Source organism: Triticum dicoccoides, chromosome 6A (genome assembly GCF_002162155.2).
Source record: "Triticum dicoccoides isolate Atlit2015 ecotype Zavitan chromosome 6A, WEW_v2.0, whole genome shotgun sequence".
NCBI lineage: Eukaryota > Viridiplantae > Streptophyta > Magnoliopsida > Poales > Poaceae > Triticum > Triticum dicoccoides.
In genome coordinates, this window is record NC_041390.1 from 105267504 (window position 1) to 105330446 (window position 62943).

At 45.2% G+C, this 62943-nt stretch overlaps 1 protein-coding gene and 1 long non-coding RNA gene across 6 annotated transcripts; one reads left to right on the forward strand and one right to left on the reverse strand.

Moving 5' to 3' along the window:
- The first annotated feature begins 39133 nt into the window (after positions 1-39133).
- Positions 39134-44215, forward strand: LOC119315328. 5 transcript variants are annotated; one of them, XR_005152708.1, is made up of 6 exons: positions 39134-39663; positions 39911-39964; positions 40170-41229; positions 41349-41493; positions 42345-43266; positions 43890-44215. It is a non-coding gene; the product is annotated as an uncharacterized LOC119315328 (long non-coding RNA). The 5 variants fall into 5 exon arrangements; XR_005152707.1 differs by having other exon boundaries at positions 42345-42952; positions 43019-44215; XR_005152709.1 differs by having other exon boundaries at positions 40170-40402; positions 41107-41229; positions 42345-44215.
- Positions 44216-45024: 809 nt separating this feature from the next.
- Positions 45025-47195, reverse strand: LOC119314586 (receptor-like protein 2). Its single transcript, XM_037589316.1, has one exon. The coding sequence runs from the start codon at positions 47179-47181 to the stop codon at positions 45025-45027; it is 2157 nt and encodes a 718-aa protein (XP_037445213.1). The 5' UTR covers positions 47182-47195.
- Positions 47196-62943: the final 15748 nt, after the last annotated feature.

Sequence of the window (62943 nt, forward strand, 5' to 3'; positions counted from 1 at the left end):
TAGAGAACTCTATCAATCACTATCTTATCTAGAAGTTTAACTCCCACTTGATTTAAGTGATTGTAGCACCCAGACATTCTGAGCACATGCTCACTAGCTGAGCTATTCTCCTCCATCTTGTTGGCAAAAGAACTTGTCAGAGGTCTCAGACCTCTCAACACGGGCATGAGCCTGAAATCCCAATTTCAGCTCTTGGAACATCTCATATGTCTTATGGCGTTCAAAACGTCATTGGAATCCCGATTCTAAGCCGTAAAGTATGGTGCACTAAACTATCAAGTAGTCATCAGTATGTGCCTGTCAGGTGTTCACAACATCCACAGACGATGTTGTAGGGGTTTGCACATCGAGCAGTGCATCAAAGACGTAAGCCTTTTGTGTAGCAGTGAGGACACTCCTCGGACTACGGACCCAGTCCGCATCATTGCTTACAATATCTTTCAACTTGGTCTTTCTCTAGGAACGTATTGAAACAGGGAGCTACAATGTGAGCTATTCATCTACAACATATTTGCAAAGACAATTTAGACTATGTTCATGATAATTAAGTTCATCTAATCAAATTATTTAATGAACTCACACTCAGATAGACATCCCTCTAGTCATCTAAGTGAAACATGATCCGAGTCAACTAGGCCGTGTCCGATCATCACGTGAGACGGACTAGTCAACATCGGCGAACATCTTCATGTTGATCGTATCTTCTATACGACTCATGCTCGACCTTTCGGTCTTCCGTGTTCCGAGGCCATGTCTGTACATGCTAGGCTCGTCAAGTCAACCTAAGTGTATTGCATGTGTAAATCTGGCTTACACCCATTGTATTCGAACGTTAGAATCTATCACACCCGATCATCACGTGGTGCTTCGAAACAACGAACCTTCGCAACGGTGCACAGTTAGGGGGAACACTTTCTTGAAATTATTGCGAGGGATCATCTTATTTAAGCTACCGTCGTTCTAAGCAAATAAGATGTAAAACATGATAAACATCACATGCAATCAAATAGTGACATGATATGGCCAATATCATTTTGCTCCTTATGATCTCCATCTTTGGGGCTCCATGATCATCGTTGTCACCGGCATGACACCATGATCTCCATCATCATGATCTCCATCATTGTGTCTTCTCGAAGTTGTCTTGTCATCTATTACTTCTACTACTATGGTTAACACTTTAGCAATAAAGTAAAGTAATTACATGACGTTTAAGTTGACACGTAGGTCATAAATAAATTAAGACAACTCCTATGGCTCATGCCGGTTGTCGTACTCATCGACATGCAAGTCGTGATTCCTATTACAAGAACATGATCAATCTCATACATCACATATATCATTCATCACATCCTTTTGGCCATACCACATCACACGACACATGCTGCAAAAACAAGTTAGACGTCCTCTAATTCTTGTTGCAAGTTTTTACGTGGCTGCTATAGGTTTCTAGCAAGAACGTTTCTTACCTATGCCAAAACCACAACGTGATATGCCAATTTCTATTTACCCTTCATAAGGACCCTTTTCATCGAATCCGATCTGACTAAAGTGGGAGAGATAGACACCCGCTAGCCACCTTATGCAACTAGTGCATGTCAGTCGGTGGAACCAGTCTCACGTAAGCGTACGTGTAAGGTCGGTCCGGGCCGCTTCATCCCACGATGCCGCCGAATCAAGATAAGACTAGTAACGGCAAGTAAATTGACAAAATGGACGCCCACAACAACTTGTGTTCTACTCGTGCATAGAAACTACGCATAGACCTAGCTCATGATGCCACTGTTGGGGATCGTAGCAGAAATTCAAAATTTTCTACGCATCACCAAGATCAATCTATGGAGTAATCTAGCAACGAGGGGAAGGAGAGTGCATCTACATACCCTTGTAGATCGCTAAGCGGAAGCGTTGCAAGAACGCGGATGAAGGAGTCGTACTCGCAGCGATTCAGATCGCGGTTGATTCCGATCTAAGCGCCGCACAATGGTGCCTCCATGTTCAACACACGTGCAGCCCGGTGACGTCTCCCATGCCTTGATCCAGCAAGGGGAGAAGGGAAGGTTGGGGAAGACTCCGTCCAACAGCAGCACGATGGCGTGGTGGTGGTGGAGGAGCGCGGGACTCCAGCAGGGCTTCGCCAAGCACTACGAGAGGCGAGGAGGGAGAGAGGTAGGGCTGCGCCAAGAGAGAGATCAAATCGTATGTTGGGCAGCCCCCATAGCTCAAGTATATATAGGGGGAGGGGAGGGGGCTGCGCCCCCTCTAGGGTTCCCACCCCAAGGGGTGCGGCAGCCCCAGATCCCATCTAGGGTGGCGGCCACAAGGGGGAGAGGGGGAGGCGCACCTGGGGTGGGCCTTAGGGCCCATCTGCCCTAGGGTTTGCCCCCTTCCCCTCTTGGAGGCGCCTTGGGCCTTGGTGGGAGGCTCCCCAGCCCACCTAGGGGCTGGTCCCTTCCCACTATTGGCCCATGTAGGCCTCCGGGGCTGGTGGCTCCTCCTGGTGGACCCCCGGGACCCTCCCGGTGGTCTCGGTACGTTACCGATAGCACCCGAAACTTTTCCGGTGACCAAAACGGGACTTCCCATATATAAATCTTCACCTCCGGACCATTCCGGAACTCCTCGTGACGTCCGAGATCTCATCCGGGACTCCAAACAACATTTGGTAACCGCGTACATATTTTCCCTATAACCCTATAGCGTCATCGAACCTTAAGTGTGTAGACCCTATGGGCTGGGGAGTCATACAGACATGGCCGAGACAACTCTCCGGTCAATAACCAACAGCGGGATCTGGATACCCATGTTGGTTCCCACATGCTCCACGATGATCTCATCGGATGAACCACGATGTCAAGGATTCAATCAATCCCGTATACAATTCCCTTTGTCTATCGGTACGATACTTGCCCGAGATTCGATCGTCGGTATCCCGATACCTTGTTCAATCTCGTTACCGGCAAGTCTCTTTACTCGTTTCGTAACACATCATCCCATGATCAACTCCTTGGTCACATTGTGCACATCATGATGATTTCCTGCCGAGTGGGCCCAGAGATACCTCTCCGTTACACGGAGTGACAAATCCCAGTCTCGATTCATGCCAACCCAACAGACGCTTTCGGAGATACCCGTAGTGCACCTTTATAGCCACCCAGTTACGTTGTGACGTTTGGTACACCCAAAGCACTCCTACTATATCCGGGAGTTGCACAATCTCATGGTCTAAGGAAATGATACTTGACATTAGAAAAGCTTTAGCATATGAACTACACGATCTCGTGCTAGGCTTAGGATTGGGTCTTGTCCATCACATCATTCTCCTAATGATGTGATCCCGTTATCAACGACATCCAATGTCCATGGTCAGGAAACCGTAACCATCTATTGATCAACGAGCTAGTCAACTAGAGGCTTACTAGGGACATGGTGTTGTCTATGTATCCACACATATATCTGAGTTTCCTATCAATACAATTCTAGCATGGATAATAAACGATTATCATGAACAATGAAATATAATAATAACTAATTTATTATTGCCTCTAGGGCATATTTCCAACAAGAAGGCCCTTCATGTAATACGAGGGAATCGCAAAAGACCCCGTTAAGTCGTCGAGCAGTTGACCAGCTCTCGCCGCATCATGACAGTCAGCTTTCAGCTTTCTCTACTGAGGTGTTTGACCAGATGAATCGGAAACACAATCGCAGTAGTTCTCCCTTTACTACCCTAGCTGATAGAGCGGAACGTAAGGTAGCAAGCACAGGAGACGGGCAACTCAACTATTGACCCAAGACATGATTCGGAGCTGATGCATATAAGGCCGAGCTCGCGGCGCCGAAGTATGCTATGAAGCTGTTCGGATTTTGTTGGCAACTCATTTTTTTCCTATGTCAAGCCCCTGGCAAGATATGCCGGGGTGGGTGGGTGAAACAACCAAAAGGAGCAAAATTCGGTTCTTTATAGAAAAGTGAATACCGGATATGGAGTATATTCATTAGAACCTAAGTGACATGCCAATCATCATTTTATAGATAATAACGCCACAACCCCGGCTATTTGACATGCCAGGGGTTGGCGGCTGAGGAAACGGGCACTTTACAGGCTCGAAAAATCGAGAGTGTGGTCTACAAAAAGTTATTTTGGATCTCCTATCGCACATCTGCGCCGCCCTTCCTCGGTGGATGGGCTCCTTAACAGGAGTAGCCTTGGGGTGAATTTATGAACTTGACTCTAATACAGTCCATGAGATGACCAGCCTTTGCCCTACCTGTGGCAAAGGATGATGGAAAAATAAAGAGTAATTTAGAAAAGGGAAAAAGGAAGTAGTTTAAGGGAGTACTTGTAGACCCGTCCGTGTTGTGCTTCCGCCGATGCCCAGGCTATTTGAAGTGCATAGTTATGTATCGCGGTACAGATTTCGCAAGTATATGAGGCGGACGGCGGAAGTTGAACTACTATTCCTGCTCCAAACTTGGTCGATCATGTTGAATGGAGACCGGTGGCTTAATGGCCAACAAGGTATGCGGTTTAATGAGACCGCTTTTTACTTCGGCTGAGGTCGCCGTAGTGTGATCCTCAGTCCGGAGGGAGTGTTTCTCCTGCTCCCCTGTAGAGTTGTGGGTCACGTATATCATGTTCACTGTTTTCACTTCAGGGGGAAATTGCTTCTGACCCCCGGTATTGAAGGAAATATGCCCTAGCGGCAATAATAAAGTTATTAGTTATTTCCTTATTTCATGATAAATGTTTCTTATTCATGCTAGAATTGTATTAACCGGAAACATAATACATGTGTGAATACATAGACAAACATAGTGTCACTACTATGCATCTACTTGACTAGCTCTTTAATCAAAGATGGTTAAGTTTCCTAACCATAGACATGATTTATCACTTTATTAACGGGAACACATCATTAGGAGAATGATGTGAATGACTTGACCCATTCCGTTAGCTTAGCACTTAATCGTTTAGTATGTTGCTATTGCTTTCTCCATGACTTATACATGTTCCTATGACTATGAGATTATGCAACTTCCGTTCACCGGAGGAACACTTTGTGTGCTACCAAACATCACAACATAACTGGGTGATTATAAAGGTACTCTATAGGTGTCTCCGAAGGTACTTGTTGAGTTGGCGTATTTCGAGATTAGGATTTGTCACTCCGATCGTCGGAGAGGTATCTCTGGGCCCACTCGGTAATACACATCACTATAAGCCTTGCAAGCATTGTAAATAATGAGTTAGTTGCGGGATGATGTATTACGGAACGAGTAAAGAGACTTGCCGGTAATGAGATTGAACTAGGTATTGAGATACCGACGATCGAATCTCGGGCAAAGTAACATACCGATGACAAAGGGAACAATGTATGTTGTTATGCGGTTTGACCGATAAAGATCTTCGTAGAATATGTAGGAGCCAATATGAGCATCTAGGTTCTGCTATTGGTTATTGACCGGAGACGTGTCTCGGTCATGTCTACATAGTTCTTGAACCCGTAGGGTCCGCATGCTTAACGTTCGGTGACGATTAGTATTATGAGTTTATGTGTTTTGATGTACCGAAGGTAGCTCGGAGTCCCGGATGAGATCGGGGACATGACGAGGAGTCTCGAAATGGTCGAGACGTAAACATCGATATATTGGACGACTATATTCGGACATCGGAAAGGTTCCGAGTGATTCAGGTATTTTTCGGAGTACCGGAGAGTTACGGGAATTCGCCGGGGAGTATATGGGCCTTATTGGGCTTTAGGGGAAAGAGAGAGGAGAGGCTGCGCCTCCCCAATGCTTAGTCCGAATTGGACTAGGGGGAGGGGCAGCGCCCCCTCCTTCCTTCTCTTCTTTTTTCCCTTTCCTTCTCTCCTACTCCTACTACTTGGAAGGGCTCCTAGTTCTACTAGGAAATGGGGAATCCTACTCCCGGTGGGAGTAGGACTCCCCTAGGGCGCGCCATAGAGACGGCCAGCCCTCCCCCTCCTCCACTCCTTTATATACGGTGAGGGGGGCACCCCTTGGAGACACAACAATTGATTATTGATCTTTTAGCGGTGTGTGGTGCCCCCCTCCACCATAATCCACCTCGGTAATATTGTAGTGGTGCTTAGGCGAAGCCCTGCGTCGATAGCATCATCACCACCGTCACCACGCCGTCGTGCCGACGAAACTCTCCCTCGAAGTTCTGCTGGATCAGAGTTCGTGGGACGTCATCGAGTTGAACGTGTGCTAAACTCGGTGGTGCCGTGCGTTCGGTACTTGGATCGGTCGGATCGTGAAGACGTATGACTACATCAACCGTGTTGTGCTAAACGCTTCCGCATTCGGTCTACGATGGTACGTGGACACACTCTCCCCTCTCGTTGCTATGCATCACCATGATCCTTTGTGTGCGTAGGAATTTATTTGAAATTACTACGTTCCCCAACAGTGGCATCAAAGCCAGGTTTATGCGTAGATGGTATATGCACGAGTAGAACACAAGTGAGTTGTGGGCGATACAAGTCATACTGCTTACCAGCATGTCATACTTTGGTTCGGCGGTATTGTTGGATGTAGCGGTCTGGACCGACATTACGCGTACGCTTACGCGAGACTGGTTCTATCGACGTGCTTTGCACACAGGTGGCTGGCGGGTGTCAGTTTCTCCAACTTTAGTTGAACCGAGTGTGGCTACGCCCGGTCCTTGTGAAGGTTAAAACAGCACTAACTTGATGAACTATCATTGTGGTTTTGATGCGTAGGTAAGAACGGTTCTTGCTCAGCCCGTAGCAGCCACGTAAAACTTGCAACAACAAAGTAGAGCACGTCTAACTTGTTTTTGAAGGACATGTTGTGATGTGATATGGTCAAGACGTGATGAAATATAAATTGTTGTATGAGATGATCATGTTTTGTTAAAGTTATCGCCTACTGGCAGGAGCCTTATGGTTGTCTCTTTATTTGCATAAGGTGCAAGTGCTATGTAATTGTTTTACTTTATCGCTATGCGATAGCAATAGTTGCAAAAGCAATAGCTGGTGAGACGACCATGTGATGACACGTTGATAAAATATCAAGATGATGGAGATCATAGTGTCATGCCGGTAACAATGGAGATCATGACAGTACTTTGGAGATGGAGATCAAAAGCACAAGATGATGATGGCCATATCATGTCACATATTATGATTGCATGTGATGTTTATCTTTTATACATCTTATTTTGCTTAGTTCGGTGGTAGCTTTATAAGATGATCCCTTACTAAATTTCAAGGTAAAAGTGTTCTCCCTGAGTATGCACCGTTGCCAAAGTTCGTCGTGCCGAGACACCACGTGATGATCGGGTGTGATAAGCTCAACGTTCATCTACAATGGGTGTAAGAAAGTTTTACACACGCAGAATACTCAGGTTAAACTTGATGAGCCTAGCGTATGCAGATATGGCCTCGGAACACTGAGACCGAAAGGTCGAGCGTGAATCATATAGTAGATATGATCAACATAGTGATGTTCACCATTGAAAACTACTCCATCTCACGTGATGATCGGACATGGTTTAGTTGATTTGGATCACGTGATCACTTAGATGATTAGAGGGATGTCTATCTAAGTGGGAGTTCTTAAGTAATATGATTAACTGAACTTTAATTTATCATGAACTTAGTCCTGGTAGTATTAGCATATCTATGTTGTAGATCAATAGCTCGCGTTTAGCTCCCCTGTATTATTTTTATATGTTCCTAGAGAAAAATAAGTTGAAAGATGTTAGTAGCAAAGATGCGGACTAGCTCCGTGATCTGAGGATTATTCTCATTGCTGCATAGAAGTATTATGTCCTTCATGCACCGCTAGGTGACAGAACTACTACAGGAGCAGATGCAGACGTTTTTTACGTTTTGACAAAAGCTCGGTATGATAACTACTTGATAGTTTAGTGCACCATGCTTTACGGCTTAGAACCGGGACTTCAAAAATGTTTTGAACGCCACGGAGCATATAAGATGTTCCAAGAGTTGAAATTGGTATTTCATACTCATACCCGTGTCGAGAGGTATGTGACCTCTGACATTACTTTGCCTACAAGATGGAGGAGAATAGCTCAACCAGTAAGCGTGTGCTCAGATTGTCTGAGTACTACAATCACTTGAATCAAGTGGGAGTTAATCTTCCAGATAAGATAGTGATTGACAGAGTTCTCTAGTCACTATCACCAAGTTGCTAGAACTTCGTGATGAACTATAATATGCAAGGGATAACGGAAACGATTCCCAAGCTCTTCGTGATGCTGAAATCGACGAAGGTAGAAATCAAGAAAAGAATCAAGTGTTGATGGTTAACAAGACCACTAGTTTCAAGAAAAGGGCAAAGGGAAGAAGGGGAACTTCAAGAAGAACGGCAAGCAAGTTGCTGCTCAAGTGAAGAAGCCCAAGTCTGGACCTAAGCCTGAGACTAAGTGCTTTTACTGCAAAGAGGACTAGTCACTGGAAGCGGAACTGCCCCAAGTATTTGGTGGATAAGAAGGATGGCAAAGTGAACAAAGGTATATTGGATATACATGCTATTGATGTGTACTTTACTAGTGTTTATAGCAACCCCTCGGTATTTGATACTAGTTCAGTTGCTAAGAGTAGTAACTTGAAGCGGGAGTTGCAGAATTAATAGAGACTAGTTAAGGGTGAAGTAACGATGTGTGTTGGAAGTAGTTCCAAGAATGATATGATCATCATCGCATACTCCCTATACTTTCGGGATTAGTGTTGAACCTAAATAAGTGTTATTTGGTGTTTGCGTTGAGCATGAATATGATTTGATTATGTTTATTACAACACGGTTATTCATTTAAGTTAGAGAATAATTGTTATTCTGTTTACATGAATTAAACCTTCTATGGTTATACACTCAATGAAAATGGTTTGTTGAATCTCGATCATAGTGATACACATATTCATAATATTGAAGCCAAAAGATGCAAAGTTAATAATGATAGTGCAACTTATTTGTGGGACTGCCGTTTAGGTCATATTGGTGTAAAACGCATGAAGAAAATCCATGCTGATGGGCTTTTGGAATCACTTGATTATGAATCAGTTGATGCTTGCGAACCATGCCTCATGGGAAAAGATGACTAAGACTCCGTTCTCCAGAACAATGGAGCGAGCAACTGACTTATTGGATATAATACATACTGATGTATGAGGCCCGATGAGTGTTAAGGCTCGCGGCAGGTATCATTATTTTCTTACCTTCACAGATGGTTTGAGCAGATATGGGTATATCTACTTGAAGAAGCATAAGTCTGAAACATTTGAAAAGTTCAAAGAATTTCAGAGTGAAGTGGAACATCATCATAACAAGAAAATAAAGTTTCTATGATCTGATCGCAGAGGCGAATATTTGAGTTACGAGTTTGGTCTTCAATTAAAACAATGTGGAATAGTTTCACAAACTCATGCCACCTGGAACAGCACAGCGTAGTGGTGTGTCCGAACGTCATAACCATACTTTATTTGATATAGTGTAGTCTATGATGTCTCTTACCGATTTACCACTATCGTTTTGGGGTTATGCATTAGATAGAGCTACATTCACATTAAAAAGGACACCATCTAAATCCGTTGAGAAGACACCATATGAACTGTGGTTTAGCAAGAAACATAAGCTGTCGTTTCTTAAAGTTTGGGGTTGCGATGCTTATGTGAAAAAGTTTCATCTTGATAAGCTCAAACCCAAGTCGGAGAAGTGCGTCTTCATAGGATACCCAAAAGTAACTGTTGGGTACACCTTCTATCATAGATCCGAAGACAAGATATTTGTTGCTGAGAATGGATCCTTTCTAGAGAAGGAGTTTCTCTCGAAAGAAGTGAGTGGGAGGAAAGTAGAACTTGATGAGGTAACTGTACCTGATCCCTTGTTGGAAAGTAGTTCATCACAGAAATCTGTTTCTGTGACTCCTACACCAATTAGTGAGGAAGCTAATGATGATGATCATGTAACTTCAGATCAAGTTACTACCGAACCTCGTAGGTCAACCAGAGTGAGATCCGCACTAGAGTGGTACGGTAATCCTGTTCTGGAGGTCATGTTAATTGACCATGACGAACCTACGAACTATGAGGAAGCGATGATGATCCCAGATTCCGCGAAATGGCTTGAGGCCATGAAATATGAGATGGGATCCATGTATGAGAACAAAGTGTGGACTTTGGTTGACTTGCCCGATGATCGGCAAGCCATAGAAAATAAATGGATCTTCAAGACGAATACAGACGTTGATAGTAGTGTTACTATCTACAAAGCTAGACTTGTCGAAAAAGGTTTTGACAAAGTTCAAGGTGTTGACTACGATGAGATTTTGTCACTCATAGCGATGCTTAAGTCTGTTCAAATCATGTTAGCAAATTGCCACATTTTATGAAATCTGGCAAATGGATGTGAAAACTACATTCCTTAATGTATTTCTTAAAGAAGAGTTGTATATGATGCAACCAGAAGGTTTTGTCGATTCTAAAGGTGCTAACAAAATGTGCAAGCTCCAGCGATCCATCTATGGACTGGTGCAAGCATCTCAGAGTTGGAATATACGCTTTGATGAGTTGATTAAAGCATATAGTTTTATATAGACTTGTGGTGAAGTCTGTATTTACAAGAAAGTGAGTGGGAGCACTACAACATTTCTGATAAACATATGTGAATGACATATTTTTGGTCGAAAATAATGTAGAATTTTCTGGAAAGCATAAAGGAGTATTTGAAAGGAGTTTTTCAAATAAAGACCTCGGTGAAGCTACTTACATATTGAGCATCAAGATCTATAGAGATAGATCAAGACGCTTGATAAGTTTTTTCAATGAGTACATACCTTGACAAGATTTTGAAGTAGTTCAAAATGGAACAGTCAAAGAAAGAGTTCTTACCTGTGTTACAAGGTGTGAAATTGAGTAAGACTCAAAGCCCGACCACGGCAGAAGATAGAAATAGAATGAAAGTCATTCCCTATGCCTCAGCAATAGTTTCTATAAAGTATGCCATGCTGTGTACCGGATCTATTGTATACCCTACACTGAGTTTAGCAAGGGAGTACAATAGTGATCTAGGAGTAGACCACTAGACAGCGGTCAAAATTATCCTTTGTGGAATAAGGATATGTTTCCTGATTATGGAGGTGACAAAAGGTTCGTCGTAAAGGGTTACGTCGATGCAAATTTTGACACTGATCCAGATGACTCTAAGTCTCAATCTGGATACATTTTGAAAGTGGGAGCAATTAGCTAGAGTAGCTCCGTGCAGAGCATTATTGGCATAGAAATTTGCAAAATATATACGGATTTGAATGTGGCAGACCCGTAGACTAAACTTCTCTCACAAGCAAAACATGATGACACCTTAGTACTCTTTGGGTGTTAATCACATAGCGATGTGAACTAGATTATTGACTCTAGTAAACCCTTTGGGTGTTAGTCACATGACGATGTGAACTATGGGTGTTAATCACATGGTGATGTGAACTATTGGCGTTAAATCACATGGTGATGTGAACTAGATTATTGACTCTAGTGCAAGTGGGAGACTGAAGGAAATATGCCCTAGAGGCAATAATAAATTTATTGTTTATTTCCTTATTTCATGATAAATGTTTATTATTCATGCTAGAATTGTATTAACCGGAAACATAATACATGTGTGAATACATAGACAAACATAGTGTCACTAGTATGCCTCTACTTGACTAGCTCATTAATCAAAGATGGTTAAGTTTCCTAACCATAGACATGAGTTGTCATTTGATTAACGGGATCACATCATTAGGAGAATGATGTTATTGACTTGACCCATTCCATTAGCTTAGCACTTGATCATTTAGTATGTTGCTATTGCTTTCTTCATGACTTATACATGTTCCTATGACTATGAGATTATGCAACTCCCATTTACTGGAGGAACACTTTGTGTGCCACCAAATGTCACAACATAACTGGGTGATTATAAAGGTGCTCTACAGGTGTCTCCAAAGGTACTTGTTGAGTTGGCGTATTTCGAGATTAGGATTTGTCACTCCGATCATCGGAGAGGTATCTCTGGGCCCACTCGGTAATACACATCATTATAAGCCTTGCAAGCATTGTAAATAATGAGTTAGTTGCGGGATGATGTATTACGGAATGAGTAAAGAGACTTGCCGGTAATGAGATTGAACTAGGTATTGAGATACCGACGATCGAATCTCGGGCAAGTAACATACCGATGACAAAGGGAACAACGTATGTTGTTATGCGGTTTGACCGATAAAGATCTTCGTAGAATATGTAGGAGCCAATATGAGCATCCAGGTTCCGCTATTGGTTATTGACCGGAGACGTGTCTCGGTCATGTCTACATAGTTCTCGAACCCATAGGGTCCGCATGCTTAATGTTCGGTGACGATTTGTATTATGAGTTTATGTGTTTTGATGTACCGAAGGTAGTTCGGAGTCCCGGATGAGATCGGGGACATGACGAGGAGTCTCGAAATGGTCGAGATGTAAAGATTGATATATTGGACGACTATATTCGGACATGGAAAGGTTCCGAGTGATTCGGGTATTTTTTTGGAGTACCGGAGAGTTACGGGAATTCACCGGGGAGTATATGGAGAGGAGAGGCTGCACGCCCCCCCCCCCAATGCTTAGTACGAATTGGACTAGGGGGAGGGGTGGTGCCCCCTCCTTCCTTCTCTTCTCTTTTCCCTTTCCTTCTCTCCTACTCCTACTACTTGGAAGGGCTCCTAGTTCTACTAGGAAAGGGGGAATCCTACTCCCGGTGGGAGTAGGACTCCCCTAGGACACGCCATAGAGAGGGCCGGCCCTCCCCCTCCTCCACTCCTTTATATATGGGGAGGGGGCACCCGTTGGAGACACTACAATTGATCATTGATCGTTTAGCCGTGTGCGGTGCCCCTCTCCACCATAATCCACCTCGGTCATATCGTAGTGGTGCTTAGGCGAAGCCCTGCGTCGGTAGCATCATTATCATCGTCATCACACCGTCGTGCTGACGAAACTCTCCCTCGAAGCTCTGCTGGATCGGAGTTCATGGGACGTCATCGAGCTGAACATGTGCTGAACTCGGAGGTGCCATGCGTTCGGTACTTGAATCGGTCAGATCGTGAAGACGTACGACTACATCAACCACGTTGTGTTAAACGCTTCCGCATTCGGTCTACGAGGGTATGTGGACACACTCTCCCCTCCCGTTGCTATGCATCACCATGATCCTGTGTGTGCGTAGGATTTTTTTTGAAATTACTACGTTCCCCAACATGTATTTGGTTGGTGAGCCTCTTCGTCGTCGCTATCGCCTGGCGGCCTCCTCCCCTTGTGTTCGGCGTTGAGATTGCCGACCTGCTTGAAGACCCAACAACTTTTGTTGGTATGATTAGCTGGTTTGTTGGGGTGGCCATGAATCTGGCAGGGTCGGTCCAATATCTTGTTCAAATTGGATGGTCCATCTCTGTTTGCCTTGAATGGCTTCTTCCGTTGACCGGATTTGGGGCCGCTGAATCCGGCGTTGACCGCTGTGTTATGCGTTCTTTCGTTATCATTGCGGCATTTGTATTTACCACATCGTGTTTTGCCATTGCTGTCCCGGACTTCGGAAGTGCCCGGATCGCTGGCGCTGTTGCTTCTACGAGCGAGCCAGTTGTCTTCTCCTGCGCAAAAACAGGTCATCAGAGCGGTAAGGGCTGGCATGGAATTTGGGTTTTCTTGACCGAGGTGGCGAGCGAGCCACTCATCCCGGACGCTGTGTTTGAAGGCCGCTAGGGCTTTCGCGTCCGGACAGTCGATGATTTGGTTCTTTTTAACTAAGAACCAAGTCCAGAGCTTCCTAGCTGACTCTCCGGTTTGCTGGACAATGTGACTTATTGAAAGGATCGATATGGTTGACTAGAGGGGGGTGAATAGGAAACTGACAATTTTTAGCTTTTCCTTAACAATTTAAACTTTGCATCAAAGTAGGTTGTCTAGACATGCAACTAGGTGAGCAACCTATATGATGCAACAAGTATAGGAACACAAGCGAGCAAGTGACATGATACAAATAAGCTTGCACAAGTAAAGGCACGAGATAACCAAGAGTGGAGACGGTGGAGACGAGGATGTGTTGCCGAAGTTCCTTCCCTTTGAGAGGAAGTACATCTCCGTTGGAGCGGTGTGGAGGCACAATGCTCCCCAAGATGCCACTAGGGCCACCGTATTCTCCTCACGCCCTCACACAATGCGAGATGCCGTGATCCCACTATTGGTGCCCTTGGAGGCGGCGACCGAACCTTTACAAACAAGGTTGGGGCAATCTCCACAACTCAATTGGAGGCTCCCAACGACACCATGAAGCTTCACCACAATGGACTATGGCTCCGCGGTGACCTCAACCGTCTAGGATGCTCAAACACCCAAGAGTAACAAGATCCGCAAGGGATTAGTTGGGTGAATCAAATTTCTCTTGGTGGAAGTGTGGTTCGAGGCCTTCTCAACCACTCCCGAGCAAATCAACAAGTTTGATTGGCTAGGGAGTGAGATCGGGCGAAAATGGAGCTTAGAGCAACAATGGAGCTTAGGGTTGGAAGAGATAAGTCAACGGGGAAGAAGGGGACCCCTTATATAGTGAGGGTCAAAGATCCAACCGTTATCCACCTACCAGCCCGCGGCCAGCGGTACTACCGCTCCAGGCCAATGGTACTACCGCAGGGCCGCGCGGTACTACCGCTTGCTGCCAAGCGGTACTACCGCACGGTCATGCGGTACTACCGTACAGGCCCGCGATACTACCGCAACCAAGCAACAACAAGGTCAGATCTGAAACACAGGAGCTGAGGGCAGTACTTTCGCGAGCGCGGTACTACCGCGCCACCATGCGGTACTACCGCAAGGCAGGACTCCCCTAGCCAGGGGGAAGGAAACATCTGTTGGGGAACGTTGCAGAAAATTAATATTTTTCCTACGGTTTCACCAAGATCCATCTATGAGTTCATCTAAGCAACGAGTCAAGGGAGAGAGTTTGCATCTACATACCACTTGTAGATCGCGTGCGGAAGCTTGCAAGGTGATGATGTAGTCGTACTCGACGTGATTCAAATCACCGATGACCAGCGCCGAACGGACGGCACCTCCGCGTTCAACACACGTACGGGACGGGAGACGTCTCCTCCTTCTTGATCCAGCAAGGGGGAAGGAGAGGTTGATGAAGATCCAGCAGCACGACGGCGTGGTGGTGGATGCAGGGCGTCACAGCAGCAGGGCTTCGCCGAGACTACGAGGGAGAGACGTAACGGGGGGAGATGGAGGCGCCAGGGGCTGGTGTATGAAGTCCCTCCTCTCCCCCACTATATATAGGGGTGCCAGGGGGGCGCCGGCCCTAGTAGATGAGATCTACTAGGGGGGGCGGCAGCCTAGGGGAGGTTTCCCTCCCCCCCAAGGCACCTAGGGGTGCCTTCCACCACTAGGACTCCTCCTAGGGGGAAACCCTAGGCGCATGGGCCTATAGGGGCTGGTGCCCTTGGCCTATGAAGGCCAAGGCGCACCCCCTACAGCCCATGTGGCCCCCCGGGATAGGTGGCCCCACCCGGTGGACCCCCGGGACCCTTCCGGTGGTCCCGGTACAATACCGATAACCCCGAAACTTGTCCCGATGCCCGAAATAGCACTTCCTATATATAATTCTTTACCTCCGGACCATTCCGGAACTCCTTGTGACGTCCGGGATCTCATCCGGGACTCCGAACAACATTCGGGTTTCTGCATATACATATCTTCATAACCCTAGCGTCACCGAACCTTAAGTGTGTAGACCCTACGGGTTCGGGAGTCATTTAGACATGACCGAGACGCTCTCAGTCAATAACCAACAGCGGGATCTGGATACCCATGATGGCTCCCACATGCTCCTCGATGTTGTCATCGGATGAACCACTATGTCGAGGATTCGATCAAACCCTGTATGCAATTCCCTTTGTCAATCGGTACGTTACTTGCCCGAGACTCGATCGTCAACCCAACAGCTACTTTCGGAGATACCTGTAATGCACCTTTATAGCCACCCAGTTACGTTGTGACGTTTGATACACCCAAGGCACTTCTACGGTATCCGGGAGTTACACGATCTCATGGTCTAAGGAAGAGATACTTGACATTGACAAAGCTCTAGCAATACGAACTACACGATCTTTTATGCTATGCTTAGGATTGGGTCTTGTCCATCACATCATTCTCCTAATGATGTGATCCTGTTATCAACGACATCCAATGTCCATAGTCAGGAAACCATGACTATCTGTTGATCACAACAAGCTGGTCAACTAGAGGCTTACCAGGGACATATTGTGGTCTAAGTATTCACACGTGTATTACGATTTCCGGATAATACAGTTATAGCATGAATAAAAGACAATTATCATGAACAATGAAATATAATAATACTTTTATTATTGCCTCTGGGGCATATTTCCAACAGTCTCCCACTTGCACTAGAGTCACCAATCTAGTTACATTGTGATGACTCGAACACCCATAGAGTTCTGGTGTTGATCATGTTTTGCACGCGAGAGAGGTTTAGTCAGCGGATCTGCGACATTCAGATCCGTGTGCACTTTGCAAATCTCTATGTCTCCATCTTGAACATTTTCACGGATGGAGTTGAAACGACGCTTGATGTGCCTGGTCTTCTTGTGAAACCTGGGCTCCTTGGCGAGTGCAATAGCTCCAGTGTTGTCACAGAAGAGTTTGATCGGCCCCGACGCATTGGGTATGACTCCTAGGTCGGTGATGAACTCCTTCACCCAAATCGCTTCATGTGCTGCCTCCGAGGCTGCCATGTACTCCGCTTCACACGTAGATCCCGCCACGACGCTCTGCTTGCAGCTGCACCAGCTTACTGCTCCACCATTCAACATATACACGTATCCGGTTTGTGACTTAGAGTCATCCGGATCTGAGTCGAAGCTAGCGTCGACGTAACCCTTTACGACGAGCTCTTCGTCTCCTCCATAAACGAGAAACATGTCCTTTGTCCTTTTCAGGTACTTCAGGATATTCTTGACCGCTGTCCAGTGTTCCTTGCCGGGATTACTTTGGTATCTTGCTACCAAACTTACGGCAAGGTTTACATCGGGTCTGGTACACAGCATGGCATACATAATGGATCCTATGGCTGAAGCATAGGGGATGACACTCATCTCTTCTTTATCTTTTGCCGTGGTCGGTGACTGAGCTGAGCTCAGTCTCATACCTTGTAACATAGGCAAGAACCCCTTCTTGGACTGATCCATTCTGAATCTCTTCAAAATCTTATCAAGGTATGTGCTTTGTGAAAGACCTATGAGGCGTCTCGATCTATCTCTATAGATCTTGATGCCTAATATATAAGCAGCTTCTCCAAGGTCCTTCATTGAAAAACACTTATTCAAGTAGGCCTTAATGCTGTCCAGAAATTCTATATTATTTCCCATCAGGAGTATGTCATCTACATATAATATGAGAAATGCTACAGAGCTCCCACTCACTTTCTTGTAAACGCAGGCTTCTCCATAAGTCTGCATAAACCCAAACGCTTTGATCATCTCATCAAAGCGAATGTTCCAACTTCGAGATGCTTGCACCAGTCCATAAATGGATCGCTGGAGCTTGCATACTTTGTTAGCGTTCCGAGGATCGACAAAACCTTCCGGCTGCATCATATACAGTTCTTCCTTAAGATGCCCGTTAAGGAATGCTGCTTTGACGTCCATCTGCCATATCTCATAATCATAGTATGCGGCAATTGCTAACATGATTCGGACGGACTTTAGCTTTGCTACGGGAGAGAATGTCTCGTCGTAGTCAATCCCTTGAACCTGTCGATAACCCTTAGCGACAAGTCGAGCTTTATAGATGGTAATATTACCATCCGCGTCCGTCTTCTTTTTAAAGATCCATTTGTTTTCTATCGCTCGCCGATCATCGGGCAAGTCTGTCAAAGTCCATACTTTGTTTTCATACATGGATTCTATCTCGGATTTCATGGCTTCAAGCCATTTGTTGGAATCCGGGCCCGCCATTGCTTCTTCATAGTTCGAAGGTTCATTGTTGTCTAACAACATGATTTCCAGGACAGGGTTGCCGTACCACTGTGGTGCGGAACGTGTCCTTGTGGACCTACGAAGTTCAGCAGTAACTTGATCCGAAGTACCTTGATCATTATCATTGTTTTCCTCTTCAGTTGGTGTGGGCATCACAGGAACGGTTTCCTGCGCTGCGCCACTTTCCCGCTCAAGAGGTAGTACTTCATCGAGTTCTACTTTCCTCCCACTTACTTCTTTCGAGAGAAACTCTTTTTCCAGAAAGCATCCGTTCTTGGCAACAAAGATCTTGCCTTCCGATCTTAAGTAGAAGGTGTACCCGACAGTTTCCTTAGGGTATCCTATGAATACGCATTTTTCCGACTTGGGTTCGAGCTTTTCAGGTTGAAGTTTCTTGACATAAGCATCGCATCCCCAAACTTTTAGAAACAACAGCTTAGGTTTCTTTCCAAACCATAATTCATACGGTGTCGTCTCAACGGATTTAGACGGTGCCCTATTTAAAGTGAATGTAGCTGTCTCTAGAGCGTATCCCCAAAATGATAGCGGTAAATCGGTAAGGGACATCATAGACCGCACCATATCCAATAGGGTGCGATTACGACGTTCGGACACACCGTTTCGCTGAGGTGTTCCAGGCGGCGTGAGCTGTGAAACGATTCCACATTTCCTTAAGTGTGTACCAAATTCGTGACTTAAGTATTCTCCTCCACGATCTGATCGTAAGAATTTTATCTTTCGGTCACGTTGATTCTCTACCTCATTCTGAAATTCCTTGAACTTTTCAAAGGTCTCAGACTTGTGTTTCATTAAGTAGACATACCCATATCTACTCAAGTCATCTGTGAGAGTGAGAACATAACGATATCCTCCGTGAGCCTCAACGCTCATTGGACCGCACACATCGGTATGTATGATTTCCAACAAGTTGGTTGCTCGCTCCATTGTTCCGGAGAACGGAGTCTTGGTCATTTTGCCCAAGAGGCATGGTTCGCACGTGTCAAACGATTCATAATCAAGAGACTCTAAAAGTCCATCGGCATGGAGCTTCTTCATGCGCTTGACACCAATGTGACCAAGGCGGCAGTGCCACAAGTATGTGGGACTATCGTTATCAATTTTAAATCTTTTGGCATCTACACTATGAACATGTGTAATATTACGCTCGAGATTCATTAAGAATAAACCATTGACCATCGGAGCATGACCATAAAACATATCTCTCATATAAATCGAACAACCATTATTCTCAGACTTAAATGAGTAGCCATCTCGTATTAAACGAGATCCTGATACAATGTTCATGCTCAAACTTGGCACTAAATAACAATTATTAAGGTTCAAAACTAATCCCGTAGGTAAATGTAGAGGCAGCGTGCCGACGGCGATCACATCGACTCTAGAACCATTCCCGACGCGCATCGTCACCTCGTCCTTTGCCAGTCTCCGTTTATTCCGCAGCTCCTGCTATGAGTTACAAATATGAGCAACGGCACCGGTATCAAATACCCAGGAGTTACTACGATTACTGGTAAGGTACACATCAATCACATGTATATCAAATATACCTTTGGTGTTGCCGGCCTTCTTATCCGCTAAGTATTTGGGGCAGTTCCGCTTCCAGTGACCCTTCCCCTTGCAATAAAAGCACTCAGTCTCAGGCTTGGGTCCATTCTTTGACTTCTTCCCGGTAACTGGTTTACCAGGCGTGGCAACATCTTTGCCGTCCTTCTTGAAGTTCTTCTTACCCTTGCCCTTCTTGGACTTAGTGGTCTTATTGACCATCAACACTTGATGTTCTTTCTTGATTTCAGCCTCTGCTGACTTCAGCATCGAGAACACTTCAGGAATGGTCTTTTCCATCCCCTGCATGTTGTAGTTCATCACAAAGCTCTTGTAGCTTGGTGGGAGCGACTGGAGGATTCTGTCAATGACCGCCTCATCTGGGAGGTTAATGTTCAGCTGGGTCATACGGTTGTGCAACCCAGACATCTTTAGGATGTGCTCACTGACAGAACTGTTTTCCTCCATCTTACAACTGTAGAACTTGTCGGAGATATCATATCTCTCGACCCGGGCATGAGCTTGGAAAACTAGTTTCAGCTCTTCGAACATCTCATATGCTCCGTGATGCTCAAAACGCTTTTGGAGCCCCGATTCTAAGCTGTAAAGCATGCCGCACTGAATGAGGGAGTAATCATCAGCACGAGACTGCCAAGCATTCATAATGTCTTGGTTCTCTGGGATGGGAGCGTCACCTAGCGGTCCTTCTAGGACATATTGTTTCCTGGCAGCTATGAGGATGATCCTCAGGTTCCGGACCCAGTCCGTATAGTTGCTGCCATCATCTTTCAGCTTGGTTTTCTCTAGGAACGCGTTGAAGTTCATGTTGACATTAGCGTTGGCCATTGATCTACAAGACATATTTGCAAAGGTTTTATACTAAGTTCATGATAATAAAGTTCTAATCAAATTATGAACTCCCACTTAGATTAGACATCCCTCTAGTCATCTAAGTGTTACACGATCCGAGTCGACTAGGCCGTGTCCGATCATCACGTGAGACGGACTAGTCATCGTCGGTGAACATTTTCATGTTGATCGTATCTTCCATACGACTCGTGTTCGACCTTTCGGTCTCCGTGTTCCGAGGCCATGTCTGCACATGCTAGGCTCGTCAAGTTAACCCTAAGTGTTTTCGCTGTGTAAAACTGTCTTACACCCGTTGTATGTGAACGTAAGAATCCATCACACCCGATCATCACGTGGTGCTTAGAAGCGACGAACTGTAGCAACGGTGCACAGTTAGGGGAGAACACTTCTTGAAATTTTTTAAGGGATCATCTTATTTACTACCGTCGTCCTAAGTAAACAAGATGCATAATACATAATAAACATCACATGCAATTATATAGTTGTGACATGATATGGCCAATATCATATAGCTCCATTGATCTTCATCTTCGGGGCTCCATGATCATCTTGTCACCGGCTTGACACCATGATCTCCATCATCATGATCTCCATCATCGTGTCTTCATGAAGTTGTCATGCCAACGACTACTTGTACTTCTATGACTAACGTTTAGCAATAAAGTAAAGTAGTTTACATGGCGTTATTCAATGACACGCAGGTCATACAAAAAAAAATAATGACAACTCCTATGGCTCCTGCCGGTTGTCATACTCATCGACATGCAAGTCGTGAATCCTATTACAAAGAACATGATCTCATACATCACAATTCATCATTCATCACAACTTCTGGCCATATCACATCACATGATCAATCGCTGCAAAAACAAGTTAGACGTCCTCTAATTGTTGTTGCATCTTTTACGTGGCTGCAATTGGGTTCTAGCAAGAACGTTTTCTTACCTACGAATTACCACAACGTGATTTTGTCAACTTCTATTTACCCTTCATAAGGGCCCTGTTCATCGATTCCGCTCCAACTAAGGTGGGAGAGACAGACACCCGCCAGCCACCTTATGCAACTTGTGCATGTCAGTCGGTGGAACCGGTCTCACGTAAGCGTACGTGTAAGGTTGGTCCGGGCCGCTTCATCCCACAATACCGTTGAGCAAGAAAAGACTAGTAGAGGCAAGTAAGATGACAAAATCCACGCCCACAACAAAATTGTGTTCTACTCGTGCAAAGAGAACTACGCATAGACCTAGCTCATCATGCCACTGTTGGGGAACGTTGCAGAAAATTAATATTTTTCCTATGGTTTCACCAAGATCCATCTATGAGTTCATCTAAGCAACGAGTCAAGGGAGAGAGTTTGCATCTACATACCACTTGTAGATCGCGTGCGGAAGCTTGCAAGGTGATGATGTAGTCGTACTCGACGTGATTCAAATCACCGATGACCAGCGCCGAACGGACGGCACCTCCGCGTTCAACACACGTACGGGACGGGAGACGTCTCCTCCTTCTTGATCCAGCAAGGGGGAAGGAGAGGTTGATGAAGATCCAGCAGCACGACGGCGTGGTGGTGGATGCAGGGCGTCACAGCAGCAGGGCTTCGCCGAGACTACGAGGGAGAGACGTAACGGGGGGAGATGGAGGCGCCAGGGGCTGGTGTATGAAGTCCCTCCTCTCCCCCACTATATATAGGGGTGCCAGGGGGGCGCCGGCCCTAGTAGATGAGATCTACTAGGGGGGGCGGCGGCCTAGGGGAGGTTTCCCTCCCCCCCAAGGCACCTAGGGGTGCCTTCCACCACTAGGACTCCTCCTAGGGGAAAACCCTAGGCGCATGGGCCTATAGGGGCTGGTGCCCTTGGCCCATGAAGGCCAAGGCGCACCCCCTACAGCCCATGTGCCCCCCCGGGACAGGTGGCCCCACCCGGTGGACCCCCGGGACCCTTCCGGTGGTCCCGGTACAATACCGATAACCCCGAAACTTGTCCCGATGCCCGAAATAGCACTTCCTATATATAATTCTTTACCTCCGGACCATTCCGGAACTCCTTGTGACGTCCGGGATCTCATCCGGGACTCCGAACAACATTCGGGTTTCTGCATATACATATCTTCATAACCCTAGCGTCACCGAACCTTAAGTGTGTAGACCCTACGGGTTCGGGAGACATTCAGACATGACCGAGACGCTCTCAGTCAATAACCAACAGCGGGATCTGGATACCCATGATGGCTCCCACATGCTCCTCGATGTTGTCATCGGATGAACCACTATGTCGAGGATTCGATCAAACCCTGTATGCAATTCCCTTTGTCAATCGGTACGTTACTTGCCCGAGACTCGATCGTCGGTATCCCAATACCTTGTTCAGTCTCGTTACCGGCAAGTCACTTTACTCGTACCGTAATGCATGATCCCGTGTCCAACACCTTGGTAACATTGAGCTCATTATGATGATGCATTACCGAGTGGGCCCAGAGATACCTCTCCGTCATACGGAGTGACAAATCCCAGTCTCGATCCGTGTCAACCCAACAGCTACTTTCGGAGATACCTGTAATGCACCTTTATAGTCACCCAGTTACGTTGTGACGTTTGATACACCCAAGGCACTTCTACGGTATCCGGGAGTTACACGATCTCATGGTCTAAGGAAGAGATACTTGACATTGACAAAGCTCTAGCAATACGAACTACACGATCTTTTATGCTATGCTTAGGATTGGGTCTTGTCCATCACATCATTCTCCTAATGATGTGATCCCGTTATCAACGACATCCAATGTCCATCGTCAGGAAACCATGACTATCTGTTGATCACAACAAGCTGGTCAACTAGAGGCTTACCAGGGACATATTGTGGTCTAAGTATTCACACGTGTATTACGATTTCCGGATAATACAGTTATAGCATGAATAAAAGACAATTATCATGAACAATGAAATATAATAATACTTTTATTATTGCCTCTAGGGCATATTTCCAACAACATCAGTGCCTACTTCCGCAAAGAAACGGAAGAAGCAAAAACCCGACACAGTAGTACTGCAGAGGGGCAGTACTACTGCCTAACAACGTAGCACGGTACTACCGCGGAGCGAAAGCGGTACTACCGTGGTAGGCGCGGATGTAAAAAATTACATCCGCCCCTACTACCGCGAGGGAGCGGTACTAGCCTGGTGGGCAACGGTAGTGCAGCTCCAGGGGAGCGGTACTACCATGGGCACCTGCAGTACTACCGCGCCACAACACAGTACTACCGCTGGTGCCTACGGTACTACCGCTCACTTGGGAGCAGTACTACCGCGAGCCAACGCAGCAGCCAGAAACAAGGCGGCGAGAAAGCGGAGGATGCTCCAAGGGAAAGGAGGGGACAAGAAGGAGACGTGTACGTGATGATTCCACCCAAACTTTTCCGACACGGACCCCCTCTTAATAGTACGGCTTTCCTACGACTCAAATCCACCAAAAAGAAACGTAGAAAAGACGCCGTCTTCAACAGTCTTCGAGGGGCACCCAACCGTCTTGTGCCTAGCGATGAAATGTCTGGGATACTCAAGGCACACGATTAGTCCGCAAACGCATTGTCATCAATCACCAAAACACCTTAGGGATAAATATGCCCTTAGAATCTCCCCCTTTTTGGTGGATTGATGACAATACGGGATTTGCACAAGGGAAGTAATATTAAGCAACCGCAAACCCCTCCTCTCTAGAATATAGACGGGCTCCCCCTAGATGTGTGCCAACTAGATGGGTGCTTTGGACTGCACGGCACACATACTGGGATCAAAGCTCCCCCTATATTATAGAGACAAGGCATATCTAGTAATAGGAAGGCTAACACTAGACATGATAGCAAACATAAGTTAACTAAGGTAGATAGAGTGCATATGTCTTACACCATATGTAGGATAGGTCTCGAAGGCACAAACCAAACAAAAGCAAATGAGGCAAACGAGGTTCAAACGACAAAGACAAAGCAAACACACCAAGCACGACACAACGCAAATCCCTACACTCTCTCTCCCTTTGGCATCGAGACGCTAAAAAGGCAGAGAGGACACCTAGACACACAGGGTGGCTCAGGCAGAGAAGTCGCCCCGCTGCTCCTCTTGCTCCTCGTCAAACTCAGCGGCGGGGACGGGCTCCTCGATGTCTTCCTCTGAACTGGTCCACTTGTACCCCTGCTTCGTCATCCAGGCCGCCTCTGGCGTGATGACGTCCTCAGAACCGCCAGACACATCCTCTCCAAAGAGCCTCATGACCTTCTTGTCACGGCGGCGACTCTCCTTGTCAGCCACGTGAGTCCTGTATTGTCCCTTTGCCTGCATGCAGAAGAGAGTCTTCATCTTGTCCTTTAACTTCTTGGCCCACGACGGCTCAAAGGAAGGAGTGGTAGACCTAGCAGCACGATCCTCAGCAACATGCTCTGCACCAGCCTCCTCCTCACCAACAGCACTCCTAGCAGAAGAAGCCTCAGCACGGGTGGTAGTGTTGGCCCAGTTGGACTTGACGCGGAGGCTGATGGACTCATGCCGAACCCAGTCTGGAGCAAGGAACTCATCACCAGGGTACATCTTGTCCCAAGTTGTGGAGAGCAACAGAAACAGGTACGGTCCATAGATAGGTATCTTGCGAGTGAACACCGCAAACCGAAGCTCACACCACATGATGTGCGAGACATCAAGTGGCTGAGTCTGAGATGAACGTGCCTCTCCACATAGGAGCAACATGTCCACTAGATAAGCATGAACCTTGTCCTTGTCGCCAATGCATGGGAACAGAGTGTTGCGGAAGATGCGATGCATGATATCTAGAAAGGAGTTCAGCACCCAAGTCGACTTGCCATTGGGGAGCACCTTCTCAACAAGGAATGGCTGAAGCAGGTTCTTGTGGTAGACTCAGAGTTGGCATGGGGGCGAACACCAACGGGGGTGTGAAGCCCATCATCAGGAATGTGAAGCAGATCCATGAACTCCTTCCATGTAGCAGACAGCTGACGGCCGTAAGTCATCCAGGTCATCCTCCGCTCATCCCCGGGATGAAAGTAAACTGAGGCAAAGAACTGGCAGATAAGCTCAGGGTCATAGTCAAGGTGAAAGGAGATCACCAGCTCAATAGCAAACTGCTCCACCAAGTCCAGAGCCTCTCCAAAATAGTCACAAAACTTGTCCTTCCGCATGTGATTCATGTCTATCCACTTGACATCCACGAAGGTATTCTTCTTGTTCTTGATCACATCCAGATAGATGAGAGCCTGTTGCTTGGTCCAAAACAACTCGGTGCCTCTGAGGACAGCTCGAGGATTCACATAGGGATTGATCTTCCGGCGTTCGGCATACTCAGTGACTGAAATCTTGTCCATGCCCTTAGCAGGTTCCTTTTTCTTGCTGGCAGTGGTCTTGACATTGCGCTTGGGGGCATTGGAGCCATCTGGTGTTTCATCTTGGGGGTTGCGCAGACGCTTGGAGCCAGTGTCACGACTGGGATTGGAACGGCGAGAGCCCACCTGAGACACAAAAGCGCAAAACACACACGACAAGCAAGAAGGATCAATGCAAAGACCACAACAAAGCAAAAGAAACATGCAGAGAGCACACGAGATAATTGCCATGAGAGAGATTTGACCCCTATGGTAGTACTGCCAAGTGTTGCGGTACTAAGATTGTAGTACCGCTCTTAGTCGCGGTAGTACCGTGTAAGGTCACGGTAGTACCGGGTCTAGGAGCGGTAGTAGGAGCTTAGTGCCTCAGCTAGCACGGTAGTACCGCGTCTGATGGGAGGTAGTACCGCATGAGCTAGCGCGGTAGTACCACACCGGATGGGCGGTAGTACCGCACGAGCGGTAGTACCGCTCATGAGACACGGTAGTACCGCACCGCGTCAGATCCGAACACGTTCAAATCTGAGAAAAGCCCGCGAAACCACGACGGTACTATGGTTGGACAAATCTACCACAAGACAACACATCAAGTATGATTCCTACGCAACACGACTCTCCTACATCCTACTCTTGCACAGATTTGGCCTAAAATCTCAAGAACAACAAGCATCTCCCCAAAAACCTAGAAGCAAGAGAACAACCAAGAAAAAGAGGGATTTGGGGAAAAACCTTGGTCCATGGCAAGAGGAAGTGGTGGGGAACGATCCCACCGGTCGGAATCCGAGGAGAGTGGCCGGAGACGGAGATCCGACAAGGACCTCAGGCGCCAGTCTTGAGCAAGAGAGAGAGAGAGAGAGAGAGAGACGTGGGGAGAGAGACGAGTGAATGGGTATGGGGAGTTGGAACTCCCCTGCCCGAGTCATAACCCCCACGCTCACTCGATGGCGCGGTAGTACCGTGCCTCATCGCGGTAGTACCGCTCGGTGGAAGTACCGCACCTAAGCGGTAGTACCGTGTCCTGGCGCGGTAGTACCGTGTCACTCAAAGCGGTAGTACCGCAGCAAGCCACGGTAGTACCATGGGCTCAAGAAGATGCATGTTTCAGGCACACGAAAAAGAGGTCTTTGCACGAACACTTCGAGGCAACATGACACCACAAGACCATGCTACACACAAAGGCAGAAAGGCAAACGATAAAACGAAACAACCACGAGACACCACCTCTCCAGAGAGAGGGCGGTGGCCGTAGCCACCTGAGTCAATTGGTATGGCACCGTGAAGAATTATCCTTGGGCCCATGACCAAAACTTGTCTTTGAAGCACAAGTACCATCAAACATGGCTAATGTGAAAGACTTGATCAATTTATGCATAATGGGGCTAGGGAGAGTTCATTGAGAGAACAACACTCCCCCTATGTCCATGCCTACATCTAAACAAGACAACACGTTGAGTATGGTGGGGTGTGCAAGGGTTCAAGCAACATTGCTCGAATCAATGATATTTAGCTCATGCCTTAACTTGCGAAATCTTGCTTCATCCAAGGGCTTCGTGAAAATATCTACAAGGTTATCATGAGTGTTGACATAGTTGAGCTTGATCTCTCCTCGCCTAATGTGATCCTGAATGAAGTGATACCGGATCTCAATATGCTTCGTCTTGATGTGTTGCACCGGGTTGAGAGAGATCTTGATGGCACTTTCATTGTCACACCAAAGAGGCACTTTGTCACAAATGACACCGTAATCCTTTAAAGTTTGCCTCATCCATAAGAGTTGTGCACAACAACTACCGGCCGCCACATACTCCGCTTTGGTGGACGAGAGAGACACACAACTTTGCTTTTTGGAAGACCAACTTACCAAGGAGAAACCAAGAAATTGGCACCCTCCGGAAGTGGACTTCCTATCCACTTTGTCTCCCGCCCAATCGGAATCTGAATACCCTACAAGCTTGAAGTTTGCTCCTCTTGGGTACCATAAGCCAAAGTTTGGGGTATGAGCCAAATATCGAAAGATTCGTTTGACCGCCACAAAGTGACTTTCCTTAGGTGCGCTTGAAACCATGCACAAATTCCCACACTCAACATGATATCCGGTCTAGATGCACAAAGGTAGAGCAAGGAGCCTATCATGGAGAGATATACCTTTTGATCCACCGCTTTACCATTGGGATCTATGTCAAGTTGACACTTGGTGGGCATTGGAGTGGAAGCCGGCTTGAAATCACTTAGCTTGAATCTCTTGAGCATGTCTTGAGTATATTTGGCTTTGTTGATGAAGGTTCCTTCTCTTCTTTGCTTCACTTCGAACCCTAGAAAGAACTTCAACTCTCCCATGGAAGACATCTCAAACTTTGAGGTCATGAGAGCGGAAAAATCCTCATTGAAAGCTTTGTTAGGGGAACCAAAGATAATATCATCAACATATAATTGGCACACAAATAACTCCCCTTTGACCTTCTTAGTAAAAAGAGTGGGGTCGATTAGCCCAACTTCAAAACCACGGTCTTGTAACAACTCGGTAAGGTGGTCATACCACGCACGTGGGGCTTGTTTAAGGCCATAGAGTGCCTTATCGAGTTGATACACATGATCGGGAAAGTAGGGATCCTCGAACCCGGGGGTTGCTTGACATAGACCAATTCATTAATGGGACCATTAAGAAAAGCACTCTTCACATCCATTTGTTGTAACTTAAAGTTATGATGAGAAGCATATGCAATCAACATGCGAATGGATTCAAGACGAGCAACGGGAGCAAAGGTTTCACCATAGTCGATACCCTCGACTTGGGAGTAGCCTTGTGCTACCAAACGAGCCTTGTTGCGAATGATAATCCCATGGGCATCTTGCTTGTTCTTAAATATCCACTTGGTTCCAATGACATTGTGGTTCCCCGTCGGTCTTGGCACCAATCTCCACACTTTGTTGCGCTCGAAGTTGTTGAGTTCTTCATGCATGGCATTGAGCCAATCTGGATCTTCGAGTGCCTCATAGACCTTGTGGGGTTCGACACAAGAGACAAACGCGTGATGCTCACAATAGTTTGCTAATTGTCTACGAGTGCTTGCCCCCTTTCTTAAGCTTCCAAGCACATTCGTCATGAGATGATCCTTGGTGGAGAGCTTGGAAGCAACCTTGGCGGCACGACGCTCCAATTCCTCCTCGGGGGTGAGACGAGGAGTGGTCACTTGATCATCTTGAGTGTCGTCTTGAGCGTGTTCTTGTTCTTGAACTTGCTCGGAGGAGAGAACTTGACCTTGGGCATCACTTGATGTGTCAACACCGTCTTGAGCATGCTCTTGCCCTTGGTCATGTTCTTGAGGATGAGGGCCTTCATGTTGTTCTTCGGAAGAGTGTGGGCCTTGGGTTGGTGATGGATCCACTTGAGTGGAGCATTGTCCTTCTCCTTCAGCCACAAGGGGTTCCTCAATGGGTAGGATAAAGCCAACACCCATTCTTCTTATGGCTTGAGGAGGAATTTCATCACCTACATCACAAGTGCCACTTTGCTCCACTTGGGAGCCGTTATTCTCATCAAACTCCACGTTACACGTCTCCTCAATAAGTCCCATAGATTTATTGAGGACACGGTAAGCATGAGAGTTTGTAGCATAACCAACAAATATGCCATCATAAGCTCTAGCCTCAAATTTAGACAACCGAACACCTTTCTTGAGAATGAAACACTTACACCCGAACACCCGAAAGTACTTGAGGTTGGGCTTGTTACCGGTGAGTATCTCATATGGAGTCTTGTTCAAGCCCTTGCGAAGGTAGAGCCGATTGGATGCATGACACGCGGTGTTGATGCCTTCGGCCCGAAAGTTGTAAGGAGACTTGAACTCTGCCATCATGGTCCTTGCCGCATCCATCAACGTCCGGTTCTTCCTCTCCGCAACACCGTTTTGTTGAGGGGTGTAAGGTGCGGAATATTGATGCTTGATCCCCTCATCACTAAGAAACTCATCCAAGGTGTTGTTCTTGAACTCGGTGCCGTTGTCACTTCTTATTGTCAAGATCTTTGCATTGTGTTGATGTTGTGCTTCATTTGCAAAGTCAATGACGGTTTGTTGGGTCTCGCTCTTCCTCTTGAAGAAATACACCCAAGTGTATCTTGAGTAGTCATCCACAATCACCAAGCAATACTTCCTACCCCCAAGACTATCGAAGGATGGAGGCCCAAAGAGGTCCAAGTGAAGGAGCTCCAAAGGCCTCTTTGAGTAAATGATAGTCGTGGGAGGGTGAGCCTTCTCATGTAGCTTTCCTTTGATACAAGCACTGCAAGCATGATCTTTAGCAAAACTAACATTCGTTAGTCCACGGACATGGTCCCACTTGAGAAGACTTTGCAAAGATCTCATATTGACATGGGCTAGACGGCGATGCCAAAGCCATCCCACATCAACTTTAGCCATTAGGCATGTCGCGGTCTTAGAGGGTCGCTCCGAAAAGTTAATCACATATAGACCGTTCTCGACATGCCCAACGAAGGCTACTTTAAGAGTCTTGCTCCACAAGAGGGCCACGGTATCGATATCAAAGAAAGTGGCAAAGCCCATGATTGCAAGTTGACGAACGAGAAGTAAATTGTATGCAAGGGACTCAACAAGCATGACCTTCTCGATCGTGAGATCATGAGAGATGACCACCTTGCCAAGTCCTAATACCTTAGAAAATGAGGTGTCACCCCACTCGACATTGGTGGGCGTAGATGAAATCTTGTGCACGTCCACCACCAAGTCCTTGCTTCCGGTAATATGATTTGTAGCTCCGCTATCGAGCAACCATGATCCCCCACCGGAAGCAAACACCTACAAGAGATCAATGCTTGGTTTTAGGTACCCATTTTGTAATGGGTCCTTTGATGTTAGTAACAAGGGTCTTTGGAACCCAAATAGACCATTCAATGTATTCATGAGGAGAACCAACGAATTTGGCAAAGACATGCCCATCACTAGCACGACATAACATATAAGAAGGATTAAAGTCGCCGGCTTTGATCAGAGGAGTGGCGTTGCCCTTTTTGACAGCGCCACCCTTTGCATTGTTCTTCTTCTCCTTGGAAGCACTCTCTCCCTCCTTCACAAAGGTTTGCATGAGAGGAGGAGGTCGTTTGGTCTTGTCGTTCTTCTTCTTGTTCTTGGACTCGGGCACGTACCCAACCCCTTCCTTGGCCACAACTCCCTTTTGGTTGATCAAGAGGTTGTTGAGGTTCTTCTTGCCTTGTATGCAAGTCGCAAGACCTCTCTCAAGTTTCCCCTTTAGCTTAGCGTTCTCCTCAACAAGATGCACATGCTCACAACACGGGTTAGTAGCATTTGCATTATCGATTAACATCATACGAGGAAAAGTGGCTTTTTACTTGGTTAGCTTTACTTGAAGTTGATCATGCGACTCTTTGAGGCTAGCATGAGCACCCTTCAAGGCCTTGTGAGCCTTGTCGAGTAGATCAAACACCTCTTTGAGTCTAGCAAGATCAACCTTAATTTCGGCTTTCTCGGAGTTTAGCACATGAGAAACAATGAGAACATGATCATAGTCTTTCTTTAACTTAGCATGATCAACGTTGTGTGACTCCTCAAGAGCCAAACGAAGACCACGCTCTTACTCAAGAGCATTGGAAAGATCCGAAATCTCATCGGCATAGTCACGACTATGCCCTTCCATCTTAGTGATGGTATCTTCGTGAGCCTCGATCATGTCATTGGCTTCACCAAGGTCTTCCAAGAGAGCAACAAAGTGCTTCTTGGATTTACCCTTAAGTTTGCCCATAAAGGCCTCAAACTCATTCGCCTCCCCATTAGTTCCATCATGTTCATCAATGCTATCCGTCGAAGAAGGATGATTAATGATGGTAGTTTTGATGTTGGGGGTTACCTTGTTGGTGGCTTTAGCCATGAGGCACTTGGCGGTGATGCTCTCATTGGGTGAGTCGAAGAGAGACACCCGTGGAGTCGTCACAATGGCAACTGAGGCCATGGCAGCCAACTCACCATCTTCATCATCGTCATCATCCTCATTGTACTCTTCTTGTACCACCAATGCCTTGGGAGGAGTCTTCTTGGTGAAGTTGCTCTTGTTGGGGAACGACTTGGCCTTGTCCTTTCGGATGAGCTTCCCACCATTATCTTCCCTCTTCTCATACGGGCACTCCGCAACAAAATGACTCACATTGCCACAATTGTAGCAAGTCCTTACACGTTGCTTGCTCTTCGTGCCACTTGAGTTGTTTTTGTTAAAGTTTGGCCTCGAGTTTTTCTTGCTCCAAAATTGCCTTGAAGCGAGTGCCATGTGTTCATGATATGCATACTTTGTATCTTCGGGGTTGCTCTCCTCTTCTTCTTCTTCAACGGTGAGCTTGGCCTTCAATGCAAGGTTGGGCTTCTTTGCCCTTTGAGAATGAAGCACCGCATTGTCGGCGGTCTTGTCCAAAATGTTCATGGCCACAAACTCATCCAACACTTCGCTTGAGGTCAAAGTGTGGAAGTCCGGTCTTTGACGAATGACGGAGGACATGGCCTTGTGGTAGGGCATCATTTCCTTGAGGAATTTGCGCTTGATCCAATTGTCATCTGTGTCCTTGCTCCCGTGATCTCGTAGTGAGACCGCGAGTTTGATTACTCTCCGATAAAGCTCACGAGGTTCTTCATCTTCTTTCATTGCAAACTCATCGACCTCATCTTGCACCACTTCATAGTTGGAGCGTTGAATGCTTGCGCTTCCCCGGTAGAGAGAGAGACAACACAATGCCATGCGTCTTTGGCCAAGGCGAAGGGCCAAATATGAGGTAGGTCTTCAGGTGGGATTGCATCTTGAATGATGAAGAGAGCATTCTCATTGAATTGATTATCCGCGGCTTCTTGAGGAGTGAAGTTGCTTGGATCATGCGGATAGAAACCTTCTTCAATGATTCTCCAAAGATTAGTGTTCACATGATTTAAATGACGTTTAAGGCGGTATACCCAAGAACCAAAGTCCTTATTTTTCACAATCTTAGGGGGAGGACCGGCATGATTCAAATGAGTGGAAGGAACCGGTCCACCATAAACAAGTGGTGGTTCCACATGAGCAAAGATACCGGTGCCATTCTTACCACTAGAAGAAGGAGCCTTTTCACTACTAGCTTCCCCCTTATTGGAGGTAGCATTCGTCACCTTGTCGGTGGGATTACCCACTTTCAACGGTGCGGTGGATACTTTAAGCCCTTCAAGGAATTTAGTAAACATGCTTTCAACCTCAGTCGTCATGGAGGTCTTCAATGTCTCCAAGGCCACATTGAACTCCTCACGAGAGACGGAGGTTTCCCCATCGCCCGTAGACGAGATCGGATTCACACCGGAGTGTTCCTCCACACCGTCTACGGTATCAACCATACTCTTCGGACGGTAAAGTCCTTAATAAAGAGACGAGGTTCTGATACCAATTGAAAGGATCAATATGGTTGACTAAAGGGGGGTGAATAGGCAACTAACAATTTTTAGCTTTTCCTTAACAATTTAAACTTTGCATCAAAGTAGGTTGTCTAGATATGCAACTAGGTGAGCAAACCTATATGCTGCAACAAGTATAGGAACACAAGCGAGCAAGTGATATGATACAAATAAGCTTGCACAAGTAAAGGCACGAGATAATCAAGAGTGGAGACGAGGATGTGTTGCCGAAGTTCCTCCTCTTTGAGAGGAAGTATGTCTCCGTTGGAGCGGTGTGGAGGCACAATGCTCCCCAAGAAGCTACTAGGGCCACCGTATTCTCCTCACGCCCTCACACAATGCGAGATGCCGTGATTCCACTATTGGTGCCCTTGGAGGCGGCGACCGAACCTTTACAAACAAGGTTGGGGCAATCTCCACAACTCAATTGGAGGCTCCCAACGACACCACGAAGCTTCATCACAGTGGAATATGGCTCCGTGGTGACCTCAATCGTCTAGGAAGCTCAAACACCCAAGAGTAACAAGATCCGCAAGGGATTAGTGGGGGGAATCAAATTTCTCTTGGTGGAAGTGTGGATCGAGGCCTTCTCAACCACTCCCGAGCAAATCAACAAGTTTGATTGGCTAGGGAGTGAGATTAGGCGAAAATGGAGCTTAGAGAAACAATGGAGCTTAGGGTTGGAAGAGATAAGTCAACCGGGAAGAAGGGGACCCCTTATATAGTGAGGGACAAAGATCCAACCGTAATCCACCTACCAGCCCGTGGCCAGCAGTACTACCGCTCCAGGCCAGCGGTACTATCGCAGGGCCGCGCGGTACTACCGCTTGCTGCCAAGCGGTACTACCGCATGGTCATGCGGTACTACCGTACAGGCCCGCGGTACTGCTGCAACCCGAGCAACAGCAAGGGAAGATCTAAAACACAGGAGCTGAGGGCGGTACTTCCGTGAGAGCGGTACTACCGCGCCACCATGCGGTACTACCGCAAGCCAGGACTCCCCTAGCCAGGGGGAAGGAAACATCCGTGCCTACTTCCGCAAAGAAACATAAGAAGCAAAAACCCGACACAGTAGTACTGCAGAGGGGCAGTACTACTGCCTGACAACATAGCATGGTACTACCGTGGAGCGAAAGCGGTACTACCGTGGTAGGCGCGGATGTAAAAAATTACATCCGCCCCTACTACCGCGAGGGAGCGGTACTAGCCTGGTGGGCAATGGTAGTGCAGCTCCAGGGGAGTGGTACTACCGTGGGCACCTGCGGTACTACCGCGCCGCAGCACGGTACTACCGCTGGTGCCTACGGTAGTACCGCTCACTTGGGAGCAGTACTACCGCGAGCCAACGCAGCAGCCAGAAACAAGGCGGCGAGAAAGCAGAGGATGCTCCAAGGGAAAGGAGGGGACAAGAAGGAGACGTGTACGTGATGATTCCACCCAAACCTTTCCTATGCAGACCCCCTCTTAATAGTACGGCTTTCCTACGACTCAAATCCACCAAAAAGAAACGTAGAAAAGACGTCGTCTTCAACAGTCTTCGAGGGGCAGCCAACCGTCTTGTGCCTGGCGATGAAATGTCTGGGATACTCAAGGCACACGATTAGTCCACAAACGCGTTGTCATCAATCACCAAAACACCTTAGGGATAAATATGCCCTTACACTTATGTCATCGGCATCTGGTGGACGGACATATGTACCTTGGAAGTTGTCAAGGAAGGCCTCTTCCAATTCCTCCCAGCTGCCAATAGAATTTTTGGGCAGACTGTTTAGCCAGTGCCGAGCTGGCCCTTTGAGTTAAAGGGAGGTATTTGATGGCGTGGAGGTCATCTCCACGAGCCATATGAATGTGGAGAATAAAATTCTCAATCCACACCGCGGGGTCAGTTGTTCCATCGTATGATTCGATATTTATGGGTTTAAACCCTTCTGGGAATTCATGATCCATTACTTCGTCAGTGAAGCAAAGAGGGTGTGCGGCGCCTCTATATCGGGTCGCATCGCGACGTAGCTCCGATGGAGTCCGTCTGCGGTGTTTGGCCCGTGCATGACTGGGCTTATCACGTCCGAATAGATAGTCGTCGGCACTTGTCGAGGTACACCCTTGCGATCCATAGATTGATTCGGTATGCCCTGCTTTGTTGTTCAGGTCCTGCCGAAGGTCATATGTGTGACCACGAGCTGTTTTATCTTTGCCTTTATAATGAGGCGGGGCGGGCTGGTGTTCGGCTTTAGTTGCTGCTTTATCCCGACCACGTGGTAGTCGGTCAACCCCATTGCGTGATGATGGTATGGGCTCCAGCGCCTCATCGTCGAACTGTGGTAGCAATTTGCGCTTCGGGTAACTTTTGGCTGGGCGCTTAAGACCTTATTCTTCGGCTCCCAGGATATCAGTCCATCTATCATTTAGTAGATCTTGATCAGCTTGAAGTTGCTGCTGCTTCTTTTTCAGGCTTCTTGCAGTGGCTATTAGCTGGCGCTTGAAGCGCTCCTGCTCGAGAGGTTCTTCAGGCACGATGAAATCCTCGTTGCCGAGGCTCACCTCATCCTTGGAGAGCGGAAGATAATTACTGTTCTCCGAGTCTTCGTTTATGGCCTGTTCGTCGGGGCTAACTTGCCCATCTTCCTGTTATTCTTGTTCGGAAGTTGCTTCAACGGGGTCTTCATTATCGTCGGCACCGTCAGGAGTATTATCTTCTCCCGTGCCGGTATTGCTATCTTGTGCATGACATGACTTAGAGCGGCGCCGCTGATGTCGGTGCTTAGGCTGTTGTCCCAGGAGGTTTATCCTCGACTGGATCTTTTTTGTCGTCGTCGTTAGATTCTTTATGCGTATCCATGATGTATACGTCGTACGAAGAAGTGGCCATCCAGTGTCCGGTAAACGGCGGGTTTTGGCCATCCTCCTCCTCTGCATCGTCGTCCATACCGTCGATGTCTTCGGAGCCGTAATCGAGCATGTTTGTTAAGTCTTCGACAGTGGCTATAAAGTGGGTGGCGGGTGGGGAGCGAAATTTCCCGTCGTCAGCTTCTAGTTCGAACCGGATATAGTTCGACTGTGAATCCCCCGCTAAGGATAGATTTTTAGTTGAGTTCAGCACATCGCCCAAAGGTGAGTGCCGGAAGATGTCCGCGGTGTTGAATTCGGTGGTTGATGACCGATCATGCTCGACATGCGCGGACGCACGTAGTTCGGAACTTGTAACCGAAAACGAGTTCGGGGTTTCGGTGACACAGGCATTACCAGAAGTTAGGTCTGTGTGCGGCTCCAACACCATGGAGTCTGCGATTTCCGTGGCAGGGTTGAGCTTCCTGTCCTCGGATGGCACGACCTGCTCCGGATCTAAGGCCAGAGCGGTTACAGGTGCAATTTCCAGGGTATGGCCCGATGACAGATCTAAGTCATGTTCATCGAGGTGACGGGGAGCAACTGCTGTGGTCTCGAATCCGTCAAAGATCAAGTCTCCATGGATATCCGCAACGTAGTTCAAGCTCCCGAATCTGACCTGATGACCCGGGGCATAGCTATCGATCTGCTCCAGATGGCCAAGCGAGTTGACCCACAGTGCGAAGCCGCCGAACACGAAGATCTGTTCGGGGAGGAAGACTTTCCCTTGGACATCATTGCTGTAGATGATTGAAGGAGCCATCAAACCTTTTGAGGACGACACAGATGAACTCTCAATGAAACCACCAATGTCGGTGTCAAAACCGGTGGATCTCGGGTAGGGGTCCCGAACTGTGCGTCTAAGGTCGATGGTAACATGAGACAGGGGACACAATGTTTATCAAGGTTCGGACCCTCTCTATGGGGGTAATACCCTACTTCCTGCTTGATTGATCTTGATGAATATGAGTATTACAAGAGTTGATCTACCACGAGATCGTAATGGCCAAACCCTCAAAGTCTAGCATGTATGACTATGATTATGATTGTCTCCCTAATCCGGACTAGGCCCTCCGGTTTATATAGACACCGGAGGGGACTAGGGTTGTACAAGGTCGGTTACAGAGAAAGGAATCTTCATATTGGGTAGCCAAGGAGAGTCCCATCCGGACGCAGGAGAGAGTCTTCAGTCTTATTTCTTCACAGCCCATTAGTCCGGCCCACGTCCAGTAGGCCGGACGCGCGAGGACCCCTTAGTCCAGGACTCCCTTAGAGCCACCAGCCGGTCCATGGCGACACTGACGGCGAGCTGTGATGAGAAGTGGTTGAGGAAAGTGTGTGGCATGGGCCTACCCAGCTCATGCTCGAGCGCCTTGATCACGGCGCGACAAACAGGTCATCACCTGGGCGTGACGGACAAGTTTGTGCAGGATGTGTGATCTGGTGCCATATGCCCTTTGCTACCTGTTCTTGTGAGCTTTGATTGCCTGATTTATACGTGTGTGTTTATTTTCCTTTTCCAAGGTCCTGGCTTCCCCGGTACACCATTCTGGACAGCTCACCAAATAGGAATTCTGGAGTTGATACAATCTCAGAGATATGATTTCTCAGTTTGAGAGAGATGGTAGAGGAACAGAGAGAGTATGTGAGGTTTACATGTAAATGATCATCAATGCCTCTTCCTAACACACACGGCACCCTTTATACGGGCAGTGCCCCAGCAGCTGGACACAGCTAGATGGCGCTCTCACTAGGCTTTGGGCTTGATCCTGGACTTGGGTCACGGATATGGGCCGAGCCCTGGCTATAACATTGCCCTCTGCCTGACCCCAAGCAGGTGCAGCCAGAAACTGTTGTTGAAGATCAGCTTTGTTCTCCCATGTGTTCCAGGAGGAGGGAAGTGTTGTCCACTGGATGCCCACCAACTCCACAGAATTATTGCCTGCAACAACCCTTTTAGAATCTGATCAGATGCACAATGGTTCGATACCTGAGGTGAGTTAAGTGCAAACTTCAGGTAGGTCATGTCGTGGCACTGTCTGAGCCGGCAGAGCTTTCTCTCGAAACAAGCTTTTGCCCCGTTTTATATATATAACAACAACACCGAACAGTACACGACCAAACGATACAATGTGGAGAGAAGACTCTCTTACAAAGTGGATCAAAAGATACAACAAGAAGTTTAGAGCTAGCCTAATACCTCGCCTAGGACCAGCCGATGACACCAAAACTCCACGGCAACACCCCCAGGAGGGTGATGACACAAAGTGTCGCCGCTGCCGTGTCTGAGAGCAGACAAGGGTTTTCACCCGGAGCCCTAGCACATGAGCGAGACCCATGACTACGCCTTCAAGAAGGAAACGACACCCACAAGCGCCACCGTCGCTGGTGCCAAGTGCGAAGCTTTCGCTCGGGAACTTGCCAATACCACCAGGAAGCGCCGCTGCCACCCCCATAGCGAGAGTTAGGCCAACCCCGTCAAATCCGGGCACGAACAGAGCATGCCAGAGGCCAGCAGAGCTTTCTCATGCACAACCCGGTGAATCTTGCTTGTAGATGGAAGGTCCAATGATAACTGCTCCCACCCGCTGCAAAATTGTACAAGGGCCAAAATATTTATACCCTTGATTGGATCTTCTGGCCGCAGTGGCTTGCATATACGGTTGCAATTTTAAGAAAACTCGATCACCAACGGAGAAGGTTCTTTCCATCCTGCTCTCGGCTCCGTGGTCCCGCATCTTTGGACTCCTCACTAGTAAGAATTGAATTGAACTTATAAAGGATGAGCGGGTTGGTAGTCACAACCGTGGCATCCACGTCGACTGTGAATAGTCCTGCGACTAACGCTGCAGCGAACGAAAAAGCGGCAACGAAAGAAAAAGAAATGACCCCACGTCCTCCCACGCCCCCTTCTCCTCCTCTCACGAGTCACGCCCGACCCCTCCTCCTCCAATCCTCCTCCTCCCGTCCTTCCTCAAAACCCTAGCCGCCGCCCCCCTCCTCCTCCCACCTCAGTCGCCGCCGCCTCCTCCTCCTCCTCCTCCTCCCACCTTAGTCGCCTCCTAGGAGAGCTCGACACGATGGGGTGGCCGTGGAGCACGCCCCGTCCGAAGAGACAAGGCGGCTCCCGAGCAGGGCATCCGACAGCGCTGGCTTCTCCTCCCCTACGCCACCGCTGCCCACCCCTCCTCATCTCGTGCGGGCACGGAGGTGAGCTTCTCCGACGGCGGCAGCGACCTGCAGTCAAAGGGCGACGGCGACGGCGCTCGATTTGATCTACAGGAGAGAGGGAAGATGAGACGGAGAGAGAGAAGGAAGGAGAGGAGGTAGAAATAGAGAGGAAAGAGGAGAGGGATGTGCGCCAGCCAGCGGGAGAGGGTCACCGGAAGGAACAACTGGTCATTGTTCACACCGCGCTAGGCCAGAGATGGCTCTGTACTGCCCACACGTATGCAGGTTCCTTCTTCCTTCCTGCTCCTCTCCTCTTTTGATTAGCTGTAACTGCATGTTTGGGTCAGTGCTATGCCTGCTGTCGCTGGGCAGTACTTTAGGCAAGTCAACCTTCCAATTTAGTACACGTCTGCACAAGGAGAAGAGCCCCTGTTAGCTTTTCTTTTTGCAGATTAGCCTAATAATCTACATCAGTCGATTTGAGGGTATGCTGAATGTGATATTTAATGAATATGGTCATTCTGTTGTTCAGAGTACACAAGTGGTTGCCCTTGAAGTCTCCTCCTTGCCCCGCTTATTCATTAAGGTAAGATTTTGATTTTCTCAATTTGTCGCTTCATTTCCACATTAACCATGAATTGTTGTGTGTAAATACTCATATCCCGTTAAGTTCATGTGTATAAATCAAGTGGGTTGAAGTGTACTGTGAATTTCCTGAAAAAGTTTACTTGAGATATTATATGCATGGTGTGGATTGTTGAGTTTGCTTGGTTAATGCCATGCCTGTGCAGATCAACAGGGGGGAGGTCCAGGGTGAGACCTTCAAGAGGGATTTGATGTTGCTATTATTTCAGTTTGTAGATAGAGGATGTGATTCCAGCAAGACAGTGACGATGGCGATCACAAGTGAGATTTATGTTAAGGAGTATTAGCATATGCTCATAGGATCACTAGAAGCATATAAAGGTATCCACAATGATGGTTGCTTTCTTATCGACAAAGAATTGAATTATAATTATAGACGGTAAGAGTAGTACCTTTATAATCATAGCTGTATGCAATGATCCATCATGTATTTCTGTTTAAAACCGCAACCCATAATTGTTTGATGTCGTGAAGTGTCTATATATATATATATATTTTGTTTACATTCTTAAGTTAGCCTCCAGACTATCTACATTGTCATGGTAACCTTGGTAGGTTATAATATGCAGATCGATAATCCCAATTCAGTTTGAGCTTTCCATGTGTCTTTTTAGCTGAATATTAGGATCACAACTTAACTTAAATTAGCAGTATAGTGTCAATGGGCGTCATCTGAAGCTAATAAGATGTTGTTACTGAAGAACAGCCCCTTGCTACTTACTTGCACAGTACGTGAAAAACACCCTAAATAGATTAAAGAAATCATACTTGACTGTGATTGCATTTGGTTGACGCTTACGTTTATTTCTCATCGGTAGATCAAGGGGGTAATCTTCTACATTTCAGGTCCAAGCTTTCAATGCATTTTTCTATCTTTTTTTCATATCCCAATCATCATTTGCAAGGCCGAAGCATGCATGTCTATATGGTTTTGTGGCACTGATTTCGTTCCATGCCAGTTTATTTCCAGCAGTTGGTCTGCTTCTTCATAGAGATTTTATCAGTATACTAAATTAAATAAGAAACTGAATGTGTATTGCTTTCACCTTCAGTTTGAACATGATTGTCCTATTTGTGACATAGGTGAAAATTAGCAAGCAAGCTACAGTCGGTGCATGGATGACCAAGTTTACTTGTTACTTTATGAAGATGATGATTCCTAAATAGAATTACGAGCTATGTCCTGCATGTTGACCGTGCTTCAAGGTACAGTTGTTCATGCCTTATAAAATTGTAATGCTTTTTATTGGTTGTGCATCCTAGGACCAAAAGCTGGATTCATAGATAGCCGAAGAACTGAGGAATTTTACTCTCTGTCGTTGCAGGGTAGAAGAGAATGGGAGGAGGGGACGCGCGCTCCATATTTTGTTATGCACACCTTTCTAAACTATACTTTTCGTCTTAACATATGTTCATTGTCTAGCAGAAGCTGTAGATTTCAACGTACAATAATTTCCAAAATGGTAGAAGGTAAGAACCATGTTACATGATCCTTTTGTGTTCTCTTGATTTAAATTAACACGTACCTGTTAAACTTGGTGATGATTTTCGAGGTGTATTTATAAATTATCTGCCAAGGTTATTCCCTCAGGCAATTTTTTTTTCTGAAGCCTAGGCATATTGGTTGTTTGGTTGGCTCTCTTTACTAGCAGGAAGATAACTACTACGTGTTGCTTAGTTGTGTTGCTTAGTTATTAGCGGATTAACTGTATGAATTATCTTATGTTCACCCAGAGTTATAGGTTTCTAAATACTAGGCTCTTGGGACTTAATTCTAATGGTTAGTTTTTTTAGATTCATGTATTCCGGTGCTACAGCCTAGGTAAAGCTCCTTCACAATAGTATTTAAAGCTTATATTGATAACTCCATCAGAGTTCAAGCATTAGGCTCTCTGCTCTGTGTATTGCAAAGTGTTCTATATAATGCTTTGATGTTCCTTTGTCACTGTTTGATGTTCTACCTTGGGTGGCCTCTGTCTTGGTTTACAGCTCCATATGGCTACCTATGTATACCTATGTAGATTTTATTTGAACTGTACTCAAATCGTGCAGATGTTTCTATATTCTTGCCTTCCTCTTTTTAACTCATGAGATTGTTAGTAGTTGAATATCATTGGTCTCTGTCGGCATTCTATTTTCGCAGTTTGAAATGAGTATTGGTCCATTGATATTAAACTTCACAATAGGTAGTGGCATCTTCAGGAAAAAGTAGTGGCAAATATGCTAGAGATTTCTTTTCTGCTGCAGGAATGACACTATTGCCCAAATCCTCAAACATATTTTTTAGTAACTGAGAGGATTATTCACCTTTGCTATTGTAGGCATTCAAGACCTGGCAGGGCTGGGTCAACCGGCCCTTCGTGTTCAAGACCCGGCTCTGATGAGCCTTGACAGTCGTGCTACCGGCTGGGCATCGTCATCCTGAGCCATGTCCGGAACCAGACCAGTAGGGGCACCCTAAGCGAGCACTCGAGGCATGCTGTCAAGTTGGACGAGTGCAACCAGGCCAGCTGTTGTGTGTGTCCATGGTTACATTGTTGTATTGTTGGTTAAAGACAATGTTTTTCTTCTTGAATTATGAAACCTCGAACAACAGTAGGATATAATCATTTTGTTCGTTTTGCAATCAAAGCTTCCATCGAATAATATTTTAGAATTGTGCTCCGTCTTATTCATAAACTGTGTCTATTTTGTAGATTCATACAAGATACGGCTTTGTGTGCATTGAAATAGCAACAAGTTGGCCTCTCGGTCTCATTTCTGTATACATTTGACTCATACACGCAGCCAGCATGTCCATGTGATCTGGATGAATTTCTCTATCCTGTTTTATGTTGTGATGTCTTTGATTTTTGTCTCTTCAGATTTACATATAGATGCCTCGGTGAATACTCAAGAATTTTTGTTCATTTCTATTGACGGCCTTTAGGTATTTTATATTTATTTTTATAATGATTCTGAAACGAGGTCACTCCCTACTAATCTTGCTCTCCAGGCCTGGTGGCGGGATGCTTGGTCAAGAATGCAGGGTGAGTAAAACAAAATGCTTTTATCTCTCTGGTCATCTAGAGCATATGGAGGGAGCAAGATAGCGGGCTTTGACAGTGTCTTCACACCGCCCCAGAGGGGGTGCCACTGAGGGCTTTCTCATGGAACACGGTGCAATGTGGTTTTATGCACGCCTATGAGCAGGCTACCCTGCACGCTGGTCTTCTACTACTTTCCCAGGCATATTACTTCCCTGTGAGATGCTTCCAAGAGCTCTATTCGGCTCCATTGTATTTTTCTTCTTTTTTTGATTGCTTTTCCTTCTCTGTTTCTTTTTTATATGCAAGGCCATAAATTTTTACCATGCATCCTTGCTCACACAGAAAATTACTTCAAAATACACATGCTTCTAAAAATGCACATCCTTTTCAAAACTATGTATATCTTATTATCAAAGATTATAAGGCAGAATGTGTTTGCCCACGACTAAAACAAGTAATACATTGTACTTTTTTCAAAGCACACGTGGAATTAGCGGGCTCCTTCAGGTATTTCAAGGGAAAAACAGAATCTGTTTAACTAATTTTCTATATTGCTTATTTATGCATTTGTGACCATAGCTTTCCACTTTAGCTCATAAACTGGATGGCAAAATAGAGTTTGCCCATTTCATATCTATGTTGTCTTATTAGGAAAAAAGATTTTGTTTAATAGTTGATGCTTAATATGTTTTATCGACTGTTGAATGCTCAACTTTAGCTCATAAACTGGATGGCAAATGCTAATTCTGATGGGGCTTTTCACACTTATTGTTTTATTGTTGTCTAGACAGCTGATGGCATGCTTCTTTTTTGCTAATTGTCAATTCTTTTGTACAGGGTCCTTCAGCTACTTATGCTTTGGTAGACAATGAGAGTATGTAGATAGCATGTATGGTTTTTACATTGTTTTGCGCAGGTTGAGATGCATCACATGATGTTTTCCTTTTACGTTTATGAGTATTACATAGTCCTTTCTTTTTCCACAAGGGGCAGTAGTTGTGCCATTTTATTCGAAGGACAAAGAGTTGATCACAAAGGCATAGCATTCAGGATATATACACAAAAGAGTATAGAACCAAATTATATGATGTAATTGACCACTTTCTATTAACTTCTCTTGTATACAACACGAGTTCATGTATTAAGTACATTTTATTGTGTCACTTGTGTTTACTCTTTTTTTAATGCAAGTTTACAGCTACTCAGAGTTCCTAATTGTAGACTCAACTATCTTGACCTACTGATGATCTAATTTGTGGCTACATCAAGGTCCTACGAAGTCTTCGCCTTTAGCTCCACCTTTCACATCTCTGTGTTTCTCTCTGAGCTTCATTTAAAAAACCAATAGAAAGCCAAACAAGCACAAGCTAGACTAACCTCAATGCTTGTGTGAACCAGAATGATCGCCATCTCAAAAGCTGGGAGTCTAAGGCCAGGGAAAACATTACCCCTTGCAAAACAAATCTAGAAAAGAAAACTGGGGCGCGTGATTGATATTCAGTTGTCCTTGTTGTTCTAGCTGCTAGTCTCCTTTTAAGTTTTAACCCTAATAAGATTTTATGATGGATTTCTACGTGCTCCTCTGCATGCTGGGAGTAATTGTGGCTTGTAGTGCTTGCATCTTACACTCATCTTTTAGTTACTCACCCACCCCAAAATGCCCCATGCCTCAACTACAAAGTGTTTATTGTTGAAATTAAAGCTATTAGAACATCACGGGTACATACTGCAATGTGCTGAACTGTGTTATATGGAATGCTGAGATGACACAGTTTTTGACAGAATGTCTTACATAGTTACATACTTTGACATCTCCACGTAATGAAATCACTCTTCACCCTATAATATTTAATTTCTACCTAATTGTGACTCGCACCTAGAGGAGAAGCATATTAGTTGAGCGTTGCTAAACCTGAGTAGCAGCCTAATATGAGCCAAATTTCCATAAGCTACTATGTGAACCCAAATAGGACTAGCTAAAATACCTTGATAAGACTAACTGATCATACAACACGCCTACACCAAAGAAAGCATTGAAGGCAATCACAAAGGCCACCTTGCAGTCAGTTGGTTTTCTTGACAGAATGATGGCTTGATGTGCTTCTGCTGAATCGCATTTGTGAGTGAGGACAGAGCCACACAGCTTTGGGTTCCCATCGAAACTAGAATTCTGAAACGTATCAAATTGGCCTCCAGATGGAATAGGCCCTTCCAGGTTATTGTTTGAAATGTTGAATGCTGAAAGGAAGTGCAGGGCGTTCGGTGCAACTGGGATAGCAACTGTGAGGTTGTTATTGGACAAGTCTAGCATCTGCAAGTTTGTGAGGTTGCAACTCGATTGTGGGATGTGTCCTGTCAAGTGGTTGAAGCTTAAGTCGAGTGAAAGGAGGGATTTCAACTGACCGATCTCCATGGGGATCTCACCGGTGAGTTTATTGTTGCTTAGATCAAGAACTTTACGCAAAGCCATGGGAACCCAGTATTGAAGTGATGGAGCTGCATAAATAGGTAGCTCGAAGACCCTTGGGTCCAAATGGGCTTCATTCTTCTCTGACTTCAGCATTGGCATATCCATCAGTGTTGTTGGAATTTCCCCTGTGAGGTTATTGTTTGATATGTCTAGATAGAACAGGTCACTTAGTGTTTGGATCCAGGCTGGTACTGATCCGCTGAGTTGATTTTCAGATAAGATTAGCACCTCTAGTTTTCGAAGCTTTGATATCCAAAGAGGTATTCCTCCAAATGATTTACAACTTTCGATGTCCAAAACGTGAAGATTCTCGAAACCATCAATTGTGTTGTCATCTGGCATGAGCTCTCCCTTGAAGTTACTGCCGATAAGTAGAGTGGTAAGGTTCCTGCAGCTCTTAAGGATGTGAAGTGCATTTGCAATATTTATGAAGGAGTTTGTGGTAAGTGATAGGAAGGTGAGGTACTTCAGATCAATTAATCTTGGTGAAAGCTGCCCTGTTAATTTGTTGGTAGATACCCGCAGTGCAGTTAGATTGCTGCAAGAGTATATGCTTTCTAGAACTGTGCCGGTGAAGCTGTTGAAGTAAACATCTAATGTCTTTAGATTTGGCAGGTTGGAGAAATTGACCTTGGCGAGCTGTCCACTGAAATTGTTTTTCTTGAGATCAATTGCTACGAGATTCGTGCAGTTGCTTAGAGCTGATGGCAACTCCCCTGAGAATTTGTTGTTGTCCAAATGGAACTCCTCCAACTTCTTGAGCTGGCCTATCGAATCTGGAATCTTTCCACCAAATCTGTTCCCTCCAAGATCAAGAGTTACAAGATTTCTGAGGTTGGTTGTGCGTGTACTATCAATAGCTCCATGTAAATCATTGTTACGAAAAGACAGGTGCTCCAGTGTGGCAGTATTGAAGAGTTCATCTGGAAGTGTTCCACTGAGATTGTTGTAGCCGGCCCTGAGCTCTCTCAGCTTGGAGCAATTACCAAGTTTCTGCAGGATGTTGCCACTGAATTTGTTTAAGCATAGATTTAGCACAACGAGGGATCGTGAACTGCTACAGAAATGAGTTGGTATCTGCCCTGTAAAGCTGTTATTACTTGTGTTGAGTGCTATCAGATTCTCCATTGCTTTCCATGTGGTGGATGGAAACTGTCCTGCAAATAGGTTGCTTGAGATGTTCAGTACCTGCAGGGGTTGAGCAGGGGTTGAAGATGGCAACTCGTGGAGTGTTCCATTGAGCTGGTTAAAGCTGACATCAAGGACGGTGATGCTGTTGGACGACACCAATTCCAGCGGCAGACCACCAGACAGCGAGTTGTGAGAGAGGTTAAGATACTGCAGCCTGGTGAGGTTTCCAAGGCACTCCGAGATGTGCCCCTCTAGGCCTTTTGAAGCCATCATGACTTTGGCAACCATCCTATCTTGCCTACAGGTGATCCCTTCCCACTTGCAGCAATCCGTGTTGTTCTGCCATGAAGCGGCAAGACCACTGTCCCATGAGAGCTCGGTGAGGAACTGGAGAAGGGAGGTCTTCTCCTGCTCCGTGCAGGAACTTGCGGGAGAGGCCAAGGAGATCAGCAGCACAAGAGTGAGGCCAAGGGAAGGTATGTACAATTTGTTGTTGTGTGTCTTGTTTGAAAATTGAAGGGGCTGCATGGTTTCTGATGGAACTAGCATAGAAGCCAGATCCTCAAGTTATGCACTGGCTATGTAAGGCATCAATGGTCTTATGGAGAAATAGCACGAGACGAACAAAAAAGCAGCTCTTGCTCCCATTATATGTATTTGCCTCTTGCGGCCGTGGTTGTTACGAAGGAGTTTGGGTCAAGGATTCCGTTGTTGTTGTTTTCGATTAGCTGTCTTGGCATCTCCGCTGGTTCGTTATTACTGACTACTTACCTTGGACTGGGATTTGTGGTTGCCATGGAACCGATCTGGGTGGGACTCGGTATCGCGTGAGGACCGAGGAATAGTAGTGACAGGCTGATTGGCGATTTGTGTGATGCTTATGTGGATAATGGACATGGTCTGTCGAACGGTATCCGGTTGTGATTCGTGGATTGAAGGTTTAGTTGAATAGTTTTGTTTCGACGATCTTTACTGTATGTGTAGTGCACTTTCTACTCCTTTGTAGTCTCTCTGCATGGAATACACCACCACCTTGACGAATCTTGTTTACTTGACATGTCACTAAACCTGAATTAAATTCAACTCTAAACAAAATTGCCATAATAAATTGGCAAAGTCGAGTAGGGCTAGCCTACAAACCTTAAAAAACAAACAACAACAAAGCCTTTAGTCCCAAACAAGTTGAGGTAGGCTAGAGGTGAAACCCATAAGATCTTGCAACCAACTCATGGCTCTGGTACATGGATAGCAAGCCTAGCCTACAAACCTTGATAAGATGAAATAGTGAGACCAACGTACTAGCACCCCAGACACATTATTAAAAAGAGATACCCTGGTTTGGCCACTGCGCTTCCACTACTGGGCTATCGCCTAGTTCTAAGAAAAAACCTTGATAAAAATATCTGATCATACAACACACCTACACAAAAGAACACACTGAAGGCAATCGCAAAAACTTCTTCTTTTGTAAGAATGGTAGCTTGAGGTACTTTTGCTGAACTATAGTTGCGATGGAGGATAGTACCACAGAGCTTTGTGTTCCCATTGAAGATAGAATTTGGAAATGTGTCGAACTGGCCTCCAGATGGAATAGGACCTTCCAGATTGTTGCTAGAGACTTTGAAAGCTGAAAGGGAGTGTAGTCCGTTCAATGCAGCTGGGATTGCACCTGTGAGATGGTTGCTTGACAAGTCTAGCACCTCGAGGTCTGTTAGACCACATATTGATTCTGGGATCTGCCATGTTAGATCGTTGAAGCTCATATTGAGTGAAACGACGGCTTTCAACTAACCAATCTCCATGGGGATCTCACCAGTTAACATATTATTGCTTAGATCTAGAGCTTTATATAAATCAATTGGTATGTGGTATTGAAGTGACAGAGTTGCATCAGCTGGTAGTTCGGAGACCTTCATGTCCAGATGGGCTTCAGTCTTCTCTGACTTTAGCATTGGCATGTCCATTAATGCTGTTGGAATTTTTCCTGTGATGCTGTTGGAAGATATGTCTAGATAGAAGAGATTGCTAAGGGCATTGATCCAGGCTGGTATTGATCCAGTGAGGTTATTGTCAGATAAGATTAACATCACTAAATTTTCTAGCTTCGATAACCAAAGAGGTATTTCTCCAAACAACTGGCAACCTCCGATGCCCAAAACCTGAAGATTCTCAAAACCATTAATTTTTTCATCCTATGGCATGAGCTCACCCCTGAAGTTGTGCCCAATTAGCAGGGTGTTAAGGTTCCTGCACTGCTTAAGAATGTGAAGTGTGTTTGTGATGTTTGTAATATTGTTGTCGGCAATCGAGAAAAAGGAGAGATACTTCAGATTTCCTATTCTTGACGAGAGCTCTCCATGGAAATGGTTGACTGATAGCTGCAGCATGATCAAATTGCTGCATGAATAGATGCTCTCTGGAATTGTGCCAGTGAAGTTGTTGATGTGAAGATCTAAAATTCTTAGATTTGACAGGGTGGAGAAGTTGACCTTCATAAGTTCTCCGTTGAAGTAGTTGTTCTTGAGGTCAATTGTTGTGAGTTTTGTGCAGCTCCCCAGACCTGATGGCAGCTCCCCAGACATTATGTTGTTGTTCAGATGGAGCTTCTCTAGTCTCTTGAGCTGACCAATAGAATCAGGTATTGTGCCACTGAAACTGTTCCCTCCGAAATCAAGGGTTATGAGTTTTGTGCATCTGCCCAGACCTGATGGAAGCTCCCCAGACATTATGTTGTTGTTCAAATGGAGCTTCTCCAGTCTCTTGAGCTGACCAATAGAATCAGGAATTGTGCCACTGAAACTGTTCCCTCCCAAATCAAGGGTTATGAGGTTTCTGAGCTTCATTATGCGTGAACCATAAAGTACTCCATGTAAGATATTCTTAGGGAAAGATAGATATTCTAACGAAGTAGCATTGAAGAGTTCATCTGGGAATGTCCCACTGAGGCGGTTGTGGCCAGCACTGAGTATTTTGAGCTTCGAACAACTACCAAATTCAATGGGGATGCTGCCAGTGAATCTGTTGTAACATAGTTCAAGCACCACAAAGGATGGTGAGCTGTTACAGAAACTAGCATACCCGCGCGGCGGCACGCCGTGCCTGTTGAAACATAATATGAAAGTTCTTTATGTTGAGATGGAAAAGTTTATGTGCTAATTTTGAATAAAACAATCATGATTTCCAAAAAGATGCTCGGTAATTCAAAAATTGTTCATGAATTTGGCAAAAAATGTTCACAAATTTAAAAAATGTTCATGATTTCAAAAAAAAAAGTTTGTGAAATTGAAAAATGTTCACAAAATAAGTACATCATGACTACAGAAAAATGCTCTGGAATTCAAAAACTGTTCATGAATTTGTAAAAAATGTTCAAAATATTTAAAAAATTCAATCAAATGTTCGCTAATTCGAAAAATGTTCATGAATTTGGAAAAAATGTTCACGATTAAAAAAAATGTTCACGAATTTGGAAAAATGCTCACGATTCAAAAAATTGTTCACTAATTCTAAAAACATTCACGAATTTGAAAAACAATGTTCATGATTTTGAAAAAGTAGTCTTTAATTTTAAAATGTTCATTATTTCAAAAAAAATGTTCATTATTTGAAAAACATGTTCATGACTTAAGAGAATGTTCACAAATTTCTAAAAAAACTGTTCATGGTTTAAAAAAATGTTCGTGAGTTTTTAAAAAATGTTCACAGTTTCAAAAAAATGTTCATGATTTAAGAGTAACGATTTAGTAAATATAAAACCACGACTTTGGAAAAATGTTCATCATTAAAAAAACTATTTTAGAAACAAATCGTGAATTAATAGATTTTCGGAAAAACAAGAATAAAAATGAAAACATAAAAGTAAAGAAAAAATGAAAAGAAAACAGAAAAAGGAAAAGAAAAAGGAAAAAGGAAAAAAACCTAAAGAAAAACATAAAAACCCGGTTCAGGGAAGGTTCTAGAACCTTCCCAAAACCGGTTGGGGTTAAATCCCAAAATGGGTCGGCCCATAGAAACAGCAGTGGGTGAGGGGCGGTACGCGCCACAGCGCTCGCGGGCGCGGTACGCGCCGTATAGGATCCTCGCTACCGCAGCCGCCGTCACCATCGAGAGGGAGAGAGACTATGAGAGGCAGGAGATGACAACGGCGGACAGATTCCTTAACTCTGAACATCGCGCGCACACCCAGGAGGCAGCGTTCGTGTGCCAGGGACAGGAGGAAGAGGGGTGAGTGCGGGTGGAGATGGGGGACATCGACATCATGGAGAAGCTCGACGCTGCGCTCGCCTCCTCCGTGGAGCACAACAAGCCCAACTGTGTTGGTTCTGTCTCCAACCAGGGAATTGGCAACACAGATTCAAGATGAAGTAATCAAGTTTGGTACATCATCGAGAATGGAGTTATTTACTCAAAACCACCATGTTATGGGCTAGGGTAATAGATCGGTACCACATTTGAGACAGTTCACAAAAAACCACCAACAATGGGACTAATCTGTAACGCGGAGCACTGATTCTTTGTTTTAGCCCAAAAAACAGCGAATCCGACAGGTGGGTCCCGCCTGTAGGGCTGACGTGGCGCGTGTTGACGGACGCCGTTAGATGGCGAGAGACGGCCGTTTTGGCGTGCCCGTCTACTAGGTCAAGCCGTTCCCCCCGTCGATTCAGTCCACCCCTCGATTCAGTCCTTCCCCGCTCCGCTCCGATGGCGACCAGCTCCGGCGTCGACGGCGCACACGGAGTCGACGGAAGCGGCGACGACGCACTCAGCGGCGAGGGCGGTGGTACTACTTCAGGGCAGAAGCGGCTGCGCTCGCAATGCGGAGTCATCGGCCCCCACACCGATGGCGGCTGCGACCTAGATCCAGAGTCGGCCGCGGCGGTGGGCCTGTCGCCGGAGCCTGGTACCGAGGAAGCAGCTTCGTAGATTGGTCCCGAGGATGTGCTCCCGTTCGCCCCATCTTCAGCTAGGTAATCTGAATCTTTCAAAATATGTTCTTTCAATCTGTCCTTACTACTAGATCTGTTTTATACATTGAACAAAGATTCTAGTTCTCAATATTGATTTGTTAGTCATTTAGAAGTGATTGTAGTCCTGAATATTTATCGAATATCACATCTTCAGTCAGGGTTCAGTTATGTTAGTAGTACTGTAGGGTTCTGAATTTTTGGAGAAAATCACACTGTAGTGTTCATTTATGTTATAGTCATGTTACTATAATTGACTTGGTAATTTTGCTTACACTGCATTGTAATGGTGATCTATATTAGGCCTGAAGATATTCATTTGTCTATGCTAGTAATGTTAGTACTAATTTGATGGTTCTAAATTTTTTGAATAGTGCATTCTAATGGTCAGATATAATGGTCAGTTATGTTGATACAATTGACTTATTAATATTCATTTGTATGTCCATTTTAGGCCTGAAGATTTATGGTCAATCTATTTCCAGTTTCCTGGGAAGAAGTATGCTCTTGTTAAGATGTCTGAAAGAGAAATCACTTATGGTAGTTCGGTCAATGTAATGGTCACCAATGGATACTGTGAGGATGACAGTCTTTGCTACTTGAAAGAGGAAGATATAGGGTTGCAAGGTGTTTGTGTCATTAAAGGAAACATTGAAGTAGTTCGCATGCTGAGAGAATTTGAGAGCACCCAGACATTGTCACTGACAGTTATAAAGGGAAAGGTAGTTATTGAACCACCAATTGGAGAAGATCAAGATGCACAGCAAATAGATGCAGAGCCACCTGTTGTCTTTGCTATTGCTGAATCAGGTGTTGTGCACAAATCAGTTCCTCCTAATTGTCAGTTACATCTTGGGACACAGGAAAGTGTAAATTTTTTGCCACTCAAATCAGTTCCTCCTAACTGTCAGTTACATCTTGGGACACAGCTTAACACTGAAGTAAGTGTCAATTATGCTGATTTTCAGTTTGATTCAGATGAGGAGGACAATGCAGTTAGTGAGTAAGAAATTCCTGTAGGCATGGACACAAATGATGATGAAGGTTCAAGCAGTGATGAATAATTTGTAGTTGATGTGGATCTCTTAGCTATAGGAGAAGAATAAGATGACTCAGATTCAGTGCAGTATGTGGAAGAACAGAGTGCAAAGAGGAGGAAAGAGGAACACGAGCTAGATGAAACTATTGCTGACATAAAGAGGAAGAGAGCTGAATACATGGCTAGTACACACTGTGAGGGGGACACAGATCCTGAAGATATATATGACATGGACCAGGAAGAAGATGAGGAGGAGGCCCAAGAGATCCAAGTTCCTGAGCCTGTTAAGAAGAAGGGAAAGAGGCCAGGTCCTACAAGTAGGTCCCACTCAAGTGCTGGGCCAACCATTAATCCTGATTGGTTTCCATCTTCAGAAGAGGAAGATACAGGCTTTGAAGCAGATGATGATGGAAATGAATCAATGTCCTTTGTTATCAGCTCTGGCAGAAGGAGTAGAGCTAAGAAAAGACCACCTAGGGTCTGGTATGATGAGGACAGGATGCATCTAGAACAACAATTTCAGCTAAAGCTCTGTTTCAAAGATGTTTACCAATTCAGAGAGGCCCTTGTCAATTTGCATGTGAAACAACTTAGAAGATACAAATATCATAGAAACTGCGGTGATAGGACAATAGTTTGCTGTGATGGAGATGGATGTCAGTTCTACATGGTAGCAGCACAGATAAGAAATGACCCCACTTTCTGCATTAAGAAGATGAGGTTGGAGCACACATGTCCCACCCAGTCTGAGAAAACTAGGATTAGTTCAAGGTGGCTTGGCAACAAAATCCTTGAAACTATCAAATCAGATCCCAACACTACTATACCTGCTATTGTTGACAAGGCAAAGAGGCAATTTGGGCTTGAGATTCCTAGAATGATGGCATGGAGGTCTAAGAAGAAAGCAAAGGAGATTGTGCTTCGTGATCACAGGAAGCAATATAAGAGGCTGAGAGACTATTTGGATGAAGGAAATATGCCCTAGAGGCAATAATAAATGTTATTATTTTATTTCCTTATATCATGATAAATGTTTATTATTCATGCTAGAATTGTATTATCCAGAAACATAATACTTGTGTGAATATATAGACAAACCAAACGTCACTAGTATGCCTCTACTTGACTAGCTCGTTAATCGAAGATGGTTATGTTTCCTAACCATAGACATGTGTTGTCATTAGATTAATGGGATCACATCATTAGGAGAATGATGTGATTGACATGACCCATTCCATTAGCTTAGCACCCGATCGTTTAGTATGTAGCTATTGCTTTCTTCATGACTTATACATGTTCCTATGACTATGAGATTATGCAACTCCCATTTGCCGGAGGAACACTTTGTGTGCTACCAAACGTCACAACGTAACTGGGTGATTATAAAGGAGCTCTACAGGTGTCTCCAAAGGTACATGTTGGGTTGGCATATTTCGTGATTAGGATTTGTCACTCCGATTGTCGGAGAGGTATCTCTGGGCCCTCTCGGTAATGCATATCACATAAGCCTTGCAAGCATTGCAACTAATGAGTTAGTTGCGAGATGATGTATTACGAAACGAGTAAAGAGACTTGCCGGTAACGAGATTGAACTAGGTATTAAGATACTGACGATCGAATCTCGGGCAGGTAACATACCGATGACAAAGGGAACAACGTATGTTGTTATGCGGTCTGACCGATAAAGATCTTCGTAGAATATGTGGGAGCCAATATGAGCATCCAGGTTCCGCTATTGGTTATTGACCGGAGACATGTCTCGGTCATGTCTACATTGTTCTCGAACCCGTAGGGTCCGCACGCTTAAGGTTTCGATGACAGTTATATTATGAGTTTATGAGTTTTGATGTACCGAAGGAGTTCGGAGTCCCGGATGAGATCGGGGACATGACGAGGAGTCTCGAAATGGTCAAGACATAAAGATCGATATATTGGACGACTATATTCGGACATCGGAAAGGTTCCGAGTGGTTCGGGTATTTTTCGGAGTACCGGGGAGTTACGGGAATACATGAGAAGTATATGGGCCTTATTGGGCTTTAGGGGAGAGGGAGAGGCAGGCCCCCCCCAAGGCCTAGTCCGAATTGGACTAGGGGAGGGGCTGCACCCCCTCCTTCCTTCTCTTCCCTCTTCCCCTTCCTTGTATCCTACTCCTATTACATGGAAGGACTCCTAGTTGGACTAGGAAAGGTGGAATCCTACTCCCAGTGGGAGTAGGACTCCCCTAGGGCGCGCCATAGAGAGGGCCGGCCCTCCCCTCCTCCACTCCTTTATATACGGGGGCAGGGGGCACCCCATAGACACACAAGTTGATCCACGTGATCATATTCTTAGCCGTGTGCGGTGCCCCCTTCCACCATAATCCTCGATAATATTGTAGCGGTGCTTAGGCGAAGCCCTGCGACAGTAGTACATCAAGATCGTCATCACGCCGTCGTGCTGACCGAACTCTTCCCCGGCACTTTGCTGGATCGGAGTCCGGGGATCATCATCAAGCTGAACGTGTGCTAGAACTCGGAGGTGCCGTAGTTTCAGTGCTTGATCGGTCGGGCCGTGAAGACGTACGACTACATCAACCACGTTGTCCTAACGCTTCCGCTGTCGGTCTACAAGGGTACATAGATCACACTCTCCCCTCTCGTTGCTATGCATCACCATGATCTTGCATGTGCGTAGGAAATTTTTTGAAATTACTACGTTACCCAACAGTGGTATCAGAGCCTAGGTTTTATGTGTTGATGTTATATGCACGAGTAGAACACAAGTGAGTTGTGGGCGATATAAGTCATACTGCTTACCGGCATGTCATACTTTGGTTAGGCGGTATTGTTGGACGAAGCGGCCCGGACCGATATTACGCGTACGCTTACGCGAGACCGGTTCTCCCGACGTGCTTTGCACAAAGGTGGCTGGCGGGTGTCAGTTTCTCCAACTTTAGTTGAACTGAGTGTGGCTATGCCCGGTCCTTGCGAAGGTTAAAACAGCACCAACTTGACAAACTATCATTGTGGTTTTGATGCGTAGGTAAGATTGGTTCTTGCTTAAGCCCGTAGCAGCCACGTAAAACTTGCAACAACAAAGTAGAGGACGTCTAACTTGTTTTTGCAGGGCATGTTGTGATGTGATATGGTCAAGACATGATGCTAAATTTTATTGTATGAGATGATCATGTTTTTTAACCGAGTTATCGGCAACTGGCAGGAGCCATATAGTTGTCGCTTTATTGTATGCAATGCAACTGCGCTGTAATGCTTTACTTTATCACTAAGCGGTAGCGATAGTCGTGGAAGCATAAGATTGGCGAGACGACAACGATGCTACGATGGTGATCAAGGTGTCACGCCGGTGACGATGGTGATCATGACGGTGCTTCGAAGATGGAGATCACAAGCACAAGATGATGATGGCCATATCATATCACTTATATTGATTGCATGTGATGTTTATCTTTTATGCATCTTATCTTGCCTTGATTGACGGTAGCATTTTAAGATGATCTCTCACTAATTATCAAGAAGTGTTCTCCCTGAGTATGCACCGTTGCAAAAGTTCTTCGTGCTGAGACACCACGTGATGATCGGGTGTGATAGGCTCTATGTTCAAATACAACGGGTGCAAAACTGTTGCACACGCGGAATACTCAGGTTATACTTGACGAGCCAAGCATATACAGATATGGCCTCGGAACACGGAGACCGAAAGGTCGAGCGTGAATCATATAGTAGATATGATCAACATAGTAATGTTCACCAATGAAACTACTCCATCTCACGTGATGATCGGACATGGTTTAGTTGATTTGGATCACGTGATCACTTAGAGGATTAGAGGGATGTCTATCTAAGTGGGAGTTCTTAAGTAATATGATTAAATTGAACTTAAATTTATCATGAACTTAGTCCTGGTAGTATTTTGCAAATTATGTTGTAGATCAATAGCTCGCGTTGTTGTTTCCCTGTGTTTATTTTGATATGTTCCTAGAGAAAATTGTGTTGAAAGATGTTAGTAGCAATGATGCGGATTGGATCCGTGATCTGAGGTTTATCCTCATTGTTGCACAGAAGAATTATGTCCTTGATGCACCGCTAGGTGACAGACCTATTGCATGAGCAGATGCAGACGTTATGAACGTTTGGCTAGCTCAATATGATGACTACTTAATAGTTTATTGCACCATGCTTAACGGCTTAGAATCGGGACTTCAAAAGACGTTTTGAACGTCATGGACCATATGAGATGTTCTAGGAGTTGAAGTTAATATTTCAAGCAAATACCCGAGTTGAGAGATATGAAGTCTCCAACAAGTTCTATAGCCAAAAGATGGAGGAGAATCGCTCAACTAGTGAGCATGTGCTCAGATTGTCTGGGTACTACAATCGCTTGAATCAAGTGGGAGTTAATCTTCCAGATAAGATATTGATTGACAGAATTCTCTAGTCACCATCACCAAGTTAGTAGAACTTCGTGATGAACTATAGTATGCAAGGGATGACGAAAACGACGCCCGAGCTTTTCATGATGATGAAATCGATGAAGGTAGAAATCAAGAAAGAGCATCAAGTGTTGATGGTAGACAAGACCACTAGTTTCAATAAAAGGGCAAAGGGAAGAAAGGGAACTTCAAGAAGAACGGCAAGCAAGTTGCTGCTCAAGTGAAGAAGCCCAAGTCTGGTCCTGAGCCTGAGACTAAGTGCTTCTACTGCAAAGGAACTGGTCACTGGAAGCGGAACTACCCCAAGTATTTGGCGGATAAGAAGGATGGCAAAGTGAACATAGGTATATTTGATATACATGTTATTGATGTGTACTTTACTAGTGTTTATAGCAACCCCTCAGTATTTGATACTAGTTCAGTTGCTAAGAGTAGTAACTCGAAACGGGAGTTGCAGAATGAACAGAGACTAGTTAAGGGTGAAGTGACGATGTGTGTTGGAAGTGGTTCCAAGATTGATATGATCATCATCGCACACTCCCTATACTTTCGAGATTAGTATTGAACCTAAATAAGTGTTATTTGGTGTTTGCGTTGAGCATGAATATGATTTGATCATGTTTATTGCAATACGGTTATTCATTTAAGTAAGAGAATAAATTGTTGTTCTGTTTACATATATGGTTACACACCCAATGAAAATGGTTCATTGGATCTCGATCATAGTGATACACATATTCATAATATTGAAACCAAAAGATGCAAAGTTAATAATGATAGTGCAACTTATTTGTGGCACTGCCGTTTAGGTCATATTGGTGTAAAGCGCATGAAGAAACTCCATGCTGATGGACTTTTGGAATAACTTGATTATGAATCAGTTGATGCTTACGAACCATGCTTCATTGGTACGATGACTAAAACTCCGTTCTCCGGAACAATGCAGCAAGCAACAGATTTGTTGGAAATCAGGCATACTGATGTATGTGGACCGATGAATATTGAAGCTCGCAGCAGGTATCATTATTTTCTGATCTTCACAGATAATTTGAGCAGATATGAGTATATCTACTTGATGAAACACAAGTCTGAAATATTTGAAAAGTTCAAAGAATTTCAGAGTGAAGTGGAGAATCATCGTAACAAAAATAAAAGTTTCTACGATATGATCGCAGAAGTAAAATATTTGAGTTATGAGTTTGGCCTTCAGTTAAAACAATGTGAAATAGTTTTCACTACTCACGCCACCTGGAACACCAGAGTGTAATGGTGTGTCCGAACGTCGTAATCGTACTTTACTTGATATGGTGCGATCTATGATGTCTCTTACAGATTTACCGCTATCGTTTTGGGGTTATGCATTAGAGATAGCTACATTCACGTTAAATAGGGCACCATCTAAATCCGTTGAGACGACACCGTATGAACTATGGTTTGGCAAGAAACCTAAGCTGTCGTTTCTTAAAGTTTGGGACTACGATGCTTATGTGAAAAAGTTTCAACATGATAAGCTCGAACCCAAATCGGAGAAGTAAATCTTCATAGGTTACCCAAAAGAAAATGATGGGTACACCTTCTATCACAGATCCGAAGGCAAGTTATTCATTGCTGAGAATGGATCCTTTCTAGAGAAGGAGTTTCTCACGAAAGAAGTGAGTGGGATGAAAGTAGAAAACTTGATAAGGTAATTGTACCTTCTCCCTTATTGGAAAGTAGTTCATCACAGAAATCTGTTCTTGTGACTACTACACCAATTAGTGAGGAAGCTAATGATGATAATCATGTAACTTCAGATCAAGTTACTACCGAATCTCGTAGGTAAACCAGAGTGAGATCCGCACCAGAGTGGTACGGTAATCCTGTCCTGGAAGTCATGTTACTAGACCATGACGAACCTACGAACTATGAGGAAGCGATGATGAGCCCAGATTCCGCGAAATGGTTTGAGACCATGAAATCTGAGATATGATCCATGTATGAGAACAAAGTATGGACTTTGATGGGTTTGCCCGTTGATCGGCAAGCCATAGAAAATAAATGGATCTTCAAGAGGAAGACGGATGCTGATAGTAGTGTTACTATCTACAAAGCTAGAATTGTCGAAAAAGGTTTTCGACAAGTTCAAAGTGTTGACTACGATGAGAGTTTTTCACTCGTATCTATGCTTAAGTCTGTCCGAATCATGTTAGCAATTGCCGCATTTTATGAAATCTAGCAAATGGATAAACAAAACTTCATTCCTTAGTGGATTTATTAAAGAAGAGTTGTATACGATGCAACTAGAAGGTTTTGTCGATCCTAAAGGTGTTAACTAAATATGCAAGCTCCAGCGATCCATCTATGGACTGGTGCAAGCATCTCGGAGTTGGAATATACGCTTTGATAAGTTGATCAAAGCATATAGTTTTATACAGACTTGCGGTGAAGCCTGTATTTACAGGAAAGTGAGTGGGAGCACTACAGCATTTCTGATAAGTATATGTGTATGACATATTGTTGATCGTAAATAATGTAGAATTATTCTGCAAAGCATAAAGGAGTGTTTGAAAGGATTTTTTTCAAAGAAAGACCTCGGTGAAGTTGCTTACATATTGAGCATCAAGATCTATAGAGATAGATCAAGACGCTTGATAAGCTTTTTCAATGAGTACATACCTTGACAAGATTTTGAAGTAGTTCAAAATGGAACAGTCAAAGAAAGAGTTCTTGCCTGTGTAACAAGGTGTGAAATTGAGTAAGACTCAAAGCCCGGCCACGGCAGAAGATAGAAAGAGAGTGAAAGTCATTCCCTATGCCTCAATCATAGGTTCTATAAAGTATGCCATGCTGTGTACCAGACCTATTGTATACCCTGCCCTAAGTTTGGCAAGGGAGTACAATAGTGATCTAGGAGTAGATCACTGGGCATTGGTCAAAATTATCCTTAGTGGAATAAGGATATGTTTCTCGATTATGGACATGAAAAAAAAGGTTCGTCGTAAAGGGTTATGTCGATGCAAGTTTTGACACTGATCCAGATGACTCTAAGTCTTAATCTGGATACATATTGAAAGTGGGAGCAATTAGCCAGAGTAGCTCCGTGCAGAGCATTGTTGACATAGAAATTTGCAAAATACATACGGATCTGAATGTGGCAGGCCCATTGACTAAACTTCTCTCACAAGCAAAACATGATCACACCTTAGTACTCTTTGAGTGTTAATCACATAATGATGTGAACTAGATTATTGACTCTAGTAAGCCCTTTTGAGTGTTAGTCACATGATGACGTGAACTATTGGTGTTAAATCACATAGCAATGTGAACTAGATTATTGACTCTAGTGCAAGTGGGAGACTGAAGGAGATATGCCCTAGAGGCAATAATAAATGTTATTATTTTATTTCCTTATATCATGATAAATGTTTATTATTCATGCTAGAATTGTATTATCCGGAAACATAATACTTGTGTGAATATATAGACAAACCAAACGTCACTAGTATGCCTCTACTTGACTAGCTCGTTAATCGAAGATGGTTATGTTTCCTAACCATAGACATGTGTTGTCATTTGATTAATGGGATCACATCATTAGGAGAATGATGTGATTGACATGACCCATTCCATTAGCTTAGCACCCGATCGTTTAGTATGTTGCTATTGCTTTCTTCATGACTTATACATGTTCCTATGACTATGAGATTATGCAACTCCCGTTTGCCGGAGGAACACTTTGTGTGCTACCAAACGTCACAACGTAACTGGGTGATTATAAAGGAGCTCTACATGTGTCTCCAAAGGTACATGTTGGGTTGGCGTATTTCGAGATTAGGATCTGTCACTCCGATTGTCGGATAGGTATCTCTCGGCCCTCTCGGTAATGCACATCACATAAGCCTTGCAAGCATTGCAACTAATGTGTTAGTTGCGAGATGATGTATTATGAAACGAGTAAAGAGACTTGCCGGTAACGAGATTGAACTAGGTATTAAGATACCGACGATCGAATCTCGGGCAAGTAACATACCGATGACAAAGGGAACAACGTATCTTGTTATGCGGTCTGAACGATAAAGATCTTCGTAGAATATGTGGGAGCCAATATGAGCATCCAGGTTGCGCTATTGGTTATTGACCGGAGACATGTCTCGGTCATGTCTACATTGTTCTCGAACCCGTAGGGTCCGCACGCTTAAGGTTTCGATGACAATTATATTATGAGTTTATGAGTTTTGATGTACCGAAGGAGTTCGGAGTCCCGGATGAGATCGGGGACATGACGAGGAGTCTCGAAATGGTCGATACATAAAGATCGATATATTGGACGACTATATTCGGACATCGAAAAGGTTCCGAGTGGTTCAGGTATTTTTCGGAGTACCGGGGAGTTACGGGAATACGGGAGAAGAAGTATATGGGCCTTATTGGGCTTTAGGGGAGAGGGAGAGGCAGGCCGCCCCCCCCCCCCAAGGCCTAGTCCGAATTGGACTAGGGGGAGGGGCTGCGTCCCCTTCTTCCTTCTCTTCCCTCTTTCCCTTCCTTGTCTCCTACTCCTATTACATGGAAGGACTCCTAGTTGGACTAGGAAAGGGGGAATCCTACTCCAGGTGGGAGTAGGACTCCCCTCGGGCGCGCCATAGAGAGGGCCGGCCCTCCCCTCCTCCACTCCTTTATATACGGGGGCAGGGGGCACCCCATAGACACACAAGTTGATCCACGTGATCATATTCTTAGCCGTGTGCGGTGCCCCCTTCCACCATAATCCTCGATAATATTGTAGCGGTGCTTAGGCGAAGCCCTGCGACAGTAGTACATCAAGATCGTCACCACGCTGTCGTGCTGACGGAACTCTTCCCTGACACTTTGCTGGATCGAAGTCCGGGGATCATCATCGAGCTGAACGTGTGCTAGAACTCGGAGGTGCCGTAGTTTCGGTGCTTGATCGGTCGGGCCGTGAAGACGTACGACTACATCAACCACGTTGTGCTAACGCTTCCGCTATCGGTCTACAAGGGTATGTAGATCACACTCTCCCCTCTTGTTGCTATGCATCACCATGATCTTGCGTGTGCGTAGGAATTTTTTTGAAATTACTACGTTACCCAACATTGGAGACTGTGAAGCTTACAAATCCTGGATATAGGTGCATTGTCACTACTGTTAGTGGCAAAACCAGAGAAAATCCTACTGCTGGACCAAGGTTCCATGGTCTATTTTTCAGTTTGAATGCATGTTGTGAGGGCTTCTTGAATGGATATAGGCCATTCATAGGTCTAGATGGCTGCTTCATCAAATTGACAAGTGGTGCACAGATACTAGCAGCTACTAGAAGGGATGCAAACAATAATATGTACCCCATTGCATTTGGAGTGGTTGGAGTTGAAGATACAGTGAACTGGTCCTGGTTCTTGACACAACTCAAGTATGCTCTAGGAGGAAGTGAAGAGGGAAAATTTGGAAAGTACACATTCATGCCTGATAGACAGAAGGTTAGTTCATTTAGTTCATTTGCTTGTTTATTTAGTTGTTCATTTAGTTCATTTAGTTGTTCATTTAGTTGTTCATTTAGTTCATTTACTTGTTCATTTAGTTCATTAGCTTGTTTATTTAGTTGATGCCATCATCAAAGTGATGCCATCAAGACTAGTTGGTAGGTGTCGAGTCGTAACGCTTCTTATCGACACTTAGATCTAGATGGCCTAGGGTGACCCATGTAGGATCAAGAAACATAGGCATCATCAAAGTGATGCCATCAAGACTAGTTGGTAGGTGTCGAGTCGTAACGCTTCTTGTCGACACTTAGGTCTAGATAGCCTAGGGTGACCTATGTAGGATCAAGAAACATAGGCATCATCATAGTGATGCCATCAAGA

Excerpts from the sequence above, each read along its gene's own strand:
- LOC119314586 (XM_037589316.1), bottom strand. The coding sequence starts at position 47,181 with ATGCAGCCCCTTCAATTTTCAAACAAGACACACAACAACAAATTGTAC.